This window comes from Oreochromis aureus, linkage group 3, assembly GCF_013358895.1.
Source record: "Oreochromis aureus strain Israel breed Guangdong linkage group 3, ZZ_aureus, whole genome shotgun sequence".
Classification (NCBI taxonomy): Eukaryota; Metazoa; Chordata; class Actinopteri; order Cichliformes; family Cichlidae; genus Oreochromis; species Oreochromis aureus.
The window spans coordinates 49,450,525-49,511,472 of NC_052944.1; the positions used below are offsets into that span (position 1 = coordinate 49,450,525).

General features: G+C 38.9%; 3 protein-coding genes across 6 annotated transcripts in view; all 3 read left to right on the forward strand.

Moving 5' to 3' along the window:
* Positions 1-5,350, forward strand: part of LOC116319334 — a 5,485-nt gene extending 135 nt beyond the window's left edge. The window contains exons 2-6 of one of the 3 annotated variants that reach the window (XM_039610526.1): positions 1,822-1,948; positions 3,253-3,612; positions 3,765-3,842; positions 3,938-4,047; positions 4,131-5,350. In XM_039610526.1, the coding sequence (XP_039466460.1) occupies positions 1,891-1,948; positions 3,253-3,612; positions 3,765-3,842; positions 3,938-4,047; positions 4,131-4,181 (657 nt within the window). In that variant the 5' untranslated portion in view covers positions 1,822-1,890 and the 3' untranslated portion in view covers positions 4,182-5,350. The remainder of the gene's footprint in view (positions 1-1,821; positions 1,949-3,252; positions 3,613-3,764; positions 3,843-3,937; positions 4,048-4,130) is intronic. The other 2 variants (XM_039610527.1, XM_039610528.1) reach the window with 2 other exon arrangements.
* A 25,649-nt stretch (positions 5,351-30,999) lies between these two features.
* LOC116319333 lies at positions 31,000-35,003 on the forward strand. 2 transcript variants are annotated; one of them, XM_039610517.1, is made up of 7 exons: positions 31,004-31,170; positions 31,321-31,383; positions 31,518-31,659; positions 32,842-33,192; positions 33,550-33,630; positions 33,905-33,990; positions 34,153-35,003. In XM_039610517.1, the coding sequence occupies exons 3-7, from the start codon at positions 31,599-31,601 to the stop codon at positions 34,270-34,272; spliced, it is 699 nt and encodes a 232-aa protein (XP_039466451.1). In that variant the 5' UTR covers positions 31,004-31,170; positions 31,321-31,383; positions 31,518-31,598; the 3' UTR covers positions 34,273-35,003. The 2 variants fall into 2 exon arrangements, with proteins under 2 accessions (XP_031594487.2, XP_039466451.1); XM_031738627.2 differs by lacking the exon at positions 31,321-31,383 and having other exon boundaries at positions 31,000-31,170.
* A 12,847-nt stretch (positions 35,004-47,850) lies between these two features.
* LOC120439470 (butyrophilin-like protein 10) lies at positions 47,851-60,215 on the forward strand. Its single transcript, XM_039610486.1, has 7 exons — positions 47,851-47,889; positions 50,765-50,870; positions 53,810-54,148; positions 54,884-55,165; positions 55,316-55,426; positions 56,386-56,526; positions 57,305-60,215. Exons 2-6 carry the CDS (start codon positions 50,810-50,812, stop codon positions 56,484-56,486), a joined length of 894 nt encoding a protein of 297 aa, XP_039466420.1. The 5' UTR covers positions 47,851-47,889; positions 50,765-50,809; the 3' UTR covers positions 56,487-56,526; positions 57,305-60,215.
* Positions 60,216-60,948: the final 733 nt, after the last annotated feature.

Here is a 60,948-nt window from a genome sequence, read left to right on the forward strand (position 1 = left end):
ACCGACGTTTTACTTCAAGTCTAAGCTCAGCTTAAGGCTAAAACTTTGACTCTTCTATGCCGTAAAAACCTGACATCGATCTGATACCAAATACATGCACTATTATCAAAATCTTTACCTTTTAATAGCATCTTACCTGTTTGGGGGGGGGGGGGGACTGTGCCCTGATTTCTGACCTGAATGCATCATCAAAATACTAAATGTAAAAACATTTTAATGAGCATTAAAAGGCTGATTCTTGCTTTCACTGTTGGAGCCAAAATCTGAAGCAGAAATACAAAAACCTGTAAACAAAACTGAAATTTTTCAGTTGAAATCTTATTAGAATAAATCCATCTGCAAGTGTGTTGCCTCTTAATCTGGTTAGACTGACACACTGACAGCGTGGCACGAGTGGGAATCCACGCTGAGTGCCGATAATATAAAGTGTATCCTGTAGTTGTGGCTGGCAATCCTCATCGAAGTGAGAATAATGACGACAACATCATGAACAGGTATCAGCACCTGTGTCATTTATTACAGTGTTGAGCACTGTAAGAAAAACCCTAAACTTTAGTAAAAACCTTGCAGCAGGATTTGTCTGCACGTTACTGTAAAACTTACAGCAACCTCAGTGTCATTTATTTAACAGTTTTTACATTTTGTGTTTTTACATGACACTACTCAAATTTCGACAGTATCTACTGATGCTATAGGTTTTTACAGTAGGGAACAAATTATTTAAACCCCTGCTGATTTTGTAAGATTGGCCACTAACACAGAAATGATTATGATTTCAGTGGTAGGTTTATTTGAACAGTGAGAGACAGAACAGCAACAAAAAAAGAAAAAAAAATCAGAAAAAGTCATTTCAAAAAAGTTACTTACAACTTACAGAATCAGCGTGGGCTCAAATAGTTTTCCCTGACTGTATTAACAGATTCTCTCATAATTTGGTCCTAAAAACAGTGATAGTATTTCCAGAGAATTATAAAGTTGAAGCAGTGGGAGCTGGGACTACATGGTCATCAGTGTGTGTGCACAAAAAGGTGGCAAACAAGCTTCCTCAAATACTTTCATATAACATACTACAAATACTAGCAGAATTTTTATTTCACACAAAAAACAAAGATCTGCACTAACAGTAAAAAATTTTTATTGCTTTATTACCAAATTCTGCCAAGGCCAAATATTCAGAATCTATATCAGTCCATCGCTACATGGAAAAAAAAAAAAAAAGCAGGAAGTGATACTGTGAACATTTCAGAAACAAACCAACAGGGTGAACGTCAAAAATAGCACAAAGTGATTTCTTGACACCAGGTCTACATCTGCAACAGGGTCAAAGAATGACTGCAAGTGTAATAGAACCAAGAGAGAGAGACACACACACACACACACACACACACACACACACACACTCATACATACATACATACATACATACATACATACATACATACATACATACATATATCTATCTATATATACGTATGTATGTATGTGTGTGTATATGTATTTATAAAAATAAATATATTAAAAAGCTGAAGGTAAAAGCTTTGATTTGAAAGTTTCAGTGTTGGTTCTTTCATTTCCACAGAAGATTTCCATTAATGCCCAGCTGTCTTTAAATAACTGTCCTGTCACAGGGTTATACAACAGGGGAAATGACTGTAAAAGGTTTGCACTCACCATGAGCAGCATTTCTCCTGTGACGTTTAACGCCTGTAGTTTTATTTTTAATAAAGGTCAAATATCATTATATAAACAAAGTGTAATGTCTTCTGAAGACATGAGCAGCACGTCTGTGTTGAGATGTAACAGAATTCATTGTGTCTTCAGTCTCTGTGTGTGATGAGGAAGAAGCTCTGGATCCCCACAGACTGTGAATAAGATGTCAGTGTGGATTTCATGCCTTTCCTCGTGGCCTCACTGTGGACTCTGATCGTCTACCTGAGTTCAGTTAAAGGTAAATAATGTGTTTCTATTACAGACTCTACTTTTAGACCATTTTAGCCAACTATATATTTAAAATCACCTGAGGTCTTGATCCATTCTTTGCAAGTTAAATATTTTTATTTATGATTTAGAAATGGAGGTGTCCAATTATAGCAGGTCTGCCAAGACGATCATGTTAAAACGCTGCAGTTTAAGAAGAAGCAGAAGTCAGCAAACAAAGACAATTTCACATTTCTCTCTGCTTAACATGCAAGTCCAGTTGTGAAATACTGACTTACTGAATATATGTTTTATCATGTTTTTATCTCAAGAAGTAAAATGTCATCTTAATGACAGTCTTCAATATTTTTTTATTTTTTTTTCACACTTATCAAACCTCAGTGAATGTTTGATGTGAATGTTGAAAAGCTTTTAATATGACAATGTTTGTCGTGCTCACAGATTAACTGGACCAGGTTAAAGCTGAGTTAGTCACCGAACTTAAAGGTTAAATCAGTGCAGTGTTAGCACAAAGCAGACAACTTACCAAAGAACCGATTTCAAAATGTTTCTTTCTGCACTTTGTCTAACAAAACAAATCATTTGTTCCCATTTCTTTGGTTGAGCCTATAAAAAATGCCAAAGCTCAAACGTTGACAGACATAAAAATGTTTTTGCACAAACAAGATCATTACCAAATCGCCATCAGCTGAAAACTGGGGCTATCTCAGCATGGAGTCCAGTGTGTGCTTAAACTATCCACAGCAGATGAACAGCATCTGAAAGTCACATCCTTAAGAAATGGGAAAAATCAAAAGAAAACAAAGGCCTGGCACAGGATCTGGCCAGTTCAACAGAAATGGTCTCAGCTTTGGTTCAAATCATCAGTGTGTTTGAGGAGCTCAGTACAGAGTAGTGAGTATCTGCAGCCACCTGTAGGAGGGTGGAGGCTCTGTCATGGAGTTTAGCTGTATTTCATGGAGATCTTGTTGAACTGATGAATTATGAACAAAGAAAAGTAACATCACATTTTGATCCACCATGCTGTACCATCTGAAAAACAAGGACTAGAAAGTGAGACCATGTTTCTCCCACGCTGATTTCTCTTCATTGGCTCCTGTTTTAAATCCAGGCTTGAATTGAAAATCCCTCTAATCACATACAAGGTCTCAGATAATCAGGCCTCAAAAAGAGAGTAAAATGTGGGATTATACCGTGGTGGAAGAACATGAAAAACTATCGTGTGGGAGGCTGTCAGAAAAATGCTTGTTGTGCTTCACTGTTCTGATGTTGTATAAAGTTGTGAGTGTGTCTGCTCCTCTGTCTCCTCAACAGGATCATTTGTAGTGGATGTGACACAGAGCTCCTATCAGGCAGAGGAGAACCACAACATCACACTGGAGTGGACGTTCACCACCAAACCAGACACGCCCATCTCAGCACTGGAGATCCTCTGTTACCTGAATAATGGCCACAAAGAATTGACTCTTTATTACCTACATGATGGTGTCGAGTTCTCAGAGGTTCAGGATGAGAAGTTTTCAAGACGAGTCCAGAGTGACAAAGACGCCCTCAGAGAAGGACGAATCAGACTCCAGCTGTCCAGACTCAGGACTGAGGACTCGGGTCTGTACCTGTGTGAGGTGGACACAGGTTATGGCCACGGCTACAGCAGCTGCAGAGTCACCGTCTCTGGTAAGACAATTCATTTATACACAAGTGATCACTGTGATCTGACCTGAAACATGATTAAAATGTGAGTATAATTAAAAATAAAAAAAATTAAAAAAACCCGGCCAATTTCAAAGATTTTTATTCGTGTTTTTTTGTTTTGTTTTTTTTTCCAGATACAGATTTTGCTAAAACCTCAACAACAGAGACGTCACTGCAAAATCCAGCTCCTCAGAAAAAGACTCCAACAAACGGTGAGAAAATGCTCCAACTTTTCTCTACATCATTCCTGTTTGAGTGTTTTTTGGTCCATTTTGGTGACTATGTTTATTTCTTTATTCATCATCAGCAGGTCGATCCAGGGTCCTTGTGGTCATTGTTGTCATCACCGTACCATTAGTTTTGGCTCTCGCTGGTTTTGCTGCATATTTCTTTCACCACATTTTGCAGAAACTTAAAGTAAGAAACAAACAAACGAACAAACACAAACATGTTGTTGCTTCTTGTGCCGTCAGACTGACTCATTATTCTCCTTCTTTCAGCAGAAGCATACAGAGGATGATGAGACACAAAAACAACCACTAACAGTCTAGCTGCTTTGCTAAAGGAGCGTTGGTCTTAATGGAGCTGAGAGAGATTTATTTTTCCTGGACCTTCACATTTATGTTGGATTCAAACCATCAACCACAGGGAGACACTCGGGCCCAGCATCACTGAGATCATCATAAGGTCACGCCTACAAAAGGATGTGAGCCTGATTTGAACTTTGACCTCAGCTGAAGACTCGAGCCTCGTCCAGTTAATTTATCGAGCTCATTTTCACACAAAGTGTCATAAAAGAAAACCCAGAGTGGAAGATCAGAGGATGTAAACAGGAAATATTTCTTACAGAAGTCTTCAGTCAGAGTGGCTGCTGTCAGACTCTGGAGGATCTGCTTGGAAACATCAAGCAGTGAAACTGATGGATTTCCTCCTTCAGTACAAAACTGTGAAGTTCAGCCTGGAGAAGAAACACTCCTCTGCCTCACTGTCAGCGTGTTTAATGAATTTACTTACTGGTTGTTTGTTTGTTTGTTTGTTTGTTTAAGGTGAACTTAAATCTTTCAGTAAGACCTCAAAGTGTCTCTGATGGACAAATTAAAGGGTTAAAATCCTCCCTGATCATCACTGTGCTGGACTGACATGGATCATTCCCAAACAGTCTTTTCCATTCCATCTGCATTCATTACAGATGAAAGTGGATATTTTCAACACAGTTCATGTGGAAAGATGGGGGGAGTGGCCTGAAAATTGTGTTGGTGACACAGGAGACTGGAAAAGCACCAACAAGTTTTAAAGTAACAGAAACAGGATTCATGGAGCTCATAAGGAGAACTCCTTTGTTTTACTGACTTCACTGTATGAAAGCAGACTTTGTTACCACAGCTATGAGCTCTGATTGTTTTTGTTTTCTTTCTATCATCTTTACTGTCTCAGAGAACCTGAGCTATAAGCTGATTACTTTAAACACCCTTCGTTAATCATCTGCTGCACTTTATAAACATCCAAAACAAGGTGATTTACATTTTACATCTCTGGATTTTTAAAGCTACAAATAATTCATTAAGTTTAATGTTAAACTTCCTGCTGGTCAGGACTCGATGTTCAGTCTGTAAAGTTCAGTCTGATTTGTGATCGTGTTTTCAGTTTAGTGCTGAGAGTTACGAGTGTAAAAGTGTTCCAACGGTTTTATTTGTTAATTTTTATTAAATCTTTGGCTCATTTTTTAAGTCTTGAAGTTTTACATTTACAGTGTCTTCACTGTGTTGCTGAACAAACAGGAACTTTAATGATCCATATTCATTATGTGTCACTGTAATTAAGTAGAGATGTGTTTTACTACCGAATGTAAGATAGAAGATGTAAGAAATTATAAAATGAAATGAGAGTTGATAAAAGCTTCACTTGTTTTACTGGAGATAAAATTTTGATGTTCACCTTAATTTTGACTCATCTTTTCAGTGCAATACCAGAGCTGGACACTAGAGGCCACCGTCTGATTCCTGTTTTAAACCAGTAAACGTTGTCACTGATTTGCTCCACACATGAGTGTGAGTCGACGCTTCCTACATACAAACATGTCTCTGCAGCCTCTGTGATTGCTGCAGTCAGTGGGAGTTATTGTTAATGTCCTGCAGGGGGCGACAAACAGACTTTAAAACTAGCTACAGCACAGGTCACCGACCCTCGAGGCCTGGAGTTTGAGACCCCTGAGCTACAGCGATCAACTTCCTTTTAAAGTGTTTTGAATGAGTGTTTTGTCCATCACCATCAACAGATATAGCAGTCCCCTGTCAATCACAAGTTAAGCCTACCGTAAAGCAGGCCTGTCATGTTCTTTACTCTAATGGGACTATCGTTACAAACTGAAGGTCATGTTGTATCAAATGCTCCTTTTATCTGTTGCTCATGAGGAAAATAAATTACCAGACAGAAACTAATTCAAAAAGAAACAAATACAGAGAAAATGACTGTTCTCTCTTTTTTAGAGTTCTTGGATGAAGTGATGTCTCTGTCATTGTGGTTTGATATAAACTCAGTGACAGAGGTTTAATTTTGAGTTAAACAGTCTTATTTTATATTCATGTAGCAGAATGAGTACTGTATTTCCATATTGCATTATTAGCCACTGTTAGTAGCCAATCACATTAGATATCTGAGCATCCCTGACTTGCTCACCTGTTGCTGTACACATCCAGCTCTTCGATAACCTGACATCCCAGCTGTCACAGGTAGGACTTGCCTACATGTAGCTGCTGCCTCAGCCTGAATTGGCTACACTTTTGTTGATTGGCCTTATTCATGTTTTGTAAAGATCACCTGCGGATTATTTCCCTGAAGCCTTCCATTGACTGCTGACAAATTTTTATTTTGTGCCGTACGTTTATTATTTTACTTGGTGGTAAACAAGTGTGTTTGCAAATTTGGCGACGCTGTTTGTTCAGTATGTAACTTTGATTTGTTACGATTTTAGCCTTACATCCTTTATTTCATTTTTGCTATAAATGCTAATTGTATGATGCATTGCAGGACGTCGGGGCCGAGTGAGCAGCTGATAACTTTATAGCGAGGCCGCTGCTGCTTCTCTGGGCTCACTTCAGTCTTCAGACTGTGGGCTCGTTCTCATCCATCATCTGAGCAGTCATCATGGACTGGTTTCACGCTGTTTCTCTGTGGATTTTTATTCTCAGCTTGGATTTTGCTAAAAGTAAATAAGTATGTTTTTAACAGACTCTACTTTGAGTTCATTTTAAATAACTGTGATTAACTGATGAGTAGGTTTTAAGTATTGATTCAGTTTCATGTGTCGAATGTTTCCAGTGTGACTTTTTCAATGCTCAGATGCAATTTATAAATAATTTATTTCTTTAGTTTAAAAAAGTATAGCAAGTTTCCTGTGACGACGAGTAGAGACGCTTTAACTTCCTTTAACTAAATACCTCAGCAATCATGCATGTAAGAGGAAACTCCATCTGTGCAAATAAGCAGAAGTGAAAATCCTGATCAAACCATAAACAGTAGTTTGTTTCATCATTTTTCATGTTCACAGTGAAGAGTTTTGCTTTGTTTCTCCAGCAGGACAGTCCTGAAACTGTTTCAGAGTCTCTGTGTTTCCAAACTGAGCTGATAAATGTTTAAAGTAACATCTGTGTTATTAGTTGATGTTAAGCTCCATCTGCAGGAGGGACACAAATAAAATGTCATCAGTGTTCATTTATCATGTAGCAGATCTCAGTGGGAGTGGATGTTTGCTGTGGATGTTTACAGGCTGAAATCCTTCTAATGTGACATGTTTTCAGAGCTCACATGTAAATTACAACCATCCAGTTTCTTCTTCATGATTTCAAAACCTCTCAGTGAATCAAGTTTTCTGTGAGCTGCTTAAATTGACTTTAGATTTTGGTGGATGGTCAAACTGTGGCTGTTTAACTGTGCTGACTGCAGAGATACTGAATAAGTCTGATCAACAGATTCATGATGAAAGTCATGGAAACAAAATCATCATCACAGTGATCTTGGTCAGTACTGAGATCACCTTCATCTCACTGACTGTGGAAACAAAGTGGATTTATTCAAGTTTAAGTAACTCGTCAGTTAAAAACTGAAACTGATCTCAGAACAATGAAACACAATAATTGTTTTATTTAGTTGATCTTGTTTTAATAAGTAACTAATAATGAACTCTATTAATGGCACGGCCTTAATAAAGGCGTCCTGCAGCACAGCTCTCTGATGGTTTCATTATTTCCTTCATGCTGAGGAAAAATTATTGTTTCATGTTTGTCACAGCAGAACTTCATCAGATTATTGTTGTTGTTGATTTTGTAGTTTGTAGATGTGTGTTTGATCTTTTTGAACAAATCAACCAACAAAGCAGTGATTTTTGACAGTGTTGTCTCTGACTCACTGTGCTCATTAGCATATCTGACACGGCCTTCCAGTGGATGTGTCACAGCTGCAGCTGGAGTGGGGGAGAACTGACCTGACACCAGGATTTATCTACGTGTGGGAGAAAAATAAAGAAAATGTGGAGTTGACAAAGCCGTTGTACGTTGGAAGAACCTCACTGTCCTTTGATAAACTGAAGCATGGAGACATCTCACCGACTCTCTCTATAAAGTACAGCTGTCTGATGAAGGAAAGTGCAGATGTCTCGATCCGCAGCTGGGTCAAAGGTCAAATGTTCATCTTATTGTAGGTAAGTGGATTTATTTGTAGTAAACGGACATAATAAAGTCATTTATTGCCCTGATATTTTAATAAAGTTCATGAAAGTTGACACTGGCAGAGTAATGTTTTTGAAGTGAGTAAAGTAACTTCACTGACAGCTTAGTTTTTTTTAAAAACTGATTCTACCAACTGAAAAGACACAAATGTTTACCTCCAATAAAAATATGTTTACTGCACATTTCTAAATGTACAATATTCCATACTTTGGATCTTCTTGCTTCGGTGTATCTAAATGTTTGACTGGTGTCACACATGCAGTGGTCCTGATGGTCCTGATGACCTCTATACTGTCAGCAGCAGGGTGGTGTTACAGTGTGAGTCTGCAGGCTGGTATCCAGAGCCTGAGCTGCTGTGGTTGGACGGTGAGGGAAACCTCCTCTCTGCTGGACCTACAGAGACCCTCAGAGGTCCTGATGACCTCTATACTGTCAGCAGCAGAGTGACTGTGGAGAAGAGATGTTAGATCATTTTGTGCGGCTGGAGCTGGACTATTATGTTGTGACTTTTGGTGTTTATGACTTTTATAGTTTTTTAAATATTAATATTTTAGTACAAATTTAGGCCAATTCATCTTTTGGCGCCAAATAAACAGACTTCATTTGTGGTGTCTTGGCTCTCTCTAGTGGTATACCGGGAGTAGTACAGCCGAAAAGATTTATCCTTGTGTTGAAAACTCCATATCCCACAATTCATAGCACGCCTCTACAGAGTGAACAATGGCGGCCACCACTTCGTTTTATATGTCTTTTATTCGTGTTTCTAGGTCACAAAATAAACTTTTAAGATATTTTCAGGCGAGAATGTAGGTGTGTAAACTTCAAATATCTGCTTGTTTTATCAAGACATCCCATATTTAGCGACAGTGCTCTGACGACGTCGGTCCTGCCTGACAGCTAGCCCGGCTACCTAGCTAGCTGCCGCACTTGGCTGCAAATGGATAGCGAGGGACTCTCTCTGTCGTTTCACCTCCCGGTCTCTCGCAAATGCTCGCACAGAATCGGAGTTACAGCTGGATGTGGAAAAAATAACTGAGTTGTTTGGTGGTGCTATAACGCGGAGCTACAACAGTGGGCAGCTATCCACCGGTGTATGACAGAAAGGACATGCCGCGACCGCCCGATCGACCGGTGTTTGCTAACGCGGAGGTCAATCGTGGATCAGGAAAGCGAAGGCAGGAGCGTGAGGTGAACTGAATTTCAGGTAAGAAGTTATGACCTGCACTCTGTTTGGGTCAGATATAAACCCGAGTTTAGGTGTAGTTTATTTAGCAGCAGTTCTCTTATGTGTTGCTGATAGTCGGCTAGCTAGCTAGTGCCGCTAGCATAGTTAGCTAGCACCGCTAGCGACCCTTCGTGAAAAAGCACCCAGGCTTGGCTTATATTGAGGCGGGTGAAACTCGTGTCAGCACCCGGTCGTCGCCGACAGTATGTGTTTTAGCTGGACTTATTTTTCGTTTATATGGACCGATGATTTATTTATTTATTCATTTTAGTAATGGTATAAACAGTGAAAGGTGGTGGATTGGCCAGATGTAAACTTCAAATATCTGCTCGTGTTACCAAGACATCCCATATTAGCTCTGATGTTTTCGGTGCCTGCAAAGAGCTAGACAGGTAGCTAGCTAACCCGAGCTGGCTGTCTTTTTGACTCAGGGTCATAGCTGGACTTATTTTTCGTTTTTTATGAGCCGATGAGGGTTTTTTTTTAGTAACGGTACAAACAGTGAAAGGCGGTGGATTGTCCAGATGCTGGTCGATGTGGAAAAATAACTGAGTTGTTTGGTGAAGTCGCTGACGCGGAGCTACAACCGAGGGCAGCTATCCACGGTGTGTGTCAGAAAGAACATGCGGGAACGAGGCGGCGAGGCGACCGCCGATCGACCGTGGTAGATCGTGGATCAGGGAAACCGAAGGCAGGAGAAGCAGGCGGCTGCCGGTCGGAGCGTGAGGTGAACTGAATTTCAGGTAAGAAGTTATGACCTGCACTCTATTTGGGTCAGATATAAACCGAGTTTAGGTGTAGTTTATTTTGTTGTGCTGACTTTTACAATCAGTTATAATAACTCGTACTGCGTGGTAGCTAGCACGATGGAGTTTATGACAGCCTCCCCTGTCATTCTCTCGCCTGTTCAAACTTCAGTCATGAAACTGATCAATGATCGGCTTTTCTCTCTTGTTTGTTTATCGCGCTAAACAACAGCAGCACGTTTAAGCTTGATCAGCTGTTGTTAGAATTCATTTGATTTTAATTTCTAGTATCAGCTGATGTTTGCTGGAGCCACAGCTGTAGAAGCGGCTGGTCGAAACCAGGAGATGACCTTACTGAATCATCAGAGCTGAACTGGTGATGGAGAAACAAGTTTACCTTTTTTAGGTGACATGAATGAGTTGAAGGAAGTTATGAACTGTTTCTGAGAGAAATAAACACCAAGCTCCTTTTTTTATTTAGCTGACAGCTGGTAACTGTGCAGGGGCGGATCTAGCAAAGCTTTTGCCAGGGGCCAGGTAGGGCATTAACAGAGAAAGGTGGACACAAAGATATACTTTTCTTTCTTACTCTCATACAGGAGTGCAGAATTATTAGGCAAGTTGTATTTTTGAGGAATAATTTTATTATTGAACAACAGCCATGTTCTCAATGAACCCAAAAACACATTAATATCAAAGCTGAATGTTTTCGGAAGTAGTTTTTAGTTTGTGTTTAGTTTTAGCTATTTTAGGGGGGATATCTGTGTGTGCAGGTGACTATTACTGTGCATAATTATTAGGCAACTTAACAAAAACAAATATATACCCATTTCAATTATTTATTTTTACCAGTGAAACCAATATAACATCTCCACATTCACAAATATACATTTCTGACATTCAAAAACAAAACCAAAACAAATCAGCGACCAATATAGCCACCTTTCTTTGCAAGGACACTCAAAAGCCTGCCATCCATGGATTCTGTCAGTGTTTTGATCTGTTCACCATCAACATTGCGTGCAGCAGCAACCACAGCCTCCCAGACACTGTTCAGAGAGGTGTACTGTTTTCCCTCCTTGTAAATCTCACATTTGATGATGGACCACAGGTTCTCAATGGGTTCAGATCAGGTGAACAAGGAGGCCATGTCATTAGTTTTTCTTCTTTTATACCCTTTCTTGCCAGCTACGCTGTGGAGTACTTGGACGTGTGTGATGGAGCATTGTCCTGCATGAAAATCATGTTTTTCTTGAAGGATGCAGACTTCTTCCTGTACCACTGCTTGAAGAAGGTGTCTTCCAGAAACTGGCAGTAGGACTGGGAGTTGAGCTTGACTCCATCCTCAACCCGAAAAGGCCCCACAAGCTCATCTTTAATGATACCGCCCAAACCAGTACTCCACCTCCACCTTGCTGGCGTCTGAGTCGGACTGGAGCTCTCTGCCCTTTACCAATCCAGCCACGGGCCCATCCATCTGGCCCATCAAGACTCACTCTCATTTCATCAGTCCATAAAACCTTAGAAAAATCAGTCTTGAGATATTTCTTGGCCCAGTCTTGACGTTTCAGCTTGTGTGTCTTGTTCAGTGGTGGTCGTCTTTCAGCCTTTCTTACCTTGGCCATGTCTCTGAGTATTGCACACCTTGTGCTTTTGGGCACTCCAGTGATGTTGCAGCTCTGAAATATGGCCAAACTGGTGGCAAGTGGCATCTTGGCAGCTGCACGCTTGACTTTTCTCAGTTCATGGGCAGTTATTTTGCGCCTTGGTTTTTCCACACGCTTCTTGCGACCCTGTTGACTATTTTGAATGAAACGCTTGATTGTTCGATGATCACGCTTCAGAAGCTTTGCGATTTTAAGACTGCTGCATCCCTCTGCAAGATATCTCACTATTTTTGACTTTTCTGAGCCTGTCAAGTCCTTCTTTTGACCCATTTTGCCAAAGGAAAGGAGGTTGCCTAATAATTATGCACACCTGATATAGGGTGTTGATGTCATTAGACCACACACCCTTCTCATTACAGAGATGCACATCACCTAATATGCTTAATTGGTAGTAGGCTTTCGAGCCTATACAGCTTGGAGTAAGACAACATGCATGAAGAGGATGATGTGGACAAAATACTCATTTGCCTAATAATTCTGCACTCCCTGTATAAAATATTTAGCTTTTATTAAATAGTTATCTGAATCTTACAACCAAAGTTTGTATAATAATACACAAGATTGGCTGTAGACCATTGTTCATCATTCAGAACACTATGTAAAAATAACAAAAACAAAAAGTGAATGCGAAAGTGCATACATATTTATTTTATGTGTTTGATGTGTGTCGGGCGTGGTCTGCAGTGCCGCTGCAGGGGAGGTGGACCCACGGGTGTAAAGTCTGTGCTCTCTTGGCTGTTTTTGGGTGTGTGTTGGGCTATGAGTTGAAAAGCTACGGCTGCCTGTGTGGGTACACCAACCATGTGTGAAAAGTGGTCCATAACGTAATGCTTCAAAGCATGTTCATGCAAACATTGTCGGGTCTGCCGTGATACAATGGGACTTCTGCTCATGAACCTGTGTGCACAGGCGCCTGCAAATCGGGGCTGTCTGAAGTCACCTCATCTTTACCCAAAACTGTAAGCTGTCATCTGTGAGGCACGAGCGGTGTTTGTTTTTATCATAATTCATGGTGGAGAATGGCTGCTCTGCTGAGTTTTGCTCTCTGTAGCCGTATGAATGGCAAACTACACTGATTAGCAGCGGCATAGGCACACATAAAATTTCTTCTGAAATTTTCGCTTTCTAGTCTTTACTTTATTCTGGTTGCTTCCACTTTTTTCGGCACTTAACTACTCCCTCAGTTTTCAGCCGATTTTCTCAGTTCAAACTCTAAACTGTTCTGCTCTTTCTGCTAATTCCTGCTATGACTTTTGGTGTTTATTACTATTATACTTTTTAAAATATTACACTTTTTTCCTTTAATTTGTCCCATTGAAATGAATGGAAAACTTCCACAATTCTGCTAAAACTTGCTTGGTTTTGAAACTTAACTGCTTCCTCATACTTTCACCTAGAAACTCCATTCAAACTTTAAAATGTTCTCAGATTATTGGGCTATTCCTGTCTGATTCAGCTTTTTCAGACCTTCTACCGTTTTAATCTTATCTCTCTTTAAGTTTTCAGTTGCAAAATTGTGATTTTTCAGAAAATACATGCGTTGCTATGGTTGCTATGCAATTAACTCAGAGTGTGTGCTGGTCTGTTCTGAATTTTCTCTTCATGTCCGAACAACTTCTTGCTACTCGCTCAATATCCACTCAACCCCCACAAATTATACATCAAAACGTAGATATTTTTGCTGGCTTTCAGACAATGTCACTATCTTTATTGTGAGATTTACCGTTTTTTCGCAATTTGCCTCGAAGGGACACATAGTCTGGTTACTTCCCATTCAAAGTGTATGGGGAGGTTTTGAAATTCAGAGCTGAAATTCTGTAACGGGAGGCATTTTAAAATCGCCATATCTCCTTAACAAAGCAAAGTTAGGATATGAGGCTTGTGCCAATATATCTTCAGACACTCCTGACACTCACAGTGGAAGCAGTTTTTACATTCATCTTACCGTTGAGCCATAAATTACGTTTGTTTGAGGGGTGGAAATCTGTCCTCCTCTCAGTTCTCACACTCTGAAAATGAAGCCGTTTCTTCTCTCGTCATATCTCCGCGAAGGAGGTACAAAGAGCTATGTAAATCGCAGTCAAAATACACCAAAGTCCGCTGATTCACCCAGTACAAGAATTATTCTGCTAGCCCTCCTAGTTTTTGAGTTACACGACGTTTTGTAACTCCAAAAAACGGTGCTTTTCGCCTCTCACTGCGATCTATTTCTGATTGCTGATCTATTTGTTTTTCAGCCGCCCGTCCCCTTGCCAGGTGGCGCAATCAGTAATGACACGGCTCTGCACCTCAAAGGTCGTGGGTTCAATCCCACCTTGCTTCAACATTTTTTTTTCATTACAAATTTAAACACTATCACAGACCTGTCATTTATATTGATCATTTATCACAATTCTGCAAAGTTTTATAATTTTAGCAGCTTTTCTAATATAGACCGAAATACATACAAGTACCCAGCCTAATGAAGCAGACAGAGGCAGTAGCTCTGATTGGTGAATTTGAGCAGAATCAGGTTGTTCTTTCATTTCATTTCTTTATTTATTTCACACATGGTTCATCGTGTTTCTTTTTCTACATACAGAACCTTCTGCCTCTTTTCAGCAGAAATTCTGCTTCTTTTCAGCAGAAATTCTGCTCATTCACCTCTTTTCAGCGCAACATTCTGCTTCTTTGCCTCTTTTCTGCAGAAATTCAGCTGATTCATCTCTTTTCTGCAAAATTTTCAGCCTTTTCACCTTTTTCAATGCTTTCATCTTTTTCAAATCATAGAGTTCAAATCAAAATATAGTATTTTTACCAAAGCATTGTATTTGTACGAAGTACAGTATTTCTGCCAAATCATAGAATTACTGCAATTTCATAGTATTTTGAGGAATCCCTTTTGTTATAGTATTACTTCTAAGTCATAGTATTTCTGCTTTGTCATAGTATTTGTACTGAAACATAGTATTTCTGCCACCTCTTTTCAGCGCAACATTCTGCTTCTTTCCCTCTTTTCTGCAGAAATTCTGCTGAGTCACCTCTTCTCTGTGAGAATGAGTTTGGCTCAGTGAGATGAGTAGCTGCCTTCAGCCCAAGAGGGCCAGGTTCAAATCCTGCTTATGGCAACATTTTTTTTTCACCACTTTTCAGATACAATTTCTCAGTCTTTACCCCTTTCAGTAGAATTTTTGGCTTTTCACCACTTTTCAGCAAAAAAGGTCTGCTTCTTCACCTGTTTTCAGCAGAATTTTCAGTTTCTTCACCACCATATAACTTTTTGCAACTTTTCATCTTTTTCAGCTTTTCAGCAGACAGCTTCAGCGTTAAGGCATCCACACAGCATTTTCGCAGGAAATGCAAATTTTTCTAGTTATTTTATCCGTCCTTTATTTATCCACATATCAAGTCAGTGAAACCTTTGGGATGTTGATGTGGTCAGTGAAGTAGCAGAGGGGGGGTGTTAATGTAATTAAAAACAGCTGCACTAGAGGGCCAGCACTGGTTTTACAGGTGGAGGCAACTGATAATTCCCACTCATCTTTTCTGACTTTTTTTTCACAACTTTTGAGTTTGGATTGGGTCAGTGTCACTGCTGGTAACATGAGGTGATACCTGGACTCGTCCAGGATATCACATCAGTACGTAGCATTTCCTGAAGGTTTGCTGTGGCTGTGTCCCAATTCAGGGTCTGCACGCTTGAAGTACACATTTCAAGTGCGATTACGTCACTGTCACGCGACGACGGCTGTCCTAATTTGAAGTGTACTTCAAATGCATACTCCAAATGCGCCGTCGATGTCCCCAAATATCAAGCGTGGTCCGATGCACGCTTGATATTTGTATATATATATATATATATATATATATATATATATATATATATATATATATATATATATATATATATATATATATATATATATATATATATATATATATATATATATATATATATATATATATATATATATATATATATATATATATATATATATATATATATATATATATATATATATATATATATATATATATATATATATATATATATATATATATATATATATATATATATATATATATATATATATATATATATATATATATATATATATATATATATATATATATATATATATATATATATATATATATATATATATATATATATATATATACATATATACACATATATATATATATATATATATATATATATATATATATATATATATATATATATATATATATATATATATATATATGTATATATATATATATATATATATATATATATATATATATATATATATATATATATATATATATATATATATATATATATATATATATATATATATATATATATATATATATATATATATATATATATATATATATATATATATATATATATATATATATATATATATATATATATACACACACACACACACACACACACACACACACACACACACACACACACACACACACACACACACACACACACACACACACACACACACTGGAGAGAACACGGACAGGAAGGCGAGGATGCCGCCGGGTTTCCCCCTTCTGCACCGCTTGCCTGAATTTTTAATTTTTAGTGTCTTTTATACTGTGGCGGACGCTACTGGATTTTTAATGTCGTGTTTTATTGATTTCTATTGTGTTGTTCCCTGGCAAGAGTTGTTTTAATTCATTTCACATTTTTAACTGTTTAAATATAATAAGTTATATTTTAGACATACAGTTTTTGTGTGCATTCCCTTGGCTGCTCCACTGCTCTGTCCGTTTTGAGGAAGGTTTTCCTCTTTTAATAACACTGTGCAAAAATCACCTTCGCTCTGTTACAAATACATATATTATTGGCCATATTATATTTACATTACCACAGTTAGATGACTTTAGTCTTATGAACAACATTAGCTAATTGTTATTTATTAACTGTTATTTACTAACTAATCTTATGTAATCTTATGTAACGTTTCTCGCGGTTAGTGTCATGGTTGCTAGGCAACCTGAGCAGCACGACGAAGGCTAGACTGTCCCATTTCACAAGCCTCTCACTTCCGCACTTCTCGTACTTATAGTACGCACCGTACTTAGTACGCGTAGTGCGCGTACTTCAAGCGTGCAGACCCTGAATTGGGACACAGCCTGTGTCTGCCAGCAATGCCTCTAGAGCATAGGTGTCAAACTCTGGCCCTAATTACATTTGGCCCGCGAATATACCAAATTACTATTAGAGCTAGCCTACTGGTATTATACAGCTAATATATATTTTGTTTAGTATTAAGCTTTTCTTGCTTCATATTCAGTTTTTCAGGAAAACGTGTTTGAGTCCATAAGAAAATATTTATTCTTATATCTGCAGGAATAAATATATTTCAATAAATATTAACATTAGCCCGCGACTTTGTTTCAGTTTTGAATTTGGCCCACTGTGTATTTGAGTTTGACACCCCTGCTCTAGAGCATGGAGAAGATTGAGGAAGAGCAAGTACTCAGGCGAGCTGGTCAGGGCCACAGAAAGTTGTTAAACCATCAGCAGGACAGATACCTGATGTTTTGTGCACAGAGTGACAGGATGAGCACTGCCAGAGATACAAAGTGATCTCCAGCACGTTACTGGTAGGAATTTCTTGTGCAAACACCCGGAAACAGACTCATGTTCATTGAATAAATAGTAATGCCGAATGATTGAATCTCTAACTGCAGGATTACTTTTCTCAACCTTGATACATATTTTATGTGTATTAAAATACGATTTGTGTTTCTTCTCATGTTGGTAACAGTAGAGAAGTACAGGATGTCTCATCAGGCTTTGGATGTCAGGCATTGTTTATTTGTTCTTAGATACACTTACCTTAAACTGCACTCTGCATGTTAGTATAGATCAGCATTGTTGCTGTTGCACAACTGTTTTTTGTTTTTTTTTTACACTTAGGGAGAATTAAATTCACTATTAGCAGTGTGTCACTGAAAGCTATGAGTGAGTTGAAGGAAGAAAACTGTAGCTAATATTCTGGCATATAGGGAGTTTTCAGTGGACAAGCTGATGCACGTTATTATCTTAGTTCGTTAGAAATTTCTGTTCCTATTCTGGTCAAATTGCGCTTCAGTGTTTGTTTACAGTACAGCTCCAGATCCAGGTGACATCAAGTCAAAATGATGTTACCTGTCTATGTGCAGAAGCTGCCTGTGTTCAGCTTGAGTAGCATTATAAGTTGATATGGATCAGAGAGAAAGGCAAGAGTGGAAATGTAGTCAAATGCATCACAAATTATAAGGCTGTAGATTCTGTTTTCCACACACTGATTAATGAAAATGTCACATAACTAATCATTGTGTTGTACTCTTCTTGATTGTGAATCCCACATCTGCTCCTATAATAAGGATCATATTATTCTATTTTGGTCATTTTGTAGTTGACTGAAGAGGACAGAGAGACTGTAAAAGAACAGGAAAAGTGAAGGAGCTGACAGTGAAGTTTGCTGGATAAACAAAAGTTAATTTTCACAGGAAACTTTTTCATGTGTTTCATGGATGCTTTACGCACTTTCTAGTAGAAAACCTAAAACATACTAGTACATCATCATCATTGAAAGAGTGTCCACTGGCCTGTAGGTGTAAATAGACTGCAGTTTCAAAGAGCAATACCATGGATGAGAAAAAGAAATCTAAGCTCAAAAGCTCTTTGCCCAAAGATCAAACTTGCAGCGTAACATCTCACAGTCCAGGTCCACACTGGGGACGCTCCCTGAGAAGAATTCATAGATAATTCAATGACAATTCAGTCTTTTCCCATTCTCAGGACACAAAATGATGATGTTTAGTCAAAACTAGCTGCTTTATTTACACTGAAAGTGTCTATTGGATTTGTTAACAGATGTGGTAAAGACTGTACAGAAATGTATCTGTCACTCGTGTCTGTGAAGGTTCTCAGTCATCCAGGTCATCATAGTCAAATGAGCTTGCAAAGAAAAGCGTCTGGACTTCTGTAAGTTGCTTGAAGACGTTTCAACTCTCATCCGAGAAGCTTCTTCCATGCTTCCTAGCTTCTTCTGTCCACTGAAAGAGGAGTGAAAGAAGCTATCTATGCCCACTGTGAGCGACCATCTTTGAGCATAGGCGGTGGTTTACGACACCTATACGACACCTGCCATCTATAATCCAGTTTTGAGATCCCTTCCCAGATGCCTTAACGTCCACTCACATCCTGGGCCATCTGACCTCAGGAATTCGCATGGCAAGGTGGGGTCAGGTTTTACAATGAGCTCACCCGAAACCCTGGCTGATTGGAACCCACACCCGCTTTCACACCTTGGCTCATGTGATTAGAGGATCATCAGGGGTCCTTTGTCCCTCTTTGGGGGAAAACTCCCACTTGGTTTAAATCTGGGACTGACGGCCATTTGACCTTAGAAATGAAGAAGCTTCTTGGATGAGAGCTTAAACATCTTCAAGCAACTTAAAGAAATCCAGAAGCTTTTCTTTGCAAACTCCTTTGACTATATGTCACTCCCAATTCAAAACATGGATTGTTGCAAAGGATCCCTTGAGGTCAGATTTAAATACATTGTTTTAACATAGAGTTAAATTTGCTAAAACTAGAATTTAAAAGGGTGATAAGCAAATAAATAAATACATAAAATTGCTCCCCATAGGTCTGAACTGCACTACCTCCATCAGTGAGGTAGCATGAAAGCTACCTAAGTTACCCAGAAAGAGACAGAACTATTTACATTATGTTCTATTAACTTACTGAAACAATCTTATTACAGATCGCATGAACTTCCTTCATGATTGCATACATATTGTTATATGTGTGTATAAAAACAAAGCTGACACTTGTGAGACTTCATCAGAGGTGTAAGCATCACTTGGTGTCAAAGTAACTGAGGATAAAACACAGAAAAACATAGAGGAGATTTTCCTGGCAGACTTTTTATTTGCATAATTTGAATATGTTTTCACAAAACCAAACCATCAAACTTAACAGCTGGTTCACCTCCAATAAGAATTTCCCTCTTAATATAAAATACAGCACTGACAGTGGAGTCTAAACCATTATGTGGTTAAAAAAAATATGATGTCATGTACAACTCCTAATAATATATTTTTTTAGGAATAACCAAGAATTTACTTACTATTGTTTCCAGAGTTAATTGAGTCATTTTGACCTCCTGTTAAATTAGAAGAAAGTTTATATTAGGGAAAATTGCAATTAATAAAAAGGGACCATTTAAAGATAGTACGAAGATCACAGCATGATGTTGCCACCTCCATGCTTCACTGTAGAGATGGCATTGGTCGGGTGATGAGCAGTGTGTGGTTGCCTCCAGACATGATTAGGGATGGGTATTGATAATATTGTAACGATTCCGATTCCATTTTCGATTCTGTTTAACGATTCGATTCTTTATCGATTCTCTTATCGATTCTTATTTTTAAAAAGGAGAACACTAAGGTCGATTAGCTTAGAATTTTGTTTTATATCTTCTCTTTGAACAAGATAAAAATTTAGGAGTAACATGGCCTTACAAACCCAACAGTGAGATCTTTACGGTGCGGTCACACCGAATGCGATAGAGGCGGCCAGAGCGTCAGGTTCACATGTAAAGTCAATGGAAAGAGCGCGATGACACGCGATTGCGCATCCGGCGAAAATGCAGAAGCAGATTTGCATCGCGAAAATGCCAAAACCCGTGAAACGCCCCACGCGTCAGTGTACCGCGTGGGGGCGTGTTTGACTCGCGAAGAAAACCACGCGTCAGATTGTGTGTTGCATTTTGTGCACACGCCCGAGTTGGAAAGTCTGATATTGATATATATATATATATATATATATATATATATATATATATATATATATATATATATATATATATATATATTAGTGCGTATGCGCCAACCAGCGTGCAGCCTGTTACAGTCGCTCCTGCTTTTTCTCGTAGTTTAGCTCTTTTTTCTTATGTATTCTTTTTTTTCTTTTTTTTCTGACTTGTATTTTCATCCGTTTATTATATTTTACTCAATCATGTGGATTGAGAAAGTTTTTGTTCTTCTGGTGGCCGTGGAACTATTACTTTTATCAAGGAACGGGACCGCGCCACATCTCCTACACTCACGGACTGTTTACTCCAGAGATCAGCTGATCGCCCTGATGCCGGCCGGCTTGCTGGCCAGGCCCGCAAAAGTACCAGCTGAAATTTGGAGGAAAACACATCGGGGATGCAGAGGTCAAGGACAGAAGAAAAGAAAGAAGGAGACGGTGAGACAGCGGAGGCTCAAAGCGTGGAGGAGGTATAAGCCGTGTCTGCCATCTATCGTGATGGGAAATGTGCGATCGTTATCAAATAAAATTGGTGAGCTCTCAGCACTGGTACGGAGTCAGAGGGAATTCCATGTGTTTCACTGAATCATGGATGCACCAGGACATTCCCGATGAGAATGCTTCCGTGGAAGCCTTCCACACTGTTCGGGCGGACAGGGACAGCATCGCTAGTGGTAAGCGGAAAGGAGGTGGGCTTGCTGTTTTAGTCAACAACCGATGGTGTAACCCTGCCAACATAACAATCAAAGAAAGGATTTGTTGCCCGGAAATTGAACTGTGTGCTGTTGGACTCAGGCCATATTATTTACCCAGGGAATTCTCTCACGTCATCTTGGTGGCTGTTTATGTTCCTCCCTCTGCTAACCCCACAGCTGCATGTGACACTATCCACTCTGCCATAGCCCGGTTACAGACTCAGCACCCGAGTGCCTTTATTGTGATCTCAGGTGACTTCAACCATTATCACTGGACAATACACTTCCAACATTCAGACAATATGTGGACTGTCCGACCAGGGGAGAGAAAATTCTAGACCTACTGTATGCTAATGTCAAGGATGCATACAGCTCCTCCTCCCTCCCCCCACTTGGTAGGTCAGATCATAACCTGATTCACCTCACCCCCCGCTATGTGCCAATTGTGAGGAGGGAACCTGTGACCACGAGGAGTGTTAGGAGGTGGTCAGAGGAGGCCTCCTCAACAGCAAGAAGAGGGCTTTCAGAGGGGGCAATAAAGAGGAGGTGAGGAAGGTCCAGGTGTTACTAAAGGACAAGATCAGAGAGGCTAAGGACAATTACAGGAGGAAGCTGGAGTGGAAACTCCAGCAGAACAGCATGAGAGAGGTGTGGAGGGGCATGAAGACCATCACTGGATTCAGGCCAGCCAACAGCAGGGGAGCTGAGGGAGGTGAGAATAGAGCTAACGAGTTGAATCTGTTTTTCAATAGATTCGACACCACAGTGTCTGCTCACACCCCCTCAACCTCACCTGTAGTCAGCCTGGAATCCAGAGCCACACCGCTGTGCCAGCCTCTTTCTTCACATAACACTGTTGCCTCCTGTGAGATTCCTGACACCCCTCCCCCACCCATCACCTTCACTCAATACCAGGTTGAGATGCAAATGAGGAGACTGCACTCAGGCAAGTCTGCTGGACCAGATGGAGTGAGTCCCCTCGTTCTCAAGACCTGTGCCCCCCAGCTGTGTGGAGTCTTTCATAAACTGTTTATTCTGAGTCTGCAGAGGGTACCAGTTATGTGGAAGACTTCATGCCTCATCCCTGTACCAAAGAAGCCACGTCCCAGTGGCCCCCAGGATTACAGGCCCGTGGCACTGACCTCCCACATCATGAAGACCCTGGAAAGGCGCATCCTGGACCAGCTGCGACCACATCTGGATCCCCTTCAATTCGCTTATCAGCCTCACCTCGGAAATTGAGGACGCCATCATCTACCTGCTCGATCGTGTCTACACCCATCTGGACCAGCCGGCGAGCACTGTGAGGGTCATGTTTTTTGACTTTTCCAGTGCTTTCAACACCATCAGGCCGACCCTCCTGGGTGATAAGTTAGCAGCGATGCAGGTGGATCCTTCTCTGGTGTCAGGGGGCGATCGTGGCTCAAGAGTTGGGAGTTCGCCTTGTAATCGGAAGGTTACCGGTTCGAGCCCCGGCTCGGACAGTCTCGGTCGTTGTGTCCTTGGGCAAGACACTTCACCCGTTGCCTACTGGTGGTGGTCAGAGGGCCCGGTGGCGCCAGTGTCCGGCAGCCTCGCCTCTGTCAGTGCGCCCCAGGGTGGCTGTGGCTACAACGTAGCTTGCCATCACCAGTGTGTGAATGTGTGTGTGAATGGGTGAATGACTGGATATGTAAAGCGCTTTGGGGTCCTTAGGACCATAAAAGCGCTATATAAATACAGGCCATTTACCATTTACCATTTGGTGTCCTGGATTGCTGATTACCTGACAGGAAGGCCACAATACGTACGTCTCCCACAGTGTGTGTCTGACAAGGTAATCAGCAGCATAGGGGCACCACAGGGGACTGTCCTCTCGCCCTTCCTCTTCACCCTCTACACCACAGACTTCACCCACTGCACAGAGACCTGCCGTCTTCAGAAGTTTTCTGATCACTCAGCGGTGGTTGGATGCAGTCAGTGTTGACATTGTGGAGGACTATAAATACCTTGGAGTCCACATTGACAATAAACTGGACTGGGCTAAAAACACCAAAGCACTTTACAGGAAGGGCCAGAGTCGTCTCTATTTTTTGAGGCGACTGAGGTCCTTCAACATCTGCCAGAAAATGCTCAGGATTTTCTACGAGTCTGTTGTGGCCAGTGCGATCCTCTATGCTGTTGCATGCTGGGGGAGCAGGCTGAGGGTCGCAGATGCCAACAGACTCGATAAACTGATCCGTAAGGCCAGCAATGTTGTGGGGATGGAGCTGGACTCCCTCAAGGTGGTGTCGGAGAGGCGGATGTTGTCCAAAATAAAGACAATGTTGGATAACACCTCCCACCCACTCCATGACATGCTGGTCAATCACAGGAGCACGTTCAGTGAGAGACTGAGAGTACCGAAAAGCACCACTGAACGACACAGGAAATCTTTCCTGCCTGTGGCCATCTCCTGTATAATGCATCCACTTAACACACTGGTTACTGCTACAACTACTACACTTTTTTTTTTCCAGCTATTTATTAATGTGTGACACACACACATATATATATATATATATATATATATATATATATATATATATATATATATATATATGTATGTATGTTGTACTATTCTTAGCGTGTTGTCTGTTTTATATATATTGTTATTGTTGTTGTTTCAGCAACATTAAATTTAAAAACTGTACTTTTTAGTTAAAATATATATAAAAATATATAAAATATATTACAAATTGAAAAAGGGCATGCACTTTTTTGCATTCAACATTAAGTATCAAAACTTTGTGTATCGTTGCACCCCTAATTGTATATATAAAACACTGATTGATTACAACAATAGTGCTTGCCCAGCTCGACACAGGTGCACTTGTTATTGTAGTAACATAACTTATACAGTCCTGTGTCTGACTGCTGCACTTTCACAACCTTAACCTCCTAGGACCTGGTGTCCACATATGTGGACATCACATTTTGGTTTATTTAGACCAAAATAATCAATTTTGCTCAACAATGGCCTCATATCCACTTATGAGGACATTATACTGCTACTGTTCTACCGCAATTTTAAACGAATATCCGCATATGCTGCTCTCATTTTTCTTAGAAACAAAAACCGGGAAAAAAAATGTGGTAATTCTTTGTTTTTACATTTATCATGTCCCAAAATCCCCAAATATCAAAGAGAACTTAAAAATGCACGCCTTTCAGGTCTTAGGAGGTTAAATGAACCACTCATTTCACTGAAATGTAGGGGACTTCTCTAAGACTCATCAGGGAAGTTGTGGTATCCATTTCTACAGAAGTAAATTTCATTTTTATTTTTCTTCAGTCTCCAGTGATCATTCTGTTTGCATGTAAGAGTTTGTTGGAACTGAAACTCCATGTCGCTGTCAGAAGATGCACATATTTCCCCAAGTTTAACAGAACACTGCGGTCTTTGTGAGTCATCTGCAAAATTACAAAATGTTAGACTTAGAACGGGAAATCTTACAAAAATTTACAACATAACTAATCATGTTTGAACCTCACCATGCCATATGTTTTCAGTCCCACACCCTGAACGATGGGATGCTTTCCCAATCCCTCCCTCAATCCCTTTCTCATCTGTCAGGTTTTTTTTTTTTCATGATGCTAACTTGCTTCATCACCTCCATTCTCCTCCAGAATGATCAGTTTTACATTAGTTTTAAAATGCAGCTCCAGAGCGAGAAAAAATTTTGTGTAAAGAGCACTTGAATGGTGATTTATGCTGGAAAAGCATCATGAGACAATACACAACATGAGTTTTTAGAATCATATGCCCATGACACATGGAGCTGGAATGGAAACATTGTATACAATTTAAACAAATAAATGTGTCATTATTGTCGTTACAATTACAGATAAAGCTTCCAACAGACTATCATGTGAAGGCTCGTTTTCAGATCATCATCTGTAAATCCTTGTGCAGGAAAATCTCAATCATACCGCAATCAAAGTTACTTCAAAGTTTAAATCACTTTTCTTCCCTATTCTGGTTCTAAGACTGAAGCTCACCAGGCCATCCTCATCATGTCTACGTGCCACAATGCACTAGGTTGGTGCAATATGAACAGCTTGTTATAATAAGCACACATGTTCAGTGTGTGTATAGCAAAGTAGAAGTAAATGTAAATGTGACACTATGTTAAAAATAGAGACATGAAAATATTAGCCCCCCATTTTCTTTTATGCTCAAAGACACTTTCTTTTGGTAAGACCACTGTTAATGTTTTACTGTTACCGTATTTTCACGACCATAAGACGCACCGTACTAAAAGGCACAGTCTCAGTTATGTGTGCCATTACTGTATTTAACACACACATAAGGCGCACTGGATATAGGGCGCATACAAGTACCGTATGCGTATTTAAAAATAAAGCGGGAGCAAAACTGAGTTTGGTATTCACATTTTTATCATCAATCAAACCCACCGAAGTCCTCATCCTCTGTGTCTGAATTGAACAGCTGAGCTAAATCTCCATCAAACATTCCAGGTTCACTTTCTTCACTGTCAGAGTCACTTTCCGTGCCATGCGGCTCCTCGGAAATGATGCCGGCTTTTCCTGCTGGAAACTTCTCTTTAGGCAAAGTCTTTCGCTTAAAAATCACCATAGGCGGCAGTTTCTGTCCATTAGCATGGCAGCCAAGCACAACAGTAAAAGAAGACTTTTCATACCCCGTTGTGCGTATCGCTACCGTGCTGGTCCCCTTCTTCTCCACAGTGTGACTCACCGGGATGTCAAAAGTGAGCGGGACCTCGTCCATGTTTGTGATGTGGCAGGGCTGGATGTTTTTGTCGCCGATGTGTTTGCTGCAGTAGGAGCGGAAGATGGCCAGCTTTTCCTTATAATCTGCTGGAAGTTGCTACGCTACCGTAGTCCTGGTCCGGATGGAAAAATGGCACCGTTTCATAAAACGAAAGCACCAACAACGGGCCTCCTTGGAAATGTTCAATGTTCATCTCTTCAGCTAGTGAAACTGCTTTTAGCCGAATGGTGACCGTCGAAATGCTTCTCTCGCTCGTTCTTTGCTCGATGATCCACCGCTCGAGTCTTTCCTCCAATTCGGGCCACCTCGCCGCAGAAACTCAGCTGCGTTTTCTTGACCTGCCGGAGCTTGTTTTCTAGCTTCATCCACTTGCGAACCTTCGATTCGTTAATCTTAAATTCTCTCGCCGCTGCTCGATTTCCATGTTCCTCCGCGTAGCTGATGGCCTTCAGTTTAAACTGTGCTTCGTAAGCGTGTCTCTTTGCCATTTTCAGGGTTGTTAAAACAACGATGTCCTGCATAACGCACATACCTGTTCTTTTATACAGGTGTGTGCGATCGTATATACCGGTACAGTCAACGCCCACACTTCACCCTTTAGCGTTCTCATGGTGTTCTCTACTACGTCCTCATTACAACACACAGGGCACACTGCACTATAGGGCGCGCCGTACTTTTTTGAAGAAAATCTAAGACGTTTAAGTGCGCCTTATGGTCGTGAAAATACGGTATATATGTTCCGCCAGAAGAGGGCCCTCAGTCTCGTATGCATCAGTAGCTGACGCTGCACTAGAAGTAGTGTCAGTGGTGAAGAGGCAGCATGTTGCCTTTAAGACCTACCATAGAACCAAGTCCGCCAGTGCTTATATTATATTTTTACATGCTGTAGTGCCATTTTTTGGAGCATTTCAAGTTGCTATACATCAATACAACCATTATAGCCCAAATTTTAATAATATGTATGCATTAAGTGCATAGTGATTATATAAATTGCAAAAAAGTGGAATAAACTACAAAAAAATTGAAAATCGTTTTTGTTTTTTTTAACATATATTTCTAATTAGAGAAATTTAAGAGGCTTATCCCTCAAAACTGTAAATACAAAAAAGTTGCACAAACTAGTTTCCCACCACAGGAAATTTATTTTAAGTGTCTTCATAGTTTTATTTTTGAAATACACCAATTTTCATATACTGCAGGAAAAACAAAAATAAATATTATAATGCAAATTTGCAAAATAACAGCATATGCATCAAAGTAAACTATTTCCAGCAGTGCAATGGGAGTCCTAAGCATCCCAGAAACGACACAGAAAGTCATAAAGTCAAACATAACTTTTAAAAACACCAGTATAGGGTCATAAGGCCACAATGTTAAAAAACTACATTTCCGCAAAATGACGTCACTTCCGGTTTCAGGAAGGTCATGGCGGACATGCGACAGTTCACGCTGATGGACGTAGGAAGTGTTTTGAACAGCTGATCGGATCGGCAAAGCGTTTTTCTGGAATATTATGTTTTTGTTGCTGCAGCCAGAGGAGTTGTACTTACATCTTATGCCATCAGCTCATAAGCTTGTTGTTTTATTTAACGAGTTTGATCTATGTTGAAAAAAAAAAAAAAGAAACCTCCCTTTGTTGTAATCATGACGGCCCTTTTTTGCTTATAGTATTCGTTGCCTTTGGTTCAAATCCTTCATTGATTGTTCTTTCTTTTTGTTGCTTTGTGTTTATTGTTTGTTTTTTGTTTATTTATTTTTTTTGTCTGTTTTTTTTCGCTATATTGCTCAACCGTGGTTGTTACATATTGAGATTACTGATTGTGCCTTGTATGTTATACCAAGTGTAAATAAAGTTTAAAAAAAAAAAAAAAATCTTATGCCATCAGCTTGTCCTAGGTCACAGTTTCCTTCCACATATAGCTTTGCAAAAACTGCATAAAAAGCACTTGCAGCAACAAAAACATAATATTCCAGAAACACGCTTTGCCGATCCGATCAGCTGTTCATAACCCTTCCTAGGTTGGAATAGACGTCAGCGCGAACTTTCGCATGTCCGCCATTACCTGCCCAAAACCGGAAGTAACGTCATTTTCGCGGAAATGTAGTTTTTTTTGTACTGGTGTTTTTAAAAGTTATCTTTGACTTTATGACTTTCTGTGTCGTTTCTGGGATGCTTAGGACTCATATTGCACTGCTGGAAATAGTTTATTTTGATGCATATGCTGCTTTTTTGCAAATTTGCATTATAATATTTATTTTTGTTTTTCCTGCAGTATATGTAAATTGGTGTATTTTAAAAAATAAAACTATGAAGACACTTAAAATAAATTTCCTGTGGTGGGAAACTAGTTTGTGCAACTTTTTTGTATTTACAGTTTTGAGGGATAAGCCTCTTAAATTTCTCTAACTAGAAATATATGTTAAAAAAACAAAAACGATTTTCAAATTGTTTGTAGTTTATTCCACTTTTTTGCAATTTATGTAATTACTATGCACTTAATGCATACATATTATTAGAATTTGGGCTATAATGGTTGTATTGATGTATAGGAACTTGAAATGCTCCAAAAATGGCACTACAGCATGTAAAAATATAATATGAGCTCTGGCGGACTTGGTTCTATGGTAGGTCTTAAAGGGTTAATTTGACTCATCATTTCAGACCAGAGCTGGACACTAGAGGCCACTATCGGATTTCTGTTTTAAACCAGTAAACATTGTTGTCACTGACTTGTCCCACACATGCTCATGAGTCTCTGCTTCCTACAAACACGTCTCTGCAGCCTCTGTGACTGCTGCAGTTGGTGGGAGCTCTTTTTGTGAATGTCCTGCAGGCCTGTAGGGGGCGACAAACAGGCTGTTTTAACTGTTTTAAAACTTCGAGCTGAGTGTTTGTCCATCACCATCAACAGATATAGTAGCTGCCTGTCAATCACTAGTTAAGCCCTAAAGCAGGCGTGTCCTCATGCTCTTTACTCTAATAGGACTATAGTTACAAACTGACTTGTATCTGTTACTCATGTGGAAAATAAATTATCAGACAGAAACTAAACCAAAAATAAAAAAAATACAGAGAAAGGGACTGTTCTCTCTTTCTTGGCGTCTAGTCCTCAGAATCTAAAGTTTGTAGAGTTTTTGGATGAGGTGATGTCTCTCATCGATGTTTGACCTAAATTTGATGACAGAGGTTTTATTTTCACAAAAATTTGAGTTTGCATTCATAAACACTCAGCAATCATTGAGTTCGCTCTGCTCCATAGCTTTGCGTGGAAACATGTGTAAATGAGAGTGAAACATCTGTATCTGCTGTTGTCTTCCTCCAACACGTTCAGGATCTTCAGTGAAATGTTTCCATGTTTCATGTTGGAAGTTTCTTTGTGATTCTTCCAAAGAACAGGACACAGTCCAGTCCAGCATTTTTCACCAGCATTAAAACAAATTTGGGAAATTCCCTCCACCAAAGCTTTTAGCAGCCTTATTCTCCCCTGAATGTTTTACTTCTAACACAGCGTATGTCCAATGCCATCATATTTGCTGTATCAAAAAACAAAAACAAAAATTGAATAGATTTAATAATACTAATGATTCAGTGGTTAGTAAGTGCCTCAAAGTAAGAAGGTCCTGGGTTCAAACATGTGCTGCTGTAACTTTTATTAGTCCTGATAAATGCCAACAACATTGATTCTTTTCCAGTCTCACTGACCCTCACACAGCACGTTTAATACTAACCTGTTGACTGTGCAGAGCTTTTCCTCTCACTCTGTTACTGTCAGTCTGTGTTGTGTTTGTAACCTCTTTATATTTTTATAGATTTACAGTTTTATGATCTTCGTCTCGCTACTGTCAGCTGTCATGTCCTTGTCTGTGATTGGTCAGATGCTGCCAGCTACACCTCCTTCATGTAAATGTGTTTGCAGCTACATTGACATCAGTGACCAGCTTAATGTCACTTCTCATCATCATTACTGATGTCTGGTTAAGTGAAGCCAGAATACAGGAAGGTGACTGAGGAAGTGTAACTCTGACTTGAGTCTCAGTGGAGTTTCTGTTCCCTGTGTTTGTTCAATGTTTGGGTTTTTGCTTGTGTGGTTTAAATAAGTGAATTTTCCAAAACTTCAGACATGATGACAGCCTAACATTCACCATCACTGCATGCAGGAGGAGATTATTGGTGCCATTAAAGTAGTTTAACTACAGTTTGTTCGGTTTATTTCATTTAGGATTTTTAAACCATTCCTTTAATTTGATGAAGGGGAAAAAACTGTTTTTAGATAAAATGGATGAGCTGCTAAAGTCCTCAACTTTAGGTCTCAAAGCTAATATAACTGGAAGCTTAGTCACACATTTACTCAGTAACCAATAACAGCGCTCTGCTGCACATCCATGTAAATTGAACATTTTGAGGATGATGTTTGTCAGAAAATCAACTTCTGCTTCACTGACTCAGCAGACTGACACGTTTTTTAAATTGAATCAAACATTTTCTGGTTTTCAGAGAAAATGACAATCAATATGATCAACAAATGAATCATAATGGATTCAAAGTCTAAGATCAATTTGTTTTATATCCAGATTTTCACGCAACAACAAAACATTAATAACCAAACAGTTATCCATTTTTTGTAACATGATCCATTAAACTCACTGTGCTTTCAGTTTGAGCTAATCACAGTGTTTTAACCAACATAAACTAAAAACTAAAAAGCCGAAGTGGCTCAAGAACAAGGAAATACTCAAACCACTAAAATCTCAGTTGCAGTAATGTGGGTGGAGCAGCTCAACAACAAACTGCAGGTTGGTACCAGAATCAAAGCTCCGTCCTACAGTCATTGTGTTCTTGTACTAATCTGTGTCGTGTCTTTAAACTCGCTCTTCTGCTTTCAAGGTAAACAGCTTTTATTTATTATCACTCTCAGTCACATTAGCAGCTGTGGAGATTATAGACTCTCACAGCTGGTCAACTAGATTTAATCACATGTTGGTAAATTAATTAAATTCACTGTGAACATTTCTTCTTTGCTGTTTGATGTGTCAGTGATGACGGCTGTCAGTGAATCACTTAAACACTGAAAGGAGCTGAAAACGTGATGTTTTTCAGGCAAGTTCTGCACTTTTAGGAACAACTTAATTCTGTTTAACACTGACATTGAATTTTATTTTCAAAAATATTTCTAGAAATATGAGTTTTGCATCGTTGAGTTGAGATTTCATGGAGTGATTAACTGTCTGCAGGCTGATCGTGAAGAGGAGACGTATACTGACTTCAGTCGTCAGACTGTGGGCTCGTTCTCGTCCATCATCTGAGCAGTCTTCATGGACTGGTTTCACTCTGTTTCTCTGTGGATTTTTATTCTCAGCTTGGATTTTGTTAAAGGTAAATAAGTATGTTTTTAACAGACTCTACTTTGAGTTCATTTTAAATAACAATAATTAACTGATGAGTAGTTTTAAAACACTGATTCAGTTTTATGTGTTGAAATATTTCCAGTGTGACTTTTTTAATGCTCACATGTAATTTGTAAACCATTTATTTCTTTTGTTTAAAAAAAGCATTGCAAGTTTCCCGTGACCACGAGTAGAGACACTTTAACTTCCTTTAACTAAACCTCAGCAATCGTGCATGTAAGAGGAAACTGTGAACGCCATCAGCATGCACATAGCAGCAGAAGTGAAAATCCTGCTCAAACCATGAACAGTAGTTTCCATTTTTCATATTCACAGTGAAGAGTTTTGCTTTGTTTCTCCAGCAGGACAATCCTGAAACTGTTTCAGAGTCTCTGTGTTTCCAAACTGAGCTGATAAATGTTTAAAGTAACATCTGTGTTATTAGTTGATGTTAAGCTCCATCTGCAGGAGGGACACAGTTAAAATGTCATCAGTGTTCATTTATCATGTAGCAGATCTCAGTGGGAGTGGATGTTTGCTGTGGATGTTTACAGGCTGAAATCCTTCTAATGTGACATGTTTTCAGAGCTCACATGTAAATTACAACCATCCAGTTTCTTCTTCATGATTTCAAAACCTCTCAGTGAATCAAGTTTTCTGTGAGCTGTTTAAATTGACTTTAGATTTTGGTGGATGGTCAAACTGTGGCTGCTTAACTGTGCTGACTGCAGAGATACTGAATAAGTCTGATCAACAGATTCATGATGAAAGTCATGGAAACAAAATCATCATCACAGTTATCTTGGTCAGTACTGAGATCATCTTCAGTCCCCTCCCCCCGTCTTGCCACCATGGGGAGCAGGGCTTTCAGCTGCTCTGCTCCACGACTCTGGAATTTCCTACCTCCTGATTTAAGAAATATCTCTTCCTTACTCACTCATTATTTCCTTCATGCTGAGGAAAAATCATTGTTTCCATGTTTGTCACAGCAGAACTTCATCAGATTATTGTTGTTGCTGATTTTGTAGTTTGTAGATCTGTGTTTGATCTTTTTGAACCAATCAACCAACAAAGCAGTGATTATTGACAGTGTTGTCTTTGACTCACTGTGAAAGGAGTTCTGATGTTGTAATAAGTTGTGAGTGTGTCTGCTCCTCTGTCTCCTCAACAGGATCATTTGTAGTGGATGTGACGCAGAGCTCCTATCAGGCAGAGGAGAACCACGACATCACACTGGAGTGGACGTTCACCACCAAACCAGACACGACCATCTCAGCACTGAGGATCCTCTGTAGCCTGAATAATGACTTAACTCTGTATTATCTCCTTGATGGTGTCGAGTTCTCAGAAGTTCAGGATGAAGAGTTTTCAGGACGAGTCCAGAGTGACAAAGACGCCCTCAGAGAAGGACGAATCAGACTCCAGCTGTCCAGACTCAGGACTGATGACTCAGGTCTGTACCTGTGTGAGGTGGACACAGGTTATGGCCGTGGCTACAACAGCTGCAGAGTCACCGTCTCTGGTAAGACAATTCATTTATACACGTGTTCACTGTGAGCTGTTAAAGTAGATCAAGGTTGGATCCAAACATAAAATAATTATTTGTAAATCTACCATTTAGTTTTTAGAATAGACAAAAAAAGAAAAAGGTTTTGTTTGTTTAGAAAGTTTCCACCTTCAAACATTTTCTTTTTAAATATCCTGTTTGATTAATGGAGTCGACAATATGGTGTCCCAAAACAGGATGCTGTATTTAAACATCAGAATTCTTTGTGAGGATCAAATACAGCATCACAGCAACTTAATTCACTGCCAAAATATTATATCAGATTTCAAATGTATATGAAATATAAAAAAAATATATTTTATTTTATTTCAGAATCAAAGTCTGAGAAAAAAGAAAAATCTCGGCAACCTGGAAGAATCCGACCAGATCTGGATAAAGAATCCAAAGTCAAAGGTAAAAATAAAACACAAAAATAAATGAAGTCTTTAAAGCTCACTTAAATATTAAGATAATTTATTCACTCTTTAGTACAGATAAGGCAGGTGATCTGTGGCAAAATTCAGAGCTGCATTAGCTCTAAAAATACATCAAACAAAGTAAAACCCATCCATAAACACATCCTGGGCTTCTGAGTTTTCCTTTTTTCCATTAAAAAAAAAATCTGCTTGTTTTTATCATGAATACTGAATTGTGTTTATAATGTAACTGTGGAATTTCTTCTTTTTAGTGTGGGGAATAATTATCCTTGCTGTATATATGTGTGGCTTGCTGATGCTGTGTGGATATGTGCTTCTTCTGAAATGTCTAAACCAAGTAAGTCTGTCAGAGATAAAAAAAAAAAATATTTGTGAAGTGCTGTAAATATAAAATATCAGTTCCTGTCAGTATGTTTGCTCTCAGTCAAACTTTAAAGTTTCTTAAATTATACTCGGTATAACTCAGTAAATCTTTGAATTGTCTTTCAATTTTAAACAGATTGAAACTTCCTCACACAAATCCAGGGAGTTCACGATGACGAACGTTTCAGCAGGTGAAACTCCTCATTCAGTGTCAGGACTGACAAGAACAGCTGGAAACTGTAGAGCCAGACTGTGAATAGAAACTAATCACAACAACATGTTGATATTTGGAAATTTTTAGTTTGAGGCTTGTAACAAGTTTTTACCTGAACCCGGCACAACACTCTCTCACACACACACACACACACACACACACACACACACCTCTGGGTTATGCTGGAGTTCACTTCATTTACAGTGTTTGGAGCTGAAGTCTTGGATCAGCTCCTGTGTGGCCCTGTAGCTCCAACCAGCTCTCACTCAGCTCTGTCCCACTCTGCTGCTTACTGAACAAGGTAACGAGATGTTCAGTAAGTTGGTGTCAAGAACCAGCGGAGGGAAACATTTGAATCCAGGGCTTCAGTCTCATGTTGACATCTTTCAACTCATTCTGAGACAAACCAGCTGGATCGAGTTGAACAAGATTTCCAAAACTTTAAAGAATCTGTGATTTATATTGATTTTAAGTGGGTTTAAAGAAACCTGCTATGAATGATGAGTGGGGGAATAGATAAACTGAACAGCACGATATAAACTCTGACTGGATGTTTCAGTGACATCGTTAAAAAAATCTGTTTGTCAGAAAAAAATCTGATTTCTGACAAACAGCATTTCTGCAGATCAGTCAGTAGATGGCAGCATCCTGTTAATCTGCCTGCACAATGTTGTTTATATTATATTTATAGTAAACATGCATACTGGTTTGTACACAGTGTGTATATTATTTATATTGTTTCCTTAAATGAATAAACTTGATCAACAAAACCACTTCAGGTGTTTGATGTGTTTTTAATTTTAATTTTTATTCCAGACTGAACATAAAACTTTTTAATCGTTTGTTCTGCTGCTGTATTTTTAATATAACAGCATGTTTTCTAAATTATATATGATGCTGAAGGTTGGGGACGACAGCTTTAAGCTACAAATAGTTTAGAAGTGCTGGAGTATGTGATGGTTTACAGTACATACAGTAGTTTATAGTCACAGTCATTTAGGAAACAGGGCAGTAACAGGCTCTGTGCTGCACTGGCTCTGACTTGACTTATTGATTTGATATATTCAGATGTAACTGTCCATATAAATGTGATGATTACTGAAGTGTTTCATATCAGCTGGTGATGTCCTCACAGTTCCTCCCCTGCACAGTCTCTGTGTCCTCGCTGTCTACTGAATGAACCTCAGCTGTTGATGCTGATGTGAGGACCGACTCACCGACAGATAACTGCAGTCTGGATACTGAGAGGTTAAACTAGCTGAGGGCATCTCTCCTCCCTCTGCTTTCTCTTTATTCATCGACCTTCATCATCAACATCAGAGCTTCGGTAATAAAAGCTTAACACAAATTTATACAACTTGAAATTTGATTTCAGGAACTGAACACATGATGTCTGGATGTAAACTGGACAAGACATCTATGAATATACTTTAAAAATCTTTTTTCTGTAATTGAATTTTTTTAGGGACATCTTAAATTCAAATCCATCAGTGAACTCTTCCTCTCAGAAAGACTCCAAGATCTTGGTCAGGTTTATGTTCCCAATCCAAAGTTTTTCCCAGGATAGAGCTGCTCTCACCTGCAGCTAATTTATTTCTTGTTTCTAACCCTCGATCAGTGTCCAGTGTAGAAATACTCCTGTTCTTCTTGTTGTATATAAATCTGCTTTGTTCTGTTTTTAAAATGTTTACTTCTGCTCTGTTGCCTGAATATGATCAGCTCTGCCTCTTGTGTCCTGTAGCTCTGCACTGCACACAGCTGTGACAACAACTCAGTATGAAAGATCTGGGTTAAGTGATGGACATGGAAATATATTTGTTAATAACGAACTGTATATAAGGGAGAGGGGTTGAAATAAAAGTAATTTAAAACAATAATTAAAGTCAGGCATTATTTCTTCCACATTTAAATGTTATGGTGTAAAAACTAAAAGGTAAAGGCAATTTTATTTCACAATTTACATTTTTGTGTGATCATTTCATGACCACAGTGGAAAAGCTATTTAAGATTTAATGGCCCTGTACAATAAACAATACTGAAATGTAACAAATATGAAATACATTTTAACACTTTATTATTTCTTCCTGTGTGTGTAGCCTGCAGAGACTATTGTTACCAACTCAGACAAAAAGGAAAACACACCACAGCTAAATCCAGGAACAGAGAAATAACAAGGTCATCAACAGATCTGCCTGAAAGAGAACTGAATGTGTCGACTGTTTAATTTGGCCACCATATCTCAGTGAAGGGGCTACTTCATAGTATATGTGAGGAAAAATCCAAGAAATCTGAGAAGTCCAAAGTTAAGAGAAGAAGAAGGTGTAAGGTGATGAGTTTTTCACGTTAAGATGTTGATTCAAGATTCAACAAGTTTATTGTCATATAATATTTCAATAATATAGTGTCTGCATGGAAAAAACAGACTTAAACCCTGAGACACCTGAGGGATAAACTACACCTTAATTTTGCATAAAATAGCTCTGATTGGATGTTGTGAAGTGTTTTCTCACTGCTCTACCAGCTGAATCCATCACTGGGACAGTCTACAGAGGAGGAAACATCAGTTTCAGTTTCATCTGAAAACACCCTCTCCTGCATATCACTCTGATTTATAATACAGTCCATCGTGGTGATTACTTAAAGGGTTTTTCCATTTCAGTGTAGCTCCTGATGAAGTAATGAAAAAAAATGATTTAAAAATGAATGATTCTATATTTGACAAATGTCAGACTGACTTTGTGTTTTTAAAACTTTTAAAACTGCATAAGAGGAAAAAAAATATTGAAATGAAACTAGTGACACGTAAACAGAGATCATAAATATTTAACACTTGAAAATGTAAATGCCACAGATCCATTTCTTTTATCAAAAGGACAAAACTTGGGTTCAGTTTTTGAAAGTATGAAAACTGAAAGACACAAATATTATTATCCAAGTTAAAGCTGCAGATGTCTTTATTTTTGATGAAGTCCTGGATATATTTCTGTTGATCAGGACACAAGGACTCAATACATCGACCCAGGGTTTCCCACCCAGCTAGTAGCACATTCATTATTATTTTATTAGTCCTTTATTTATCCAGGTATCAAGTCAGTGAAACCTGTCACTACTGGTAACATGAGGCAATCTCTGGACTCTACAGTAGTTGTACAGTCCAGCTCCTCCAGGATATCACATCAGTGCGTACCATTGCCAGAAGGCTTGCTGTGTCTGCCAGTAAAGCCTCAAGAGCATGGAGGAGATTCAAGGAGACAGGCAGGTACTCAGGGGAGCTGGACGGGGCAACAGAAAGTCCTTAAACCATCAGCAGGACAGATACCTGATGGTTTGTGCACAGAGGAACAGGATGAGCACTGCCAGAGATACAAAATGATCTCAGCAGGTCACTGGTAATTTCTTGTGCAAACAACCAGAAACAGACTCATATTCATTGAATAAATAGTAATGCAGAATGATTGAATCTCTAACTGCAGGATTACATTCTTAACCTTGATAAATATTATATGTGTATTAAAATACAATTTGTGTTTCTTTTGTTGTTCTTTTGTATGTTGGTAACAGAAAATAAGTGCAGGTTGTCTCATTCGGCTTTGGATATGAGGGATTGTTTATATGTTTTAGATGTACTTGTCTTAAACTGCACTCTGCATGTTAGTATAGATCACCATTGTTGCTGTTGCGCAAATGTTTATTTACAGTTTTGGGGGAATTAAATTAATTATTAGCAGTGTGTCAATGACAGTGATAACAGGAATGAGTGATTAACTCTGACACTGAAACAAGATTAAATCACTAGAGAATTTTAGCTAACCTCTTGGTATATAGGGAATTTTCAGTGAATGAGCTGATGTGTGTTATCATCTTAGTTTGTAAGAAAGTGTTCAGTGTTTGTTTACAGTACAGGTCATGTTGTAGTTGAGTGAGGAGGACAGACAGACAGTGAAGTTTGCTGGATAAACAATAGTTATATTTCAGTGTCCTTTTTCATGTGTTTCATGGATGCTTTACGCGGTTTCCAGTAGCACACTTAAAAAATGTAAGTACATAAAAGTCTCTGAATGATCGTTGTCCTGTGGCCCTCACCTCCTTGCTGATGAAGGCCATGGAGAAGATCGTAAAACAGCACATCGTAAGAGCAACTGACCCCCTGATGGACCCACTCCAGTTTGCTTACCATGCACGCAGAGGTGTCGATGATGCAAAAAATCTTCATCTTGGACTCCATCCACAAACATCTGGAGCTCCCTGACTCCTCCACCAGACTTCTGTTTGCTGATTGCAAACAGCCTCATATCCTGGCCACTAAACTTTCCACCTGATTTCACCTGGATGATCAGCTGATCCTGTGGATATTGGACTTTTTGACCAACAGGACTCAGAAAGTTTGGGTCAACAACTCTCTCTCCGGTCTCCATTCCACCTCCACTGGCTCCCCCCAGGGCTGTGTGCTCTCCCCCCGCTCTTCATCCTCTACACTGATGACTGCAGATCCACACAGCCCAACTGTCACCTGGTTAAATATGCTCAGTTCTCCTGTCACTGCTGTCAGGATCCTCACAACACCACGGGGCTGCTCTTCAGGAGTTTGTAGAGTGGTGTGACAGCTCCAAACTTGAACTGAAAGTGAGCAAAACCAAAGAGATGGTGGTGACCTTCTCCAGTAGGCAGAGGGATCTGGCTGCTTCAGTCACCACTAGTGGTGCAACGGATCAAAAATCTCACGGTTCGGATCGGATCACAGTTTTAGGTCACGGATTGGATCAATTTTCGGATCAGCAAAAAGAAAAAAAAGAAAAAAATTCGACTCGCCATTTACTTATTTAAGTATTTTTTGCCTATTAAAAAACATTCAACTGAAGACTCATTCCACGCACTTATATAAAAACAAATTAAGGTGCAATATGGACATTATGGACCATGCTGGGCAGCCTCTGCATCCTCTGCACACGGCCATAAACAACCAGAGGAGTCTGTTCAGTGACAGGTTGCTTCTCCCAAAGTCAAGGACCAGCAGACTTAAAAAGTCCTTTGTCCCACACGCCATCAAACTGTTTAACTCCTCACTGGAGGGGAAACGGGGACAGAGGAGGGGGGAACAAGTAGCTGTAGTGCCTTTTCACTGTGCAATAGTTTTTGTTAATATCCAACGATATTGACAAAAACAATACTTGAAATGTGCCGTTCCCTTGTATTCTTATTCCTATTTATATTGTATTTATATATGTATTTATATTTGTTTATATATGGTATATTTCTGCTCACATTTTCCAACTTCTGTCGGTGCTGTGCTACTGGAAACTGAATTTCGCGGAGGAACCCACCCGAGGGATAAATAAAGTTTCATCTAATCTAATGAAATGTATAGGGCAGTGCAGGGCTTTGTATCTACCTCTCCGCTGTGATATAATGAGCGGTCACGGTCACGTGGCTTTCCGTTGCCCTGGAGCTCCACCCATTTGTAGTTAGAGCAACAGAAGATGCCTGGGACAGTTCAGCCATAACTTTAGACTTTTCCTGCTCATACATGCTTGGAACGATCTTGTCACACTGAAGTGGACGCACAACGAGATATCATAGCGTGGCTCAAGCACGTTCATCACAGTTTAAACCCCTTGTTTTGCACAACGGAATACGGCCTCCCGTCTGCAGCTAAACACCCCATTAGCTTTTGTAATAGCTTTAGCCCGGTCAGACTGGGGCAGCAAAGGGCTGCTTAACCCTTTAAAACCGGTCGGAGCAGGCACGCTTAGTTTTGCGTAACTATTGTTAAATCCCGGTAGCACTGCAATCACGTAAGCTAGCGCAATTATTTTTTTTGCATATGAAACCGGAGGAGTTGTACTTACATCTTATGCCATCAGCTTGTCCTAGGTCACAGTTTCCTTCCACATATAGCTTTGCAAAAATTGCATAAAAAGCACTTGCAACAACAAAAACATAATATTCCAGAAACACGGTTTGCCGATCCGATCAGCTGTTCGTAACACTTCCTACGTCCATCAGCGCGACCTATCGCATATCCACCGTGACCTGCCTGGAACCGGAAGTGATGTCATTTTGCGGAAATGTAGTGGGGTTTTTTTACCATCAGGGCCTCATGAGCCTATACTGGTGTTTTTAAAAGTTATGTTTGACTTTATGACTTTCTGTGTTGTTTCTGGGATGCTGAGGACTCATATTGCACTGCTGGAAATAGTTTATTTTGATGCATATGCTGTTTGTTCTGCAAATTTGCATTATAATACTTATTTTCGTTTTTCTGCAGTATATAAAAATTGGTGTATTTCAAAAATATGACTATAACTATATAACTATGAAGACACTTGAAATAAATTTCCTGTGGTGGGAAACTATTTTGTGCAACTTTTTTGTATTTACAGTTTTGAGGGATAAGCCTCTTAAATTTCTCTAACTAGAAATATATGTTAAAAAAACAAAAACGATTCTCAATTTTTTTGTAGTTTATTGCACTTTTTTGCAATTTACATATTATTAAAATTTGGGCTATAATGGTTGTATTGATGTATATCAACTTGAAATGCTCCCAAAAATGGCACTACAGCATGTAAAAATATAATATAAGCTCTGGCGGACTTGGTGCTATGGTAGGTCTTAAAGGGATAAATGCCGCAAACTCCTCTACTCCGCTACTTGGACCGCTAGCGCTGCCAATAACTACCCCTTGACAAACTGACCACACGCACCATACACATACTTTTTTTTTTCCTTTTTACGAATCTTCGGATCATGTGCGTACCGAACCGTGGAGTGGGATCGGTTCGGATTTCGTGTCAACCATGATCCGTTGCACCACTAGTCACCACCACCGTCCACAGGAAGCCAGTGGAGGTATACATATGTACGAATACCTGGGAACCATCTTTGACAACCTCCTGAAATTCTCTGCCAACACAGAGGAGATTCTCAGGAGGTGCCACCAACGGCTATACCTCCTTAGGAAACTCAACTCCTTTGGAGTCAGCACACCCATCATAATGACTTTCTACTATGCCTTCCTGGAAAGCATCATGACCTTCTCCATCACCTGCTGGTTCCACTCCCTCAGCCTTCAGGACAGGAACAGACTGCAGCACACTGCACTGTGCTCTAAAATCATTGGCCTGCCTGTCAGAACTCAGCACAGGTTTTCAGCCAACAGGCCCTCAGACAGGCAACCTGAATCATAAACGACCCCTCTCGTGTTCTTCACCCCGCATTTCAATGGTTTCCCTCTGGGCGACACCTCCGCTGCATTTCCTGAAGGACTGAGAGGAGGAGAGCCACCTTTGTCCCCAAAGCCACTCTGCTTTTTAACTCGAGCAGATAAGAACATTTTCCATGCCAGAAACATAAACTGCTCTACATTCTTTTTATACTGCCGACACTTTATTCACTTTTAGTCACTTTAATTTTAAAACTGTGTAATTTTAAAACTGTATATTCTGTATATTCAGTGCATCTATTATCTCAGTCTTATTGCCTGTTCTTATTGTTCTTATCTTCGATGTTATGCTGCTCTGTTGTATGTTAATTTCCCTTTGGGGATAAATCAAGTCTTTCTGATTCTGGTACATCCTCATCATTGAAAGAGTGTCCACTGGCCTGTAGGTGTAAATAGACTGCAGAGTCCTGGCCTGATGAGGTAGCTCTTGTGTGTTGTGCCATCCACTTTGCCAGAGGTTGTTTGGTTTCTCTGATGTATAAATCCTGGCAATCCTCCTGGCACTTAACAGCGTACACTATGTTACTCTGTTGTGAATCAGATCCATGTGGTGGACCAGTTTTTGGCGCAGTATGTTTTGGGATAAGTAAGATTACATCAGTACAGATGGAGCAGGTTTTCAGCTTTTGCAACATGAATGTCTATAAAAACCTATGAAAACTGAGTCACCGTTACATTTCCAGTTTTATTTACCTCAGTGTTCAGAGCACCAGATGGTACTTTGTGTCTGACAGATAAAACTAAATTCCTTTTAGTTTCTTTAATGGTATTCAGACACTAAAGGAACCTTAAAACTCAGTGATTCTCAAGAAAGTTCTGCATTTACAATGAGCCAACTTTTTCTGTCAAGTAAGGTTTGTCATTAATATTTTTATTTCTAATATAACCAGTGTTGAGCAAGTTACTTTGAAAAAGTAATTAATTAGAGTTACTAGTTACTTCTTCTGAGTTACAATATTCTAAAAGTAATTAATTACTTGAAATTAATTGAAAAGTAACTATTACTTTACTTTAAAAAAACGTTTAACCCTCTGGGGTCCAGGGTATAATTGGCCATTTTTTAATACTTTTGATTTGACCTCCACATTTCACCTTCAAAAACTATTTACTTTGCCTTGTTTGGTATCATTCTTTTCAGCACAACCTCACGTGTCTGAATTTATGGTTATGTTTTCATTTTGACATACTGTATTAACACAATTGATCTAAAATCAGACAAAAACATATAACCTGAGTATAAAAAGTTATATTTTTTTACTGTAACAACCACAAACATGTTTAATGAATCATATTTCATAACTTTAAATGCAAATATAAATTGTCAATTTTAAAATCGTATGCACAAGTTTTGCAAACAACAAATTTATTTGCAGCCATTTACCTTTTGCCCTCTTTTTTAAATAACCATTTCAAACTATTTACAGAACAATCAGCTGTTCTTCAATAAGATGCCACAAATTATTTGTGCCACTCCAAAAAAATCATTTCTGTCCACTATAAAGGAGAACATCACAGCCTGATACCTGCAGGTCTGACAGCAGCAGGTGTATCACTCCTGTTTCTACCTGGAGACAGCAGTCGCCTCATTGTTCTGACACACAACACAAAACTATCCACAACACTACACACTAACTACACAAGACAACACATTAACTACACACTCCAAACACGCTAAACGTCACAAATCTCTCACATCTCAAAACTCGCGCTCTCTCTTTTTCTGCTCTCTCTCTCTCACTCTCTCTCTCTTGCTCTCTTTAAGTCACTCCTAAAACTTCCTGTTTTTTGGGGGGGGGGGGTTTGGTCATAAGCAGAGAAACGCGGCCGCACTGCATTTTCTTGTTAGTAACTGTAATGGCGTTGTAACGATAGGAATAGCAATTAGTTAGATTACTCGTTACTGAAAAAAGTAACGCCGTTACTTGTAACGTCGTTATTCCCATCACTGCTAATTACATAGAAACAGATAGATATGCCTTTGCCAACACTTTTTAAAGAAAGGAAACAACAGATGAAAGAGTTGATCACTAAACTGAAAAGTCATAAAATAGTGTTGGTCCATTTGAAGCTGAGGCTCCGGAGCATATTAAAAAAACAAACAAACAAAAAAACACTCCATGCTTCAGAAACACTGTGGCACAGCTTGGTTCATCTGAACAAAGTCACATGATCAGTGACAAACTAACCTTCAATCAGTACATCACTGCTTCAGTGCTAGATTCAGTGGTTCATAAAGAAGTGATTGGCAGGATTTGTGTCGTGTTGTGTTGTGTTGATTTTGTGCGAGAGATAGTGAACCAGTGTGCCGCAAATTAGCGACATGGAGCCAGCGAGGAAGAGAGGACATCCTGCTGTTTCATCAATGAAAAACATCAATAGCAAATTTACTCCCGGCCTAAAATGTACATAAGAAATGCACCTTAAATATAGTTGTAATTATACAATTTAAAATATACACACATATACCTGACACTGGTTAATTACATAATCATGTGAAGGGACGTCAAAGTACAAGTACGAGTATCCTCCCAGCCTGTTATATGACAGTTTTGTACAACGTTTTTGTAACTACAGGAGTCCAACAAAGAATGGCCACGCATCATACTGATGTCTTTGGAAATTTCTTTCTTTCTCTCTCACTCTTGTCTTGAGACACCGTGAAAATTGAAGAAACACAAAGTTTACAACATAAATATTTTGAGCTTATCAGTCTCTCATATCAGTGTCCATAAACAGCCTTGTGCAAGTAGAGCAGAAAAAATGCAAAATGATGGATATCACTAAAATGTCCTCTTATTGAGAGTGTAGAGCACGTATGCAACATTATACAAACAATATACATGAAACCATACCATGTGCGCTTCTTGGACCACATGCAGAATAACATTAACGTTGAGGCTGTAGATGCATCTGTAGCTCCGTATCCATGCTAGCTCCACAATGCCATGGTTGTGCTCTCAACCAAACCCTGGTCATGTGACCATTACAAACTCTACCTCATACAAACTCTACAGCACTTTACATATTGAACAAACCCATATTTTGTAATCACATATTTTAGACATGTTTTTTAATTAATGTTACACTTTTATCATCTTCTCTTATAAATAAATGAACTAAATTAAGCATGAATCTATCACAGAAACATATGAAATAACCAGGGACAGTTAAAATTTTATATCATGTATTTTTCATTTATTGAAAAAAATCATCAAAAAGGCTAAAACATGGGTGCCGGTTTAGCCCAGTACATTGACCGGGTGACCGCATGCGGATCATACAACTGAGCAGCCGACCCATGGCAAAGGGTGTCCCCTTCTCTCTGCCTCTGCTTTACTCTATCTATCAAATAAAGCTGAAAAAAAAAAGGCTAAATCATACACCCTGCCTCCTTCCTCAAAGTCAGATGGCTGCAATACTGCTGTAACTTTGAGTATAGGTTAGGTAAGTGTTACCAGCAGTAATGTTTTAGTTTCTATTAGTTTAGTTTTCCATGACTAGCCTGAATCCAAGGACCTTTAGGGTGTCTGCTGTCCTATTTAACTTGTTGCAGTTGCCGTTTGCTGTCCATGTAGATTGTACTTTTTCTTTCTCAGGAAACAGGTTTTTCTCTGGAATAACAAAGTATGTTAAAATCTTTTAAATCACCTTTCTTCCCCAGTAGTAGATTCCCTTAATGCACTGAGCTGATACCATTTTATGATTTGATATTTGTGTTAACATGAATTTAAACAGATGTAACCAACAAAGTGACCAGTAGGGTGCAGTTCTGACTTTTTGGTTCCTAAAAAGTCAGAACTGGATAAAGATTTTATCTCTTTATCCTGTTTATATTCTTATTAGGTTATATCTCGAGTGTTTCCTCGGAGGGGGCTCTCTGCACCGGGGCTGTGATCGACTGTGGCTGCTGGGGCTCTGTGGGTCTTCTCAGCCTGGCTGGGGGGCTTGTTTGCCTCCCTCCTGCTGTGTGCCCAGCCTGGAGGCTGCGGTCTGTGACTGGCTCCCGGTGCAGACGGCTTCCTGTGATAGTGTTTCCTCACTTGGCTAATGTGTACCCAGCTTAATATCATTCTTTAAGTGTGTGTGTGTGTGGGGGGGGGGGAATGTGTGTATTCATGATCATTTCTGTTAATGAGAGTGTGGGAAGTGAGTGGGAGGGTGGGGTGGGCTGCTTTTAACCATGTAAAGCACTTTGTGCTACAGTTTTTTTTTTTTTTGTATGAAAAGTGCTTTATAAATAAAGATTGATTGATTGATTGAATTAATTATTTAACTCTTTTTTTTTTTAGCTGTTGTTGACGCCCAACTGATGCCTCACACAAAACAAATTCATACACTGCTGGGTATTCTATATCTATAACAGTATAGCACGATCTTTCATTAGACTTATATCAAGGGAAGGTTTGGCATGGACAGAAGGGACATGTCCCCACCAATATCCAGCAATTATTGAATTGTCCCCACCAATAATTTGATCTCTTCGAGTAAAGAAAAACAAAACCGACAGAAAGAAAAAAAAAACGATCTGGTAGCTTCTCATTCACCTTGCAGTGCAGAAAGAGTTAAATTACATTCTCTACTGGAGTCCTACCTCATGTGACAAATATGGCCAATGTGATTGGCTGTGCCTTTTAGGGAGCTCTGTTTAGTTTTACCAGCAGCAAGCCTGCGCTGCGAGGACCTGCAAGGAGGAGAGGAGGATGGCAGCAAAAAGGAAGAACCTGGATATAACAAAGTCGTTTTCAAAGAAACCTGTAAGTCACTTAAAGTCAAGTTCACTAGTGATGGGATTTCCGGCTCTTTTTAGAGAACCGGATCTTTCGGCCCAGCTCACTAAAAAGAGCCGGCTCTTTTGGCTCCGAAACGGCTCTTCAGCTTGTTTTGTTGCTTTAATTAATTGATTATTAACAATAATATAAAATTATGCATAAAAGGAATTACTAATGTAAAAAAAAGTGGTTTTATTTATATATGTTTATATATAAATATATACAGTGGCCCCTAGAGACAAAACATGTAAAAACTCCAAAAAGCACGTACAAACTCCAAAACACATTTCTAGCGTTAACTGAACTTCAAAACAGAGCTACCTAGATCACTTAAATTACACAATTGAAAGCATATGTGTATTGTTTGTGTATTTATACACAAGCCCTCATATATATTCAAATAATTTAAAAAAAAAGTTCATTTACCTGTTACTACCACACACCAAATCCGGTCGTTGGTACTTCCTGGCTTGTGTAGCCACTAGGTAACAAAAGCTCAACACTGCGCCTAGCATTCTGGAGCACTTCTGTTGTCTTTTGTACGTGTTTTGGAGTTTTTTACGTGTTTTGAAGTTTGTACGTGCTTCGTCTTTAGCGGCCACTGTAAATATACTTTTATTTAGTCACTCCACATAAAATGTAATAAATAAATCATATAATACAAAAACCAACTAGTCACAGTTCAACTTTTAATCTCATCTTTTTCCTTTTAAACCAATTTAAAATGAAACAACACAAAACACTGCAAACCACAACACAATTAAATATAAATTAAAATCTGAAAACAAAAAGAAGATGCATATTCTCTGTCATATGGGCCTGCATGAATAAACTTTCTGAATCCTTTATCATCTGCAACTGAAAATAGTTGTGGATGATTACTATACCTTTCTAATGTGACGTTGTTGTCCCTGGCTCTCTTTCTCTGTCTTTCCCTCCTGCTCTGTTCCTGTGCTACTGCGAGTGAAGGATGCAGGCGACGTTTTGGGACACAGCTTTTGAATTGGGACCACCTTCGTCACGTCGCTGTGACGTAATCGGCCTTAAAATGCGGCCTTTAAGGCTGCAGACTCTGAATTGGGATACAGCCAGTGTGGGAGTTCTGTGGGTGAGGGTGCTTCAGGGGGGCGACATATTTTATAAATGTTGACATTACACAATGTACTTTCAAGAATCATTGTTTCTAAGTTTTAAGACGTTGTTAATTTTCCACCAACAAATTGTAAAGTTGACCTTGAAGACCTCAGTGAATGTAAATCAAATTTGATTGAATTATTATAACATGATCCTGCTCTACAGCCTACAGAGTTTTATCAGATTACATTCAAAACCTTTAGAGCTGTTTTGTTTACAGACAGAATGAAATGCCAATGCTACCAAAAACATGAGCTCCTTGTTGAAGATAAGAAAACTACTGAAACCATTTTGAGGTCCTCTTTGGTTTACGCATGATCTGTACTGACCTGATGCAGTATGTGATAAAGTTAAACCATCCTTGTGTTCATCATGCTCACTGTTTACCTGATAAATAGACAATGGAATGCTGGAAACTTGCAGTGACATGTTAATTCTTGTCTCAATTAATTTCCTGCTCTGCTCCAATGACTCATTTCACTTTGACATCGACAGTTTAAATCACGGTGTCGGAGTCTGGAGTCTTTATCTGTGGTAAGTCTGTGTTTATTTGTTTGCATTTTCTTTTTTGTTTGTTTGTTTTTTAGTCACAGAACAAATAAACAAGAACTTTATAACAAAACAGTAAACTTTGTGGTGAAAAACTGGCACTTTTTTTCTACACGTTACCGAATGAATTTTGTGTCTGTCAGTTGTTTAAAGCTCCCACAAATGTAGCAGTTAAGTGTGAGAAAAGCTGTATTTATGTTTATAAAGAACTGTTCTTGGAGTCGTGCAGAGACCTGCATGTAAAGCAGGACTTTGTCTCATCGAGGTGACTTAAAGAAACTCTGAGCTTTCAGTTTTAGTTATGTGCTTAAGTTAAACTGCTTTGGAGCTGCTTAATTTCAAAATAAAAGATCATAACCTAACCCCAAACCTGCTGACTAATCTTAGTGAACAAAATTATTTTCGATGTTAATGTGTAGTTCTGGATGAGCTGATCAATGTTCCTGGTAAGGAGTTAATGATCCACCATCAAACACTTTTCCTTAACGTATTTTCCTGTGACACGGTTGAGGACCCAAAACACAGCTTGCATGTTACTACACAGTTTTATTGTTTAGTGGGGTTTTTTTTTTTTTTTTTTTTATCAACACACTGTCACAGCTTTCCAGCAGCTAAATGATGGCTGTGGTTTAAAAGCTAAAGTAGCACTGCTTAAATCTGCAGTTCACCAAATTCACTGCATAATGATTCAAGTAGAGACTATTGAAAACTTCAAAGCTTGTATTCATGTTACAGTTTTTTCTGATGGCTTGAGCACATTTTTTGTAACTATTGGCTATTTTTGCAAAACTCTACACACAAATAAGAAAACTCTTCACCCAATCAGCAAAACATTGTAGTTTTCTTGTAAAAGCGAATAACCTTTGCTTAACTCTCCAAATCTTTGTAAAAATGGTATTTTCGTATCCAACAGTTAACACAAGCCATCATATTAATAAGGACACAATGCACCAACTACACACTGATGGTATGAATGAAAAACACATCTGGCTTTTGCTTTCTCTGTGCACAAGGTAGGCTATGTCAGTTTGAGCTCATACTTTTGTCATAGATCCGTAAGCATAGAGGGATCCAAACTTCAAGTACTGGTGTTTATTCACACACATCAAAACAAACACAAGTGTTTATTTCCAAGTATAGGATTATTTGCAATCGCCATATTGACTGTATGGGTTTCTTGGTCTGCAGTGAACATGCTTCCTCTGCCCCAGCATCTGGTCGTCTAGCAATTCTCTAAAGTAACAATTTCAGTATTTTTACATCTATGGTATTGTTGTGTTTCTCATTAGCATGGCAGTGCTACAAATCTTAGTGCAAAGTGACTGTACTAACCGACCTCATTTCAAAATGTCCTTACAGTTTTTTCTGAATGCTTAAACCCTAACTGTGATTCTTATAGCACAATTTCTAAAACTATTAATACTTATAGCAAAACCACTCACTGAGTTTGCAAAACTAAAAGCACAAACACTGCTTTGCACTCAGTTTGCCATTTTGTAACACACACTTTGCAAAACTGTAAACACAACTCACTGCTTACACTCAATTACCAAATTTCCAACACACTCCTAGCAAAATTATACACATGTATGGCTATCATTAACACTATTTTGCCAACTGTCTCGCACACTTTCACATGTGAAAACTTTTTTAGATAATTAGTTCACTTTGCAATCAGTCTAAGCACTATAATACAGGTAAGCTGTGTGTGTGGAGTACAATGGAGGGAGCAGGGAAAAAGGACGTGGAGGTGAAGAAGTAGAATGAAGAGGACGACAAGGACAAGGAGGAGCAAGAGGAGGCGAGGAGGGGGGAGAGGAGGATGAGGAGGGGGGAGAGGAGGACGAGGAGGGGGAAGAGGAAGGGTAAGAAGAGTAAGAAATAGAATTGCTTATGACATCAGAGCTACAATAGTGGACCATGTAATCAACCATGGAGTGACCCTGAGGGAAGCTGGCCAACGGGTTCAGCCTAACTTGAGCCGCTACACTGTGGCAGGCATCATAAGGACATTTTGAAATGAGAGTCGGTTAGTACAGTCACTTTGCACTAAGATTTGTAGCACTGCCGTGCTAATGAGAAACACAACAATACCATAGATGTAAAAATACTGAAATTGTTACTTTACAGAATTGCTAGATGACCAGATGCTGGGGCAGAGGAAGAATGTTCACTGCAGACCAAGAAACCCATATAGTCAATATGGCGATTGCAAATAATTCTATACTTGGAAATAAACACTTGTGTTTGTTTTGATGTGTGTGAATAAACACCAGTACTTGAAGTTTGGATCCCTCTATGCTTACGGATCTATGACAAAAGTATGAGCTCAATCTGACATGGCCTACCTTGTGCACAGAGAAAGCAAAAGCCAGATGTGTTTTTCATTCATACCATCAGTGTGTAGTTGGTGCTTTGTGTGCTTATTAATATGATGGCTTGTGTTTACTGTCTGATACAAAAATACCTTTTTTACAAAGGTGTGGTGAGTTAAGCAAAGGTTATTCGCTTTTACAAGAAAACTACAATGTTTTGCTGATTGGGTGAAGAGTTTTCTTATTTGTGTGTAGAGTTTTGCAAAAATAGCCAATAGTTACAAAAAATGTGCTCAAGCCATCAGAAAAAACTGTAATACTTATCGAGTAAAATGGAAGTAAAAGCTCAGTCTGATCTAAAAATAATACTTTCATGTCTCTGAGTTTTTAACTGTTTTCCACCTTCTGCAGCACACAGTCCTCTCCTATTTGTCTCCTGCTTTACTTCTGCAGCCTGACACAGATGCACGTTTATACCTGTGTACTGTGGATGTGTTGTTGGCTGTTTGTGTGACCTGTTTTTATAATTTCTTTCTTCTTTAAAGAACCAGAGTCTCTAATGCCTCCCTGTCAAAGCTGGTTTCTACTCCATGGAGGGCTTTTGCTCTGTTTCACTCTGGATTTGCATCCTCTGCTTCAGTTTCATTAAAGGTAAAGACATCTGTTTCTATCAGACTCTTATTTTAGTTCATTTTACATTTAACTGGTAAGCAAAGCTATTAACCATTTTCTGTGTTGAAATGTTTCCAGTATTATTTTCTAAAGCTCAAATGGAATTTAACAAACATATACCCACTTTTTAAAACCACTTAAGCCCCACAAAAGAAGACCACAAAAACACACAGCGGCGCAAATGCGCTAAGACAGAAATTGTGTTTCCAAACTGAGCTGATAAATGTTTAAATGAATGAAACAGTGCAAGTACTAGTCGTATTGAGTTTAACACACAAAACAAAGTGATGGTGAAGTTTCCGCATGTATTGGTTAGGTATCGGTATTGGTCAGGCAGTAGCTTCAGCTTTTTTGCCCAATTGGGCGGCTCTTGCACAAAATGCTTTCAGTTTTTTTCTTGTCATTCTTAAAGTAAAATGTGTGTTATTAGTTGATATTAAGCTCTATCTGCAGAAGGGACACAGTTAAAATCTACATATAAAACCCTCTTAAGAAACAAAAATCTTTTTGTTTAATCAGAATTTTTTGAACATTATTTTGAACTCAAAGAACAAAATCAAAAAAATAAATGAAGTCAGTTAAAGCTGCCACAGTCTGTAGAAGCTGAAAATCAGAAACTGATCTCAGAACAATGAGACTTGTTTTATTTACTTGATCTAGTTTTAATAAGTAACTGATAATGAACTCTATTAATGATACAGCCTTCATCCTGCAGCACAAGACACTTTCATTAAATAATTGATTTCATTATTTATTGTTTTCTGGCAAAACTGTCACAAACCTTTATGTTACTTCTGCTTTCTTATGGTGCAGTCATGAGAGGCAAGTGAGGTCTGAAACTCTTTGGTTGTTGTTCTGGGGTCTTTGTGAGGTCTGTGATGTCTTGTATGAGTCATGGCTGTGCTCTTGGCATATTTTGGTTGACTGGCCACTGCTGGGGAGGTTCACCACTGTTCCATGTTTTCATTGTTTGTGGATGATGGCTCTCACTGTGGTTCGCTGCAGTCCCACAGCTTTAGAAGTGGCTTTATAAGGTTTTCCACACTGAGAGGTCTCAATTACTTTGCTTCTCAAGTGATCCTGAATTTCCTTGGACCTCAGTATGATGTCTGGCTTTTTGAGGATCTTTTGGTCCAGGTTTTTTGATTGAGAATAGGTGTGTGTTACAACCTGGCTCAAAAGCCGCAACATAAAAATAATAAATAGAGATAAATACCAGAGTGTTAGTGAGAAGAGGTTTTATCTTAAAATGGCTCAGGTTGGCTAAAATGGCTAGTACCACCAAGGCAAAGACTAGTGAGCTTCCTGAAAGCCTGCCTCAGGTAGGCTTTTATCAACACCTGAATAGGTGGGGCCAGTTAGCACCAGCTGAACATACTAAGGAGATTAGGGGCAGCAGAGGGACGTAACAGTGTAGCAGTAATGAGGCTTCGGTTGGCTTAAGAAATTGAATGCAGCTTTCAAAATTTGTGTTACACCATAGTTCAAAGGTTCAATGGTAACTTTATTGTCCCTATGGGAATGGGAAATTAATTTGCAATATCTCCATACACAGAAACAAACAAACACACAAAAAAGAACAAGATAAAACTACAATTCATGCTGAAGCACTAGGGAGACCTAAAAGTAACATGAGTGTACAAACTGGTTTGCAAATGAATGGTAAAATGTGTTCAGTTGTAACAAGCACCGAGCATGTTAAGGCACGCCATATAATTAAGTCTTGTTCAGATGAATTATTCCTTTAGCAGGTCATATCAGAATAAAAAGTGACGTGCTCGAAAGCTTAATAGCTAATACAATGTTACAAACTATTACAATGTATACAAATTATTAGGACACTTCTACGTTTTATTTATTTGAAAGTGGGCAATTTGTTATTTGATTAATTTTCCACAAGGTGTGAACTCAGATTATTTAAAGTATACCTGCAGATGCTAAATCTATTCAGCTCATTGACCAACTGAAAGTCTGAACTAAAACCAGGGAAACGTATCTTATTACAGTCACTGTGACGGTGACCAGCCCTTCCCAGACGCCTTAACGCCCACTCACACCCTCGGCCATCTGACTTCAGGAAATCACATGATAGGGTGGGGCCAGATTTCACAATGAGCTCACCTGAAACCCTGGCCCATTTTCACACCTTGGCGCATGTGATTAGGTAGAGGATCATCAGGGGGTCCTTTGTCCCTCTTTGGGGGGAAACTCCCACTGGGTTTAAATCTGGGACTCTCCACCATTTGACCCTTAGAACTGAAGAAGCTTCTCGGATGAGAGGTGAAACGTCTTCAAGCAACTCAAAGAAGTCCAGACGCTTTTCTTTCCAAGCTCCTTAGACTACGATGACCTGGATGACTGAGAACTTTCACAGACATGACCAGCCATGTGTTTCATGCCTGCCCAGGCAACCCCTGAGTTATTGCTACCCATCTAAGCCTCTATCTTATCTTTGTATTTTAGTTTGGCTTTTTTAAAATTTCAGATCTCATCTCCTTCCTAATTTATCTTACCTTATAGATATTCCTTTCAATAAAAGCTTCTTTTCTTTCACAAATCAGCGTCATAAGAGACTTAAGGACCATGGTTTGTTATTAAGGAAAAAATGCACAACTTCTGAAGGAATAATCATATCTCTGCAAAAGGTGCAGACAAAGTTAATATATCTTATAACTCAATTTTTGTGTTTACTTGTGTTATCTCTGTCTAATATTTAAATTTCTTTAAATAATTTAAATAACTACAATAATGGTACCAGTGTCATTTATCTGTGTTATTTACTCTCGGATTTAATGTAAAGAACTCTGTCTTTTAGGCTTTGAGGCCTGTGCAGAGATCCAGCCATGCTCCAGTCAGCCTTTCATGTGAATCCCACAACAGTAATTGAAAATTAGATTTTTAATTTTTATTTTTTGCAGGTTATTCTCAGCATGGGCATCGACAGCAAGCAGTGGGTCTACTTGGCAGTGATGTTGTTTTACCCTGTTTCCTAAAACCTCCATTGGACGCTTCAAACTTGCAGCTGGAGTGGGCGAGAACTGACCTAACACCAGGATTTATACATGTGTGGGAAAAATTTACAGAAAATATGGAGTTCAAAGAGCCATCGTACGTGGGAAGAACCTCACTGTCCTTTGATAAAATGAAGCATGGAGACGTCTCACTGACTCTTTCCAAAGTACAGCTGTTTGATGAAGGACCGTACAGATGTTTCATTCCACAGCTTCCACAAGAATCCTTTGTTGACCTTGTTGTAGGTAAGTGGATCTTTTTCTAGTAGGTGGGCATAATTCTGACCCCGATGTTGTTGTCATGTTCATCAAGGTAGCCATCAGATTTCAGATGTGAATATTTTGCTCTTCGTAGAGGAAGAATTAAAATCATTGGTCTCATTCAGTTTGTAACATTTGATCCTTGGTACATTTCTCCAAAACCCTGGTGTTGAAATGAGGTTCATTACAGTTTGGTCATTGTTTATTCATTGTATATTGTCTCAGTTCTTTAAAAGTGATGATAACAGCAGTTTGGATAAAACAGAGCTTAAATGTATCATCTGCTCAGAGTTCTTTCCTGAAAAACATTTTTGGTTTAAATATTTTCTCACCTCACAGCAGATTTTATTCACATGTTTAACATATAAATCCCAGGTTTGGTTGAACAGCATTTTTACTGAGTATAAAGACAACTGGAGATGTGAGGTAAATTTAAATGTCCAGTGAAATAATGATCTCAGCTCTTCAGCCCAATGTTACAACAAGTTTGGAAATTTTAATTCTGTATGATCAAATCACAGACAAAAAGATCATGATTGTTATATTTTATTCCCCAAATCAAATGTTGTTTTCATCACAAGAATTATGTTTAGTATATATTTCCAAATGTATTATTTTGATGTCTTCTGTTTGTTTCTGCCGTCCATAAAAATGATTGTTATTATTATTATTATTATCCAAATGTTCACTGGTACCGCTGTCCCCTGTGCCTTTCATCAGGGTCAGCATCTACACCCGTCATAAAGGTGATGTCAAACGTCAGCAGCAGGGTGGTGTTACAGTGTGAGTCTGCAGGCTGGTATCCAGAGCCTGAGCTGCTGTGGTTGGACGGTGAGGGAAACCTCCTCTCTGCTGGACCTACAGAGACCCTCAGAGGTCCTGATGACCTCTATACTGTCAGCAGCAGAGTGACTGTGGAGAAGAGACACAGCAACAACATCACCTGCAGAGTCCAACAGAGGAACACCAACCAGAGCAGAGAGACACACAAACATGTTCCAGGTAATAATGACTCACATTCAGAAACAAACTATTTCATTATTAGAGACACACGTGCACGGTACAGATCATTAACAACATATTTTATTTCTCATTTTTGGAACAAGTAAGAAATACTATTATGTTAATCCCATGTATGTTTTTTCTGTTAAGGTGTCATCCTGGACTCATTCATTCCTCTTCTTCACATTGTCATCATTGTGGGGCTTTATTGTTTCCTGGCTTTTTCGATTGTTTGCTTTCAGTCAGTAGAAACTAAAACTGGTAGGTTTTAAATATGTTTTCATCTCTTTACATGTAGAAGATGCATTAAGTGTTACAGGCCCCAGTGGTGCCACAATACAGATGAAGGTCAGGAGCAATGAAGACAGTGCACTCAGTTTGCCTCCCAGCTTGTATCTCTTATTCAACTTTCAACAATATTGATGTGTGTATTGCTCTTGCTCAGTCCCAGTGTCCTTACAGTTCACATATGTCATTCTTTCTAAGTCATAAGCAGAAAAATTAATGTGTTCACACATCAATGTTCCACCATTTTACATGTACGTGGTCTCCCAGTGCAAGCATATTAAAAGTACAAATTTACTGTTGCATAAGTGATTCAAAGCTACAATAAATCTACAGTGGATCTTAGAGCAATACCCAACTGTACTTAAAGCAAAGCACCTCTAACCTGGTTGGAATTACAGTGGATACATGTACCTGCACCTTTATCAAAAATAAACTCACATAACTGACACGACTCTGAAAGTAAAACATAACAAGTGCAACATTCATGTGTTTTTCTACATCTACATGTTGATAACATTCACATAAAGAGCTTTTTAGTCTTAACAACTCAATTATACTTAAAATACAATTGTGTTATACATCAAGTTAAATAAGTTTGGGTGTAAAATGTCAAATAATATTTTCATCAAACAATTAAAAAAAGGTCAGTCCGCCCCTTCCAAAAATAAATAAATAAATAGGGGGGGGGGAATAAAAGTAATTTAAAACAATAATTAAAGTCAGGCATTATTTCTTCCACATTTAAATGTTATGGTGTAAAAACTAAAAGGTAAAGGCAATTTTATTTCACAATTTACATTTTTGTGTGATCATTTCATGACCACAGTGGAAAAGCTATTTAAGATTTAATGGCCCTGTACAATAAACAATACTGAAATGTAACAAATATGAAATACATTTTAACACTTTATTATTTCTTCCTGTGTGTGTAGCCTGCAGAAGAGAAGGAAACCACACCACAGCTGAATCCAGGATCAGAGATATACTGAATGTGCAGACTGATCTTCGTTCTCTTCCTGGTCACAAGCTGTGACCACAAACATATGTTGCCAACAATCGGCTTTCTGTCATTGGTATTGTATCATTGCTTTACTTTCTATCTCATTTATTTAGACATTTCTAATTACCTCATTAGAAAAAGGTGATTATTGTGTAAAAGACCAAAGACAGTAAGAGATGGACTAAGTTTTGTATATCTTATTTGTTTGTTGTCTTTGGATGTTCTGTTGGCACATACCCGTGAGAATGTTTAATTTGGCCACCATATCTCAGTGAAGGGGCTACTTCATAGTATATGTGAAGAAAAATCCAAGAAATCTGAGAAGTCCAAAGTTAAGTGAAGAAGAAGGTGCAAAGTGATGAGTTTTTCCCATGACGATGCTGATTTAAGATTCAACAAGTTTATTGTCATGTAATATTTCAGTAATATAGTGTCTGCATGGAAGAAACAGAACTAAACCCTGAGACACCTGCGGGATAAACTACACCTTAATTTTGCATAAAATAGCTCTGATTGGATGTTGTGGAGTGTTTTCTCTCTGCTCTACCAGCTGAATCCATCACTGGGACAGTCTACAGAGGAGGAAACATCAGTTTCAGTTTCATCTGAAAACACCCTCTCCTGCATATCACTCTGATTTATAATACAGTCCATCGTGGTGATTACTTAAAGGGTTTTTCCATTTCAGTGTAGCTCATGATGAAATTCTTTCTTTTTTCAAAAAGACAAAACTTGGGTTCAGTTTTTGAAAGCTACGTATGAAAACTGAAAGACACAAATATTATTATCCAAGTTAAAGCTGCAGATGTCTTTATTTTTGATGAAGTCCTGGATATATTTCTGTTGATCAGGACATGGGGAGGAGGAGGAGATTCAAGGAGACAGGCATGTACTCAGGAGAGCTGGACGGGCCATAGAACATCCTTAAACCATCAGCAGGACAGATACCTGATGGTTTGTGCACAGAGGAACAGGATGAGCACTGCCAGAGATACAAAATGATCTCAGCAGGTCACTGGTAATTTCTTGTGCAAACAACCAGAAACAGACTCATATTCATTGAATAAATAGTAATGCAAAATGATTGAATCTCTAACTGCAGGATTACTTTCTTAACCTTGATAAATATGTTATGTGTATTAAAATACAATTTGTGTTTCTTTTCATGTTGGTAGAGAAGTACAGGACGTCTCATCAGGCTTTCGATATGAGGGATTGTTTATTTGTTCTTAGATGCACTTACCTTAAACTGCACTCTGCATGTTAGTTTAGATCAGCATTGGTGCTGTTGCACAAATGTTGTTTTTTGTTTTGTTTTTTTACAGTTTGGGGGGATAAATTCATTATTAGCAGTGTGTCACAGAAAGGGATTACAGCTATGAGTGAGTTACTCTGACAGAGAAACAAGATTAAATCACTAGAGAATCTTAGCCAACCTGCTGGTATATAGGGAGTTTTCAGTGAACGAGCTGATGTGTGTTATTATGTTAATTTCTGTTCCTATTCTGATCAAATCGGGTTTCAGTGTTTGTTTACAGTACAACTCCAGATCCAGGTGACATCAAGTCAAAATGATGTTACCTGTCTATGTGCAGCAGCTGCCTGTGTTCAGTTTGAGTAGCATTATAAATTGATATGGATCAGAGAGAGAGAAACAGGTAAGAGTGGAAATGTAGTCAAATCCACCACAAATTACAAGGCTGTAGATTCTGTTTTCCACACACTAATTAATGATAATTTCACATAACTAAGCATTCTGTTGTACTCTTGTTGATTGTGGATCCCTCATCTGCTCCTATAATATTTATCCTATTATACTATTTTGGTCATGTTGTAGTTGAGTGAAGAGGATGGAGTGAATGAAGGAGCTGACAGTGAAGTTTACTGGATAAACAAAAGTTATTTTTCACAGTGTACTTTTCCATGTGCTTCATGGATGCTTTACGTGGCTTCCAGTAGCAAACTTAAAACATATAAGTACATCCTCATTGTTGGTCAGTGTCCACTGGCCTGTAGGTGTAAATAGACTGCAGAGTCCTGGCCTGATGAGGTTGCTCTTCTGTGTTGTGCCATCCACTTCGGCAGAGGTTGTTTGGTTTCCCCGATGTATAAATCCTGGCAATCCTCCTGCACTTAACAGCGTACACTATGTTACTCTGTTTGTGTCGGGGAATCAGATCCTTGCGGTGGACCAGTTTTTGGCGCAGAATGTTTTGGGGTTAGTAAGATTACATCAGTACGGATGGAGCAGGTTTTCAACTGTTGCAACATGAATGTCTATAAAAACCTATGAAAACTGAGTCACCATTACATTTTCAGTTTTATTTATCTCTGTGTTCAGAGCACCAGATGGTACTTTGTGTCTGACAGATAAAACTAAAGTCCTTTTAGTTTCTTTAATGTTACTCTGACACTAAAGGAAGCTTAAAACTCAGTGATTCTCAAGAAAGTTCTGCACTCACAATGAGCCACCTTTTTCTGTCAAGTAAAGTTTGTTATTCATATTTTATTAGTAATTACACACAAACAGATACCTTTTAAAGAAAGGAAATGACAGATGAAATAGTTGGTTACTAAACTGAAAAGTCATAAAGTAGTGTTGGTCCATTTGAAGCTGAGGCTCCGGAGCATATTTTTTAAAAAGAAAACACTTAGTGCTTCAGAAACACTGTGGCACGGCTTGGTTCATTTGAACAAAGTCATGTGATCAATGAGAGACGAACCTTCATTCAGTACGTCACTGCTTTAGTGCTGATTCAGTGGTTTATAAGGAAGTGAATGATTTGCGGGATTTGTACTGTGTTGTGTTGATTTTGTGTGAGAGATAGTGAACCAGTGTGCCGCACAATGAGAGACATGGAGCCAGCGAGGAAGAGAGGACATCCTGCTGTTTCATCAATCAAAAACAGTTCATAGCAAATTTACCCCCTGGTCTAAAATTTCCATAAGAAATACACCATAGATATAGTTAGTTGTAATTATATAAGTTAAAATATATACAAATGTAACTGACTCTGGTTAATTACATAATCATGTGGAGGCAGGGACGTCAAAGTACAAGCACGCTTCCAGCCTATTATATGACTGTTTCGTACAACATGTTATATGATGTATTTTTCATCTATTGAAAAAAACATCAAGAAGCCACAAGCAAAGGAAAAACACATAATTGCACATGTTTAAATGATGAATGTTTACAATGGCAGGCCAACATCAGACAGAACTGTCACATGATATAAACAGCTGTCAACTCAGCTCTGCAGAGTGGGCAATCATAATGAAACACCAGAGAGGACTGTGTTGAAACGCTTCGAGTAATGAACAATTTTTCAATACAAGCTTCAGTGCATCAGAAAGCTCCATCTGGCCATCACTATCAAAAAGGCTAAATCGTGGGCGCCGATTTAGCCCAGTGCGTTGACATGCCATACGCTTCATAAAGCTTAGGTTTTTATCAAATAAAGCTAAAAAAGGCAAAATCATACACCCTGCCTTCTTCCTCAAAGTCAGATGGCCGTAATACTGCTGTAGCTTTGGGTATAGGTTGGGTCAGTGTTACCAGCAGTAATGGGTTTGTTTTCTATTAGTTTACTTTTCAGTGACTAGCCTGCATGCCGTATTGCATTGAGTTGGGACCATTTTATGATTTGATATTTGTGTTAACGTGAATTTAAACAGATGGTAAATGGCCTACATTTGTATAGCGCTTTTCTAGTCCATAGGACCCCAAAGCGCTTTACACTACATTCAGTCATTCACCCATTCACACACTGGCGATAGCAAGCTACATTGTAGCCACAGCTGCCCTGGGGCGCACTGACAGAGGCGAGGCTGCCGGACACTGGCGCCACCGGGCCCTCTGACCACCACCAGTAGGCAAACATGGGGTTAGTATCTTGCCCAAGGATATTTGGCATGCAGCCAGGATGCAGCCTGGGATCGAACCACCGACCTTCTGATTAGTGGCTGACCTGCTCTGCCACCTGAGCTACAGCCACCCCATGTATCCAACAAAGTGACCAGTAGTGTGCAGTTCTGACTTTTTCTGTTTTTTCTTTTTTAAAATATTTAGTTACTTATCTCTATTTATTTATTTATTTAGCTCTTGTTAATGCCCAACTGTTGCCTCACACAAAACAATTTCATACACTGCTGGGTATTTTATATCTATAACAGTATAGCACAATTTTTCATTAGACTTGTGTGTTATATTAATAATCTAAATCTTAACCAACTAAAGGTGTCTATTAATTAATTCAGTCAGCAGTATCACTGACAGACAGGAGAGGATGGCTGCTGTTAACTTGAAGCAATGATTACAATAAATCTGGCAAATTTAAAGATGGTGACAAACTAAAGAAGTAGGTGTCTACATACAGATAATTTTAGTTTTAATATTTTTGAGTCTGCATCACTGGTCATCATTGGAGCTCTTTTATGATTTTCTTAACTTTGTTATTCCAGCGTTTTTGTAAAAAGGATTCATGATTGCATT

What these genes read in the sequence shown, in the direction of transcription:
- LOC116319333 (XM_031738627.2), top strand. Translation starts at nt 31,599, where the DNA reads ATGGACTGGTTTCACTCTGTTTCTCTGTGGATTTTTATTCTCAGCTTG. An exon ending in CTGCAGAGTCACCGTCTCTG is followed by an intron (nt 33,193 to 33,549) that starts GTAAGACAATTC and finishes ATTTTATTTCAG; the next exon opens with AATCAAAGTCTGAGAAAAAA. An exon ending in TTCTGAAATGTCTAAACCAA is followed by an intron (nt 33,991 to 34,152) that starts GTAAGTCTGTCA and finishes AATTTTAAACAG; the next exon opens with ATTGAAACTTCCTCACACAA.
- LOC120439470 (XM_039610486.1), top strand. Translation starts at nt 50,810, where the DNA reads ATGGAGGGCTTTTGCTCTGTTTCACTCTGGATTTGCATCCTCTGCTTC. An exon ending in CTTTGTTGACCTTGTTGTAG is followed by an intron (nt 54,149 to 54,883) that starts GTAAGTGGATCT and finishes GCCTTTCATCAG; the next exon opens with GGTCAGCATCTACACCCGTC. An exon ending in GACACACAAACATGTTCCAG is followed by an intron (nt 55,166 to 55,315) that starts GTAATAATGACT and finishes TTTTCTGTTAAG; the next exon opens with GTGTCATCCTGGACTCATTC.